The sequence below is a fragment of the Phaethon aethereus genome, assembly GCF_964289735.1.
Source record: "Phaethon aethereus genome assembly, chromosome: 2".
In the NCBI taxonomy this organism is placed as follows: domain Eukaryota; kingdom Metazoa; phylum Chordata; class Aves; order Phaethontiformes; family Phaethontidae; genus Phaethon; species Phaethon aethereus.
In genome coordinates, this window is record NC_138582.1 from 49,531,777 (window position 1) to 49,603,865 (window position 72,089).

General features: G+C 41.6%; 2 protein-coding genes across 3 annotated transcripts in view; both read right to left on the reverse strand.

Annotated features, from left to right (window-relative positions):
* Nucleotides 1-16,908: 16,908 nt before the first annotated feature.
* MEP1B (meprin A subunit beta) lies at nucleotides 16,909-53,034 on the reverse strand (the record flags this gene model as incomplete). Its single annotated transcript, XM_081996427.1, has 16 exons — nucleotides 16,909-17,173; nucleotides 18,135-18,328; nucleotides 25,969-26,170; nucleotides 28,574-28,826; nucleotides 29,279-29,461; nucleotides 31,164-31,631; nucleotides 34,287-34,502; nucleotides 35,271-35,423; nucleotides 38,578-38,796; nucleotides 41,030-41,208; nucleotides 45,586-45,703; nucleotides 46,792-46,870; nucleotides 47,896-47,939; nucleotides 48,045-48,095; nucleotides 48,281-48,299; nucleotides 52,972-53,034. 16 exons carry the CDS (start codon nucleotides 53,032-53,034, stop codon nucleotides 16,909-16,911), a joined length of 2,706 nt encoding a protein of 901 aa, XP_081852553.1.
* Nucleotides 53,035-64,692: 11,658 nt separating this feature from the next.
* The window catches only part of RNF138 (ring finger protein 138), a gene marked incomplete at both ends in the record, with an annotated part of 9,426 nt that continues 2,029 nt past the window's right edge, over nucleotides 64,693-72,089 (reverse strand). The window contains 6 exons of one of the 2 annotated variants that reach the window (XM_082014894.1): nucleotides 64,693-65,018; nucleotides 65,386-65,442; nucleotides 66,850-66,957; nucleotides 67,768-67,873; nucleotides 68,363-68,431; nucleotides 71,246-71,361. In XM_082014894.1, the coding sequence (XP_081871020.1) occupies nucleotides 64,956-65,018; nucleotides 65,386-65,442; nucleotides 66,850-66,957; nucleotides 67,768-67,873; nucleotides 68,363-68,431; nucleotides 71,246-71,361 (519 nt within the window). Of the gene's footprint in view, nucleotides 65,019-65,373; nucleotides 65,443-66,849; nucleotides 66,958-67,767; nucleotides 67,874-68,362; nucleotides 68,432-71,245; nucleotides 71,362-72,089 lie in introns of those variants that run through there. The other variant, XM_082014895.1, reaches the window with a different exon arrangement.

Sequence of the window (72,089 nt, forward strand, 5' to 3'; positions counted from 1 at the left end):
GCCAAGTGAGGTTTTGGGCCATGCCACAGGAAATGCTTGCGATGTTTTAAGTTCACCTGTCTTGTTTGCAGTGGGCTGGGAGGATGTGGGCGTCATGGAAGGGACTGTAGCATCGTAAGATCTGTTAATTCAGTTGCCCAGCTGCAAAAACTCACTGCAGTAGATGTCACAAGGAAGTAGCAGTCAGAAAGGGACCACAGAGATGGGAAGGGGGCATTAGTCTGCCCCTGGACACCTTTCAAATTAAACTGCTCAGAAGGCTAGAAATGCGATTAACTTTTGATAGTCTGTTGCTGATTTATTGCAGTTGGCAGAGCTCTCTGTGTCTAAATAACCCCAGGATCCCCCAAGCCTTTGTAGTACAAAATGCAAGGATTTGTGGAGGTCATCAGGAAATGGTGTGTGGTGTCCATCTGCAGCACATGTGCCTGCCCAGGGTCCTCAGGTGGTCAGAGCCAGGGATGCTGGAGCACGTTCACCTGCTGCCGAGCAGAGCCCTGGCCATGGTGACACCATCACCTGCCTTTCTTATCTTTTTGAAGTGTAGAAAATCTCTCCATTGTAGGGCACGTAGTAGGACCATCAAGAGAAAATACAGAGCAGAGACAAAAATGGGAGGCTGATTTTGCCTGTTTTCTCAACCATATTGACTCATTAAAAAGAAGTTATTTGCAAATGGCATTTTCTGTTGCCTGGGCAAATTTCATGTCATGTCTCCATGCCAAAGCCAAGATGCATCATTTGTCTTGCAATAATGCAAACCACCAGTTCCCAACCAGAGAGCAAAGCCCAGATGATGTGGGTACTAGAAAGCAGTGAGCCAAAACATATCCCAGTAGAAAAACCCCAAGAGTTCATAATCCTGCTCTTTTTCTTAAAGTATTGACTTTTAGCAACAGATCAATAGCTTTCTCCAGATGCTTTTTAATTAGCGTCCTAAAATATTTTAGCTGCAAGTAAGACTAAATCAAATTCAAGTACTGTTCAGATGTGTATGCTGGTTGGTAGGCATGTGCAAGTTGAAGTCAATTGCATATTAAACTTTGCTATGTCAAATGAGCGTTCACATTTGCAAGGGCCAAATTTTAAATGTCAGGTACTTCTCTTTGTTTTGCTTGGCTTGTTAACTCCAAGTAAAGAAAGTAAAAGCTCTCTCTCTCCTAAAAAAAAAAAAAAAAAAAAGGAGATTGCAGTCTTGGTAATATTAACATTAAATATTGCTAATGCCCCCAGGATATTAATGTTCCCAAGAAAATAGTGTTCTTTCACTATGGGTGAACACCTATTCTGTTATCTCTGCTTACCTGCTTGAAATGTTTTTTCTTGCAAGCAGCCTGGTGGAATTTGCATTCATGAGTGTGCTGCATTAACATCATGTATGCATAGACCAAAATACAGCTGGCCTGTTGAAAGGCCCAGAAATGTGCAACGATTTCAGAAGCAGAGCCTGTGTGCAAAAGTACAGCTAAAGACTTGCTATTGATGTCCTTCCTGTTGTCCTGTTCTGGCTTGGCACTGCTTACTTATTTTTATGCATAATACGTTCACATTTGACCTCTTCTTTTGCCCTTAGCCGTTCATCAACTTACTTTTCTGAGTCTTTTTTAGTAATTTAGGTGTTCCTAGCTTTTGTGTTGCGTGAATTATATGACTGCTGCATCGAGCTACCTGCTGTGATGCCCAAGCTGGACTGAAGCGTCTGCTCTGGTGAAGTCAGGAGACTGATGAGCAAGCCGGGCAGCTGGAGTGTGGTGGCTTGGCCTCTCCACCATTGTGTAGGTAGCCAGGCTACGACCTCTTGAGCTTCGCTGCTGTGGTGTTAGGGGGTCAGGACCACCCTTGGTGCGGTGGAAGGCAGCCTGAACAGGGCAGACCGATGTGAACATGTCGGTCTCATGGGAAGGCCCTGGAAATAAAGGGATGGTGGCACCTTTGAAGTGGGCAGGAGCACAGGAGAGCTTCAGGCCTTAGCAGAGAACCATGCAGTCTCTTTAGAAGGATGCGGTGTAAAACCTGGAGACTTAACTTTGTAAAAGGTTACAAAATGCTGCACCGTTTATGGGTATTTTGAGATGGAGGGTTACTTTAGTGTTCTCACTGTGATTAGGAAGTGTCTGAAAGCTCTGAGGAATATCCCTGCGAACGGAACTTTTACCAACTGATGTGAATAGAAGGAGACAGCACTCGACGTTTGATAGGACTTGCAAACCGAGCAGCCCCGGGACATGGACCCTCTCTCGTGCTGCTGAACTGTTGATGTGGGCTCTTGCCTGGTTTGGTGCAACCCAACCAGCCGTGCAATGGGAGACCCCAGACAACTCCCAAGCACAGCTGAGAGGTTAGCCATGGGGGAAACCAGCCTCGTTTTGGAGGGTAATGGGGTTCAACCATGTTGATACAAGCTGTGTTGGTTGTCCTTGGGGCCTGAGAGCAGGCTCTGGCCCATTTTGTCTACTAACAGAGATGTAACCATTGAGTTCAGACAATGCACATCATGCCAGAGTGGGCCTAAAATCTCTTAATTTTTGGAGGCAGTCTCCTAAAATAGGCCAGTCCTAACTTTGGATTTCTTTCCTCAGATTAAGTAAACGTAAGGCCTCTGGTGCTTATGTAGTTATCTGTGTCTAAAGTTGTGTGTTATCCTCAGGATTTTTGTTTGGGGGTTTTGGTAGCAAAAAACCCTGGCGTGTCAGTCTGTATCACAGAATCATTAAGGTTGGAAAAGACATTTAAGATCATCAAGTCCAACCAACAGTATGGAGCTGTCTCTTTGTCCTGCAGCAGGAAACACATCCTTTCTATGCAACAGTTGCGTGGCGGTGCGAGGACTGGCGCTGCCTTCAGTGGCGAAAGCTGGATTCTGGCATGGGGGCTTTTCTGGAGGTGGACACAGAATTGGCCAGGGGAGGGACGGGGAGGAGACTTGAGGGGAAATGCTGGTTTCTTTTAAATGCTCGTTGTGCCTAGGATTAAGATTCTTTGTCTTGCTGCCTGGCTGGCTAACCAAAGCTGTATTGAAATCAACGCAAAGTGCGTATTTGCGTTCTTATTCTTGCCATATTGTAAAAATTGCCTACGGCTAGAAACGTAGAGACAGAAAACATTTGGTCCAACCCAAATTAGAAGGAAAGTGTATTTTGGAGTGTTCTTTGCAGCTACAAGCAGGGGTTTGAAGTAACCGTGTATTACACAGGGCTTTTTCCAAAACAACAGTTTTACTTGCCATTTTAACAGACTTTATTCCACAATACCTTCAAGAGAAACAGCGTAAATAGCGATGCTGTCTCAAAACCCACCATGTTTCAAATCTGTCTACAAATACTTGAAGTGTTTTCTCCTATGTTTTCTTCGTGAATCAACTCCTTGATTGTCTCCCCACTAAATAAGGTGTGCTGGCACCCGCTACTTGCGTGCTGCCCAGGAGGGTGCCGGCCTGCGGCGCAGGTCAGCGAAGTCCTGCCTGCGGGCCAGGCAGGGCGTGCGCCAGGCTGCTTAAGAGCCCAACAGCAGCCCTGCGTGAGAGAGCTGGGGCTCAGCCCAGCTCTCCTGGCTCCTCCTTTTGAGGCTCTGAAATTGCAGCTTTCCCGTCTACAAGCTAGAAGGTACGAATGAAATATAAATCAAAGCGCGGGATCGTCCTTTACGTTTGCGGTATTAGGGACGGCAGGGCGGTAGGGAAATGCGCCGTGTTGAGACCTAGCAATAAATGACTCTTCATTTGTTATGTCTTAAACTCTTTAATAGTCTGGGAGTTGTTCAGACTTCACCATTTCTGTGTGTAATAACCAAATTTTCAGCGTGAAAATCTGCAGAGTGATTCTCTTAACTTGGACAATCTTCTGAATTATATTAAAACTGTTAGTTCTTAGCTCTTTAGATTCACTTTGGGTAGATGAAAAAAAGTAACACTTGGGGGGAGGGGAAAGAGAAAGCCCCAAAACCTTGGCTCAGTACATTTCCGTTATAAAACGAAGCATGGTTTTTGTGGAATTCTGTGCTGTTTTGGGCTTTTGTGTAAAAGGCTGAAGGCAGATTATTATTTAAACCAGGTGCAAATAAATATCCCTGTAATGTATATGAACAAATTTAAACTGTGTACTGTAAGTATATAAACTGTATATTAAAGACACTATTTTCATGATATTTCAAATGTGTACAGAATTTGTTGTACTAAATCGGTTGGGTTGCACGTATTATGTAAAAGGGTTGGTTTTCATGGAGTAATCTCATTGACTTACCCTCTTGCTCATCTCAGTATAATTCGGAAGTAAGCACTTCTCAAATAGCGGATTCACAGAGTACGATTGGGATAATTGAGAGGAGGAATCAGGCTTTTGCATTTAGCCTCTCAAGACACATTACTTTTCCCTGCCTTGTAATTTCACTTGATCCCCTTCAGCAAGAGTACTGAGCTCTGTGTTCCCCAAAGAATTTGTTGCCAGACAGCTTTCCTGTCTCCAGCAGACATTCACCTAAAACATTATTTTCCTGAGCCCTCAGCCTGTTATCTTTGTCTTAAGAGACACGTATTCAATTCAAGCAGCGTTTCTGCTTCACTCGCAAAAAGTCTCTGAAGCATTTGTCGGGTGGGGAGAAAATCAGAGACAAAACAAGGTGGTTGTGTTCTAGGTTGCCTGTGCACTTTTCCTGCGATACTGGCAACGGGGAAATGTCAGCTCTGCAGCCATCCGCACGTCAGGTAAGTTGCTGCTGTGCCAGATTCCCCGTGGGCTGGAGCTTCGTTTGCTGATACTAGGCCAAAAGAAAGTTTACTCCAGCACAACAGTAGTTGTGGAGGGGTTTATATTATATACATATATTCATTAGTACACGTTTATGATAAATAAAGCAGGGCAGAATCTGCGGCGGTGGTTGCCGTTGGATTTGAGGCAGACGGGGTTTCCGCGCCTCCAGCCCTCGCGTCCGGGAGCGGGGAGGAGCGTGGCTGGAGGCGGGATGTGCATCGCCGCGGAGCGGGACAGAGAGGAGCAGAGTTGCTTTCACAAGTTAAGAAAAATCTCGTTCACCATGAGCAGGGCTGGCTAGGGAAGGTCTCTGCTCCGCCCTCCAAAGAGGGGAAGGAAAAACAGTTAATTTTTTGAATGCTCCAGTCGGTTGGCTCCAGGCTGAGCGAAAGGGTCCGCGGGAAAGCATTCGGTGCACGAAGGGGAAGGGCAGGGCTACAGCCCAAGTCAATATCGGGCCATCTCCCTGTCAGGAAAGTGCTGTTCTATGGCAGGTGTTTTCTGTTTGTGTGTATTATAGTAGTCATCAAGCCTGACATAAATCTCCTGCCTGACTCCAGTCACCATGGCCACCTGTAAATACAAATAAGGAATACAGCCGGGGGGGGACCTGAAAGTGCAGCTCTCTTCTCTTTGGGAAGCACGAGCTTAATGCTCGTGGACTGGTGCCGCTCCCCTCGGTGTGATACGCTCCCTCATTAGAGCTCTGCTAGATCTGTCGGGCGTGTGTGCGCCCTGTTCTCCCTCTGGCTGCGGCTCCTCTCCTCGCGTGGGGTTGCTGTGGGATTCAGGGTGTTGGGAGAGGCTGACGTCCTGTCTCGTGACGCCGGTGACTAATCGCCCAAGTCCGTAGTTGCAGTGACGGTGCTGGCTCAGGTCGTTGCTGGCTTGGGGCACCCTACACCACGCTCTGTTGCCCAGGTATAAACACGCTTTATGTCACCAGATGCACTCGTCATACGCAGGCACCTTCTCCTGTGCACAGGGTGACCCAAAGCTGCAAGCCTGGGCGAAGCTCTCCTGTTCTCCCTTTGTTCCATGCCATGAGCCGATAACGGGATTTACCATTGCAGAATGAGCAGAAAATCTGGGCTGCTTGGACAGTTGCCCTAGGTGATTTTGTCCAGGCTCTTGGTGATGCTGGATCATCTCCCTAGCAGTCTTGCTCCCACGGCAGCATGATTTTTAGGGGCTCCCTTGGCACCCCTTTCTAACCACTGTCTCTGCCCCTATGGGCCACTGTTGGAATGGCAGCTCTGGTGGTTGTGCAAATAATTGTATATACAGAATAATTGTATTCTGTATATAGGTATTTTTTTTTCTTCTCTTGCCTGTGGTTGTCATGCTCAGTGAAAACCATTTTTTGTTGAAAGTCGACAGTATTTATCTTTTTATTCAGTTGCCTGGATCCAGCATTTCTCCTTTCCCAGGATAAAGCACTGCTGTTCATTTTCACTTGGCACAATGAAGAGCTGACATGAAAAATGGCTTTGAGAAGGGGCAGGGGGGGTCTTCTCCCCCCTTCTCACCACCAAATTCCAAAGGTGGAAAGTTCAAGGTGGGTAACGAGGCTGCCATGATGTGAACATCGAAGTAAGACCTAAATCTTTATTATTCAACAAGACCTCAAAATGCCCTTGACTCCCGGGAGGGACAAAAGGAACCTGGTGCCAAACACACTCGGATTAAATGGAAACCGTTCCTCACAGGGAGTCTGGGGTAGGAAGAAGAAACATAAAAGGAAAGAAAATGGGGAGGAAGGAGACAACATACGTAAGTGCCAAGTCTGAGGAGCCGGCAACGAAGCGGAGGAACGTGTCGTCTTTCTTTGTGTGGTGATGGCTGCTGTAGTACTTGTACGTGCCACACAGTGTCAGACGGGCACACAGCCGCCAAAAGGTGAAACCAGCTGTATGGGTTGCAGAGGGTGATAGATGGGCTCAGGGTTCTCGTTAGGACTCCCTGCCAATTCCATAAAAGCTCTGCCACGAGAAGGAGCTGTTTTAATTGCGCTGCTGCTATTCCATCATATGGTATCGACAATTACTCTTAATGAACATGGGGGTCAGTAAGGCAGGTCTCCAGGGCTGGGTTTCCAGTGGATTAGTGCAAACAGAAAGCAGGAGGAAACTCTAATGGGTCAACAATGCTAAGACCTGGCAGAGAAAGTCTGGCAGAGCCCTGAAGAACTGCATATATCTCGGCTAATCTTATTTATTTAACTGCAGCTCTGCAAGTGAGAGAAAACATACGACAGCTAAAAACTGTTCTGAACACTAGTCCTGGATAGGCTATGCTCCTGATGAATGAAGCGTAGGCTGCCCTGGTAAACAGGCCTCTAGTTTTCCTCTGAGGAAAATGGGTATTTTTATCCCTCAAGACTGGAAAATCACATTGGATTAGTATTTCATAGACTGATAGAATAGTTTGGGTTGGAAGGGACTTTTAAATACCACCTAGTCCAACCCCCCTGCCATGGGCAGGGACATCTTTCACTAGAACAGGTTGCTCAAAGCCCCGTCCAACCTGACCTCGAACACTTCCAATGATGGGGCACCCACACCATCTTTCAGCAGCCTGTGCCAGTGTCCCATCACCTTTATTGTAAAAAAATTGCTTCATTATGTCCAAGCTTAATCTACCCTCTTTCAGTTTAAAACCACTGCTCCTTGTCCGTCACTACGGGCCTTGGTAAAAAGTCTGTCCTCATCTCTCTTACAAACCCCCTTTATATATTGAAAGTCTGCTACAAGGTCTCCCTGGAGCCTTCTCTTCTCCAGGCTGAACAACCCCAACTCTCTCAGCCTGTCCTCATAGGAGAGATGTTCCGTCCCTCTGGTCATTTTTCTGGCCCTGAAACTTCTCCTTTTACTAACAAATCAGTGAAACGGCAGCAGCGATGGGAGCAGCCCTCTGTCTACATCAGTCCCACATAGGTCGACGGTTACTATTAATTTCTCAAATGTGTTTCTTTTCTGCTTCCTGTAATGAAAGGCAGTGATATTTAAACAGTTAGTAAGCTTTCCAAAAACCCTTCCTTCCTGACTTTAAAACAAAAATCCAAGGGCACATACTGTTTCTTCTTTGCTACGGCCGGTTTACTGAAAAAATAAAGTGTCATTTCACAGGGCCTCCAATGTTAATTTTTTGCTTTGTAGAATTCAATCTGAGCTTCTTGTGCAATGCTAAAAACTAGGACTTGGAAATTTGAGCCTGCAGCAGGAGTGCGGCAGGCCAAGGATAAAAAGCACACTAATTAAAGAAGCAACAAACCGTACAAATTCAGGTTTCCCAGCTTGATCTACCAACCCAACCCAGCACATCGTTTCATTTTGTCACCCTTCTCCGCTATCTTTTGGCCTCCAGAGACTGACTGGGTGCCTCTTGCCATGGGTGACAGCATGGTTGCAGGGGTGGGCGGCTGCCTCTGGTCCCACACAGAGCCCTGCTGCTATCTCCAGGCAAAACAGCCCATCCTTTCCCTGCCCTGCTCCTGCTATCCGCACCCCTCTCACTCCACAAGCTCTAACCTCTGAGCTTCCATCGCAGCTGAACTTGGTTTTGGCTTCCACCGTGCCTGCAAACCTTGAAGGAATCAGGTAGGGTGATATCTGCACAAAAAGCGCGTAGCTAACATCTATAAAATACCCGACTGCTGTTGAGCAGTGAGAACTGTTTTGAGGATCACAAAGCTTTCAGTTGATGGAGTTTCTTTCATTCTTCTTCCCTGGTTCTTCACACGTAAAATGAACCCATCGCCAAGCCCAGTGTATGGCATGATATTTCTGCTTCTACAGCCCTGAAGGTGGTTTGGTTATTTCCCCATTCTGGGAATTACTGAGACACCTTCAGCTACTGTCTAGTTGTACAGGGTTCAGTTTCCTAAGCATGTATAACATCACTTACATTTGATAGCTAGCAGCTGGAGTTTGATTTTTGTAGCTTATCCAAATGGTTTGTGGTTGTATTTCCTTAACCTACTGTTTTTAGAAGAAAATTGAAATACCTACCTAAAGTCAAACTATATAGATGATCCATGAAAATTGATATCATCTTATTTCTACTGATTGCTTTAAACAGAAAAAAACAGAGAAGGGCAAAGCACAGGTAAAAGGAGTTATATTTAGGCTGCAGGTTCTTACTCTTAAGCTTGAAATCTCAGAGCTGATCGTGAAGCTGCCCGGAGCCATGAATTTCCATACACAAGATGCAGCTTTGAAATCTTTTCAAAGTCTTACGTTTGAACTGTGGAGAACCAGAGATGAGAAGGCAGTTTCTAAAGGAGAGAGGAGAGGCCTCTCTGTCGCCCCGCGCCTTTCATCTCCAAACACAAAGGACCAGCAGGCAGAAAAAGAGCCAGCGTAAGCCGAGCCGCAGCGGCTCAGCCCGAGGTTGCAGCCCGGTATCGTCTCCGTCGCAGCAGCCTCGAGTGAAGATCGTGCCAAGGGAATGGGAACAGGACACGCTGGGATATTTCTGGGGACTGCTTTCCCCGTCTCCAACGATTTACATCTCAGGGGCTCTCAGGGGCAGAAGTGGTATTTTGTATCTAAAAGTCGTTGCCTTCACTAACGAGTTTTGAAGTTGCATGCTGAAATGCAAATTTTTACCTGCAATTTATGTTGGATTTTATTCAGAAGCGCGAAGCAAAAACCAAGATTTTGGGAACAGAGGCATTTAAAGACCCCAGCGCCACACTAAACCAGTATCGGCACGTTGCATTTGTAAACGACACGTGTCCCTGCCTCTGGTACCTTTGTACTTGCGTGCTTTCCCGAGGTGCTATGACTTCCAGAGCTTGAGATTCACGCAGTAAGGGGTGGAGGGAATGCTTGTTTCTGACTGGGTAAAAAAAACCCCCTCCCAATTCTCAAAGGATGCAGTTTGCACCCACTCGTTCATGGGGATCTAGAGGAGATTTGCCCAAATACCAAGGAACAAAATAGAAGTTGCCTGGGACCCCCAACCTCAGCATTTCTCAAGTTCTGTGTGAAACCAACCTTACTGTATGGGCTTCTGCATTTATTTCTTGGGCAAAATTCACCCTGAAATGAAATAGGTTTTTTAGAAGCCAGAGGGGATTCCAGCCAAGAAACTAAGATAATGTTCATCAGCAAAATTTGACCCAAGGCATTGTTGAGCCTCTTAGGCCTGTGTTATACATCAGAAAAATTCTTCCCAGAGAGCTGTTCTCCATAACAGCCCCTGCTTATTGCTCTGTATTTTGCCGTGAGCCGAGCTCATAAAGGCGTTTTTAATTGATGTAATGGAAGACGTGGAATTTTGGGGGGAAAAAGGATTATAATACCTTCAATTATGCTGAAATATTTGTGAGATAATTTTCAATAGGTATCTTCCAGACAACTTTGCTATTTCTTCATTTTTAATACTTACCATAAGCTATTTCAGATGGGAGCTCTTTAAAAGTCAGAGCATCAATAAAAGGTTGTTAAAAGCAGGCTAGCTTCTGGCTAGCTCGGTTTTTTGCTGAAGCTGTGTTCTATTACTGAACGCAGGGGTGTGGATGCACCTGTGCGTCTGTGTATTTATGCACGTAACTAACAAAAAATGCATGAATAAAGAATCATCTGCTGCTTGTCTGCTGCGTACTGTGCAGCTGAAGTGCTTCTGCAGTTCCAAAAACACGAGTTTTTCCAGCGTGTGAGAACAAGCAAGTGAACCTGCCTGACAGGCAGGAAGCAAAATCTGTTCATGAAGACAGACTGAAGTTCAAGTGCGGGGAAATGGGAGAAGGGCAATCCAGGCTCCCTTTTAAATTTGCTTAATAATAAGGTTTTCTCCTCTTCTGAGAAAATCAAAGATTACCTTCACATTCACACAGGTAAAAGGCTTTTTAATTTGATTGTTTTAACTGAGTTTCTTTATGCAATTTTCCATTTGATTTAATTCTACTTAGTATGATAAATGCTGCTGAATCTGAAATACTTTTTTTTTTTTCATTTTCATGTATGAAAAAGAGAGATGAAAGATTAGCTTCTAGTGACCTGCATCAAAATATAATTTGTCTGGGAATGAAATGAATTTGGATTTAGCCGTATCTCCTGGGTAGTTTTGCTGCAACAAGAAACCTTCGTGAAGTTAAGCTGCCTCTGCTCAAGGAGTGGAAGAGGTGTGTTCAGCTGAGCTGTGAGAAGCTCCCGCGGTGTCTGCCCTGCCTGCGTGTGTCTGACTGGAGTCAATGCCATCAGATCCTCAAAATGTAAAGGAATTTAGGATTTAAAAGTAAGATTACTGCAGCAGCTTTTCATGGTTTAATTATTTTATATTGGAGGCTGCTGAGTGATGCATTTGGTGAGCTGATTGCTTTTCAGAGAGCATTAAAAGATTTAGTTGCTCCCTGTTTCAAACATTTGGAAATTTTCATGCTGGGATTGAAGGAAGCTGTGGAGCAAATCCTGCCTCTCCCCGGGCGCTGGCGGCTCGCTTCCTTGGTAGCTTGGGCCGTGTGGAAGGCATTGTGACAAAATGTAATTATTTGGGATTTAAGCTTTGTCGGAACTCGTCCGTGTTTTGTCTCTCAGCTGTATAACAGGCGATACGCACTGGTTGTTGAGTTTTCTTAACCGGCAAGTGTTAACAGCAAGCATTAACACCGCCTTTCCCTGGCTCTGCTGGTGGCGGGGGTCTCGCTGGGTGCCCGCTGCCCGGCTGCTCCCGGGCCCGCGGCTGCGGCGGGGAGCCGGCGCCCCGCGGCGCAGAGCGGCCATCTCCGGGCGGACGTCTCTTCAGATGCCGGTGTCCCGCTTTACCTCAAGGCCTCGGCTGCAGCTCAGGGGGATGCAGGCGCCGGAACGGTCGTACAGGCGCCTCGGGTGCCGTCGCGTCCTCCCCTCCTCGCCGTACCCTTGTGTGACCGTAGCTGCTGGAGCTGCCGTCCATCCTCCTCCTCGGTGGGGAAATACCCAAATACAGCATATCCCAGGAACAAAGGGTTCTGCTTACAATACTACAAACATCACAAGAAAGGTATTTACAGAAAAATCAATTTCTTTCAGGTAGTGCGCGGGGGGAGGCACAAAGACCCCTTTGCATCAAGGCACCTTTGACTGACGGCCGCTCCCCAGGTCACTGCCCGCTGGCCTGGCAGCTGGGGATGGCAGCAAAGCAGGTTGTTGGGACCGGCTTGAGACGAACCTCTCTGGGGTATCGGGTAGGAGGGGTTGGTTTTTACCGAACAGTTAAAAAATTCTTGGCAGCACGGTTGCAAGTGCTATTAATTCTACTGTAATTTTCTTCTGTACTGATTACAAAAAAACTCAGTAGCTTTTCCCTGAGGATCCACTCAGAAAGATCCCGTATTTTTAGATCCAGAAATAGGGCTCGCCTGCAGCTGCTGCCTCCTGCTGCTCGCTGTGCCTGGCGGGGACGTCTGTGAGGCTGAGAACAACCGTTTCCACCGATCTCCATCTGCTCTTTGCCAAATTTCCTCCCGTTACCCAGCCCTGGACCCTCCCCAGTGAGAGCTGAACACCTCCCGAGCTGTCTCCCTGCTCCTCCACGAGCCCTCCTCGCGGTGGGTCTGCAGCTCAGCGCCCACCCGGGCAGCCTCCGGAGGCAGTCCGAGCTGGAACCGGGTTAGTTTTGGATTTAGTTTCCATTCTAGTCCTCCTACATGGGAGACACAGCCATGCCCTGGGGGGCTTGTGTTGCTCGCGTGCAGATCCCGGGCTGCATTCACTTCTTTTTCTAGATGGTTTATACCAGTTGCACTCTCCCCTCCCCGAAGCATTTTCTCTGAAGTGTCAGCCGTCTCGCCAGCACTTCCCAACAAAGTCCGTAACAAAAAAAACTTACAAAAGATCGATAGGTTCCTAAAGTCGAGGTTAAGGTGGTGTTTCCCCGCTTTCCGCTTTAAAATTTAGATTGCTGCGATGATTGTTTTTTCTCACCCTCTGGGGTTGGCAAAGCTTCTCTGATCGGTGTTTAGAAGAAGCCCAAGTGTCTGAGAAGCCTCCTGAAAACAAAGCAAAACATAGGTTGTCCTATCTCTTCCCTTCAAAGGCAGCCCTAATGCCAGAGCACATTCTTTGGCAGGATGTCACACCATAGTGCTCCGCACCATGCAGACATCCCACCCGGCTGTACTGCAGGGTAAGGAAGAAACGAAATCCCCGGCGCTCTAAAGCTGTATGTCATAGTTCTAGTCCTTTTGAATTCTGATGTTGGAACTTCACCGTATCCTCTTTTAGTATGGGTTTCACTCACTAACTTATCATAACAAAATGGATAAATCTAATAATTTCTTCGAATTTGATTCCACTTGCACTTTCTCTTTCCTAAGCAGCCTTTTGGGTTGTGAAAACAATGGTCCGGTATGTATTTAATAGTTCATCTATTTAATAGTTAATCTCATGACTTTTCTGTGCATCTGGAAGAAAATACCCAGGACAATAATGCTGGCTAATAATATCAAACTGATGAGCAAAGAAATAGCACCCACATTCTCAGCTGATGATGTGGCAAAGATCAAGAAATTCTGCAAAGCTCATACTAAAGTAAGTTATAAATTGCACTAATACTGGCTAATGGATAATGAGATTCCATTGTAATGTTGGTAATGTGCTATGTAAGTGTTTGCTGTTTCTTAAATAGGGTATCTTTGACCATTTAAGCAAGTCTTTAGCACCAAACGTTCATGGCCATGAGTATATTAAAAAAGCCATTTTGTGTATGCTACTGCAGGGTAATGAGAAAGTTCTCAACAATGGGACACGCATTAAAGGAGACATCAATATCTTATTATTAGGTAAGAGCATGTAGAGTTAATAGTGCATTGATAAGTTATTTTATTATCCCCCCTCCTCAGCACGCCAGTGTAGTTCTGTTATGCAATATTAGCAAGAAAGTAAAAGCCAACCCAGTACAAAGACTCATTTAGTCTTATACAAGAATGTTTGTTAGTGTCTTAGGATCAATTTATTTTATCCTTGGGCACATTTTTACAATTATTTCTGTTTTGTCCCACACTTCCCTATTTACTTGACATCTGTTCTATGTTTCTAACTAGTGCCAGCATGATGTGCAATCGAGTCTAATCCTGCACTGCTCATTGGGGCGAGACACCCACTGATTTCAGGAATGGGCTTCAGTTTATCGCTCAAGTTGATGGAACTATTCTACTTCTGTCACTTGTAGGCGTGGTGGCTGTTCAGTTGTGACTTCGTTCCTAAACGCTTTGTTTTCAGTACCCGTAATTAAGTTACATTAGCCTGACAGCACTAACCGGCTACATAACAGCTCCTGGCAGAGGTGTCAGCTTCCTTGCATACATCAAGCTCTTTGTCTCTCTACAGAGCTTCAATCGAATATTTGATAACTTGATTTAAAAATAGATTAACCTAAAACAGTAATCCTTTCCAAACCCTTCTGTTTGAGTGTGTCTCTCCTCTCCTGAAGAGGACAACTTGCACACTGACGGTACTGCAACAGCTCTTCATCCACGCCGCGCTCCTGGTGTTTTAGCCTCATCCGTATGGATGGGATCTGTTACACAGCAACCTCTTGTCAAAAGCACTTGCCCAGCACCTGAATTACCTTGCTGTACGTCCAACTACAGCATGTGTGGAGCCACAAAAAGGCAAAGCAGTTGTATAACGGCACTCAATAACATGCTAATGGCTCTACTGGGCTTTGCAATCCAAAGGACTGTCTATTAAAGCCTTAACAAAGCCGGTCCCTTAATAAAATGCAAAGCTAGGTTGGACTAAATTTCTTCGAAATTTGCAATGAGATCTTAAATTAAAAAAAAATTTTGAAAAGATTTATTCTCGGAGGATTCTGAAGCAAGAACTCTGGTAAGGAATGTATAGTTTGAGCATTTCTCTCTGATTTACTGAAACAGCCGGATTTCTGAGGGTGTCTTTAGTACCTACCTATGCTGCAGTAATGTCTGGAGGGGTGTTAGGTATGTAATAATAGCATAGTAATACACATTTTCCTTAAGAAAACAGTTGTGGTTCCTTTACATATATATTTTATTTTTATATATATATATTAAAAAAATATTTACACTCCTGACCTTAGGAATGCCAGCTTCTCTTTCTTTTCTTTCCAGTTTCAGGCAGGAATGAACAATTGCAATACTGCTTATACACCAATACTGTTGGTGTAACCTTACAACTAGCTAAAGCAATGTAGAAGCTGATCAGTGGCGCAAGATTCCCAAGTTTGTTAGGACTCAGGAGCATTCTGGAGGGGAAATGCTGGGAAAAAAAACCCTGAAGTTACAAAATGCAGAGGATTTCTCACCAGAGCCCTTCAGCTTCGGGAACTTTAAAGCTCAAGCACATGTTTCTGTAATGCTTTGTCGTCTTTCAATGTGCTTTTGGAGATGCTGGTGGAGCATGGCAGGCTTCTGTACCTGGAATAATGAAAGGTGTTGAGTTGATTTGCTTGCAATTTTCTCCTGTTCCAAAGCTAAATTGAAGTTGAACTTTACACCTCATGACATTTTTGTGGAAACCGTGTTTTCAAATAACACATGAAATAAAAGTCTGCAAGCCTAGGAAAAAAAAAGTACTGATGATGTTTCAAGCTACTTACAAGGTTTAAGTGAATATTTTAAACTTTAGAAGGTTCAATCTTTGTTATTTGAAAAGAGGAAAAACTTTGCCACCTCTCAATATCTGTCTCAACATCTAGGTCTCGCCTAATACTCACAACATACTTGCAACACTGTCAGAAGCATCTTCCTCCTTGTACATGGAAGAAGCTCAGAAATACTGAATAAAAAAAATATTTGTTATGAAGATCAAGTGGCAGCTTACAAATGCTGGCTGTAACCGTCAGCTGCCTGGCAAACTGTGTTTTTTGGGCCATGGACCTGGGCTCCTGTGGAGCTAGGAATATCAGGGTTGGCATCTTCTGACCCATCAGCAGGGACTCCTGGCTGTCTTGGTCCCAACACCTTCCTCCAGCTATCGAGGTCTGTCTGCCAGCGGCGAAGAAGCTGATGGCTGTCGGGTTTGGGGGGCTGAGGGGGAAGAAGTGTCTTGGGGCGAGCTGTGGCCATGGCGGGGCAGCGCTGGTGGAAGTCCTGGGTTTGGTCCCACCGAGTGCCGTGTCCCTGCTTGTGACCGCTGGACTGAACGGCACCACCGGGGCAGCAACACCTCAGACCAACGAGCAGGTACCGGCGGATTGCCTTTTCTCCATCTGATTTGACAGCCTGTCAAATCAAAGAGCACTCTTACTCTGGTGCTCTTACTTAAGCCTCCTAACAGTTCTGATTTAACTGTCTTTCCAATAAATTGACGAAACTAATTTCCCATTTCCCAGGAGTATTTGGGCAATTAATTGTAAAAATACTTTGTAAGTGCAGGAGCATTTATCTCATTCAAGTTCATTCCTGCCAGAGCTTGAAAGTACCAAGATTCAAGTTTACTGGAGCAATTAGCACCTGACATCATCAGCAAATATTTAATGACTACCCCAAACGCCCATCCCGGAGGTCTGGGCCTGCATCCTGCAGTCCCCGGACCTGAAGGGGGTGACCACGATGCTCCTCCTGCTCACATTTCTCCCGCACATCCAAGGAGAGGAGTGAGGGCTCTGCCTGCTGGGACCTGCCTTTCCCCTTCCGTAAGAGCACGCCTATGGACGTGCGTGGAGTTGCCACGTTGTTAAACGTAACTGAAATTTGAGGTTTAATGACAAATAACCCCTGCTGCAGCTGGGACAAGACCGTCAGCAACGGGACTCCTGCTACTGTGCCGCTCCGTCGGAGATGACCCAGACCCGGAGGGGTGCGTAGCTGCTTTGTGCACGGTGACTCCTGGGGTGCGACGTGCGAAAAATCGCCTGCGGCCAAGTACTTTCAAATACTTTCAGCGCCCCTTGAGACAAAAGCCAAAAGTGTGTGGGGGGAGAGGATGTTTACTGTGCTCCTGTTTAATAAGCTAAGGGCAGTTAATGCACTCACAGGTACCGTACAAGTTATTCGGCAGAAATTAATCATTCACATATATGTTGAATAAAATGGTAGGAAAAAAAGGTCAGGATTTCTCTACTGCTTACAAGGCTATTTAATTTTTTTCCAGTGCTCTAAGACCGGTGCGCAAAAGGCTTTAGCCCCACAGCTGGAAGGTGGCAAAGTGGTCTGCTTTCCCCTTTAAGAGGTGATCGTCGCATTGCAAAACCTTCCCTAAGCCACTTCCACCATCAGCGGGCGGTGGCCAGGAAGGCAGTTGGCAGCAGCCGTAACTGCTGATGACGAAACGGGTGCTCGGCCTTGCATCTCCAGAGATACCGAACCTCCCGTCTTCCGAGCCCTAAAACCCTCCTGTCGTGCAATGGGCCCCGCGCGCCCGGCTGCGCGCTGCGCGCCCGGCTGCGCATCGGCAAGCACCCGCGCACCTGAGCTCCTGCACCCCGGCCCGTGGCGTTTTGGTAACAAGATCTCGATGCCACTAAACAAGAAATGGAAAAGCGTTTTATAGCTGAAGAATATTTGTGGAATAGCGGAAAAAAAAAAAATTTCATTTTTAGCCCAGCCAGTCCTATTCCACCAGATGACTGAGGTGCTGTGGGAAACAAGACAGAAAGCAAACATGCAAGTAAGCCCAGCCACAGTCGATCTGCGAGTGATCTGGCACGCCTGCGACGTGGTTTGTGCAATATGGGTGTAAATCAAGGCAAGTGGAAGGCAAGATAACACGCTTTTAGGAAAGCAAGTGGCACCACCTATTCTAGGCATTCAGGCGTGATTATAGCTTAAATGAAAACATTTCTGTGACTTTGCTGGCACGAAGGGCGGAGTGGCTTGCTCATTTGAACCCCAGGGGAAAAAAGGTAAATAAACCCCAGGGGAAAAAAGGGTAAATAAGCCTCTATTCCTCCTTTCCTCACATTTCATTTCAGCAATACCTTTGAGGTTGCTGGGACTACATTCAAAACGGATGCATCTTTCGCCATTTGTATTGCTCAGAAATTCAAATTTCTTCCAAGATTCACTCTTGGGGGGAAGGTGGTTGCCAGGCAGTGCTCTGCAGCTCTTTCGTGGACAGGGTGTAGCCAGCGGGGAGGTTTGATGTCGACCAAGTGGCTCTGCAGTCACTCCCACCGTGTGACTGCACAGGGTCCCGGCCCGGAAAGCCAGCGTGGGGCAGAGCGCCGGGACGGGGCAGCCCGGCTTCTCCTGGCAAGGGGGTTTGGGTGCAGGATGGGGACTTAACTCCCAAGGGAAGAGGACAAATATTTATATCTGGTCTTCAGTGGCTCTGTGAAACAGAGCGTTGCTCTCCAGCAAATCCTCCAAGGCAAGAACTCTTATTTATTGCCCCCAGCAACAGCTTATGCAGGGATGAGCTCTCCGTAGGGACAGCAGAGCCAGCACCATGGCTTTATCCCTTGGCGGAAGGAAGGGGTTACCCTTCCAAGTTTTTCTTCAGTCTTTGAGTGACAAAGTATGTTTTGTGTGATCCTTGTGCCGGCACAGCCTTCACGCCGCCCTCGCTGCCGATTTCCCAGGGGAGAGCTGCCCAAAGAGGCTCTGCAGGGCTGCGGTCGGGGCGGCCGGAGCTCTCATGGTGCTTGTACATGCGGGACGTGCCCATTGCTATAAGCTAATGGAAGTAGGCTTAAAACGGACATGAGTAGTGGCAACTGGTCTTGCTGTGAGCTGGGAATCTATGAAAAGCAGAACAAATGGGTGGGCTGCTGAGCGGGGGGAATCGTTCATGCTTCATCTTGCAAAGGAGCATCTGCTTGGGAGACGTAGTCTGTAGACTGGGCCATGCAGTGGCCCATAGTGGGTATTTTCTTTTTCCATTCCTCCCAATCACACACGCTAACGCTTATGCATGATCATTATTCTCTTGGCCAAGGCAAACCTGCAGTTGTCCTGAATGCCTGCAGAGTTTGTTCCTTTACCAGATGAGATGACATATACTCTCATTTTCTCTTCCTCTCCTTACCCCCAGGTTACCTTGGCAAATCTTTTCTGGTGACAAAGGCATGACAGTAGCAGCCAGAATGAAACCTGGCTTCTAAGTGGCAACAGAGACTCCTGCCACAATTAATAAACTCAAGTTTATTAAACAACTTAATAACTCCCAAACTTAATAAACTAATAGCTTACTTACTTAGCAAACTAAACTGAAGTTGCAATGTTATTTTATGTAATTCATAATGCTCTGTTCTGAACGAGCAAACGTTATTTACATGAGTGAAAGCTGCCTCCAAACCCAAGTGTTCACAACATGACAAGAAGTATGAAAAAAAAAAGGAATCACAGATGAAGAGGGAGACGTGTTGCTGACAAGATTTGATCTGGCTTTTTGTAGCATAGACTGCATGGATCCAGATGGTGTGGAAAAAAAAAAATTAAGGGCAAATGCACATAGACAGAGCTCTAGCAGAACAAGATGACTGGTTCTAGTTACATATTAGTAGCTGCTAAGCAGAAATTCTGCCATTAAGAAGTTAATCAAAATGTTCCATCAAATTGTTTAGAAATAAGATTCAAATCTGATAAAGAACACACAATCCTTTTTTCCCATGAGTATTGCACTGGAAGAGCAACCTTGTTTATATATTGTATGATTAAGCCTTGCAACCTTGGGAAACAATGATATTTGATTTTGTTCTTTTTAAGTTCCAGACTTTCAAGTTAAACTTCTTTGACGCTATTGATGCTATTTTGTTTTCACAGTAGGTGAAGTCAAAGGCAGAGATCAAGCGTGGACCGTTTCATCTCAAGTGGAAGGAGTTTAGGAATGGAAACTCATCTGCAAGTTTATGATACCAGTTATAGTGTACATGTTGTAGAGTAATGAACTTTGACTGGGGAGAAAAAAAAATTCCGTGAAACAAAATAAGGAAAAAAATAGAAAAAGGGGGCACTTCTGATGGTTTTGAAGAAGTTTAATACAAAGGAGACCAATCCAGATGCACTCCAGCAAATTATTAATCTGGGTGTAGGAGGGGTGATTAGTCTCTCCAAGGAGAGCAGCCACATGGAAACTGTCTGCTGCAAAAAATTCATAATCTTCTTGCACAAAATGAATCATTAAAACCTGACTTTAGAGCTGTCTTTTGTAATAAACTAGACTATATGAAAGAAGTGGGAAAATTACATCACCATATATTTAATTTTTTTCATAATTTCATAGCACAATCTGAGCAAAATACAGATATTTTGCCATTACTGGATCAAATACTACAAAAGTCTCAAAGCGACAACTCTAGATTTGAGAAACAGCAACTGACTGCATGACTGTTCAGAAAAGGCAGTTTATTTGGTGTTTATCTTCTCCTTTTGAGACACGAATCTCTGTACTACTGGCACTGAAGATAGCTTGAGAACACGGTCCAAGTAGACGGGCGAATTCAGACCTCATTTATGCGAATCAAAGGTACTCTAACTGGCACGTGGCACTCACGCCTTAGCAAAAGCCCCTGAGTTCTAACAACAGTGGAAAAGGAGCGCTGTGGGAAAAAAATGGAGAAATACCACTTCTCTGTTCTGATTTGCACCTGAAAAAAAAAAAGTGACAACTCCCAACTCCTGCCCTGCACCCTGGAACCGTGTCTACCCGGCGTGGGTGGTATGAGGCACTTGACATGCTTAGCTGAAACAGGAGAGCTAGTGTCTAGGATCAGTCCCTTTTTTGCATTTAGACAATGCAGTGCCAGACAGACTGTTAGACATTATGATTCAGTTATTTGCTACTTCTGCAAAAGCTAGACTGAGCGAGCTGATCCGTGTGATGCAAATAGCAGTGAAATTGGTCTAGTTTGCCTATATCAGGAATATGAGGCTGCGTATACTGTTTAGCATAGATATTAGGTGGCATGCCTAAAAGATTTTCTGCAATGCTGAGATTCTTGAAGAAAGACCGGTAAGTAGCTAGACCAACAACCTACCTTTTTTTTTTTTAAACTCCAAACCTGAGTCAGTGATTTGAATGTTGGGGTTATTTTATTTTATTTTTAAGCCCATGCTGTGACTCCTGACGATAGACTCAGCAGTGGTGAATGAGTCATGCACACAGCTCAAAACACAACGTGCACATACTCTGCTGGGTCCAGCCGTACAGCTAGTCCGGAGCCCAGAAAGGGAGGAGCAGAGGAGACAACATTCACTTAAGGCTGGGACTTTGCTAAGGGGGCACCCACCACGTACCAGCAGAGACCCACACTTGAATGAAGGACGGGAGCGGTGGAGTTGACCTGCGGAGTCAATGTCCACAGCTCAAGCCCTTGCTCTGCACATTATGGAGACCCACTAACAGGCTTTTTACACTAGTCCTGATCTGTAGAGAGTGGAGTGTGCCTGACCTGCATGGCTCCAGGGATGGAGGCAGAGCAAATCCTTGTTGTAAATTTTAACCTGCATCACATTCACAGTGTGAAAAGGACGGGAAAGAGAAGTGGAACTTTGTCCAGATTTAACATCATTTTACTATCATATTACTATCTATCTATCTCAGTGATTTCATACAGAGAAGCTGTCATTAAAGATTTTTAGTAAAACTTTCTATGAATAAATCTGCTTTAAGAAAGTAAACTAAACACCCAGTCTTTCCGTGAAGTGCTGCAACCCCATGTATGGCTCTCCACCTGAGCAATGCAGCATCTGCTCTGTGATGACTATCGATATTATCTGTAAATGTGTCAAATATATGTCTCCAAAATTAAGCTGATTCATTATAAATAATGGACACAGTACTAGTAACCATATGTAGAAAAATCTTTGTAAAGCAAGGAAGTAAGCTCCAGAGGAAAGCCATAGGACCTGGGCTGGTGAAGCTTCATTGCTGTTTTTACAAGAGGTGACCATTACCGAGACATTGCAACTTCAACCAGTTAAATTACAAATCCAAGTAAAGCATACTCATAAAGAAGAAAACTCCAGTAGAAATGCCTCATTTCCTAAGCTGCATATATACTTTTAATCTCTTGCCTCCTTTCTTCAGAGAAAAATGCCATCACTGTAAGTCAGTCAGTCAGTTGTCCTACAGCTTTTTAAGAAAAATGTATTTGTTCGGGAGCATGAGCTAGTAGTATAACTTTTGTGATTGACAGACAATAAAGTGTAATATCGAATCTGATATTGGACTTCCTGAGTAATTTTGCTGCACTGAAAATGGAAAAAAATTATTTTTCCTCTTGAGTATTTTTAGGTCATTTAATGACATTAATAAAACCTCAGTCTCTTTTGGCTCTGTGGAATCTGCACACCACTGAAAAGCGAGTTGTTCTTACTTACTGACTGGGAAATTCAGTTTTAAATTGTTCTCCTCACTGATTCCTGCTTGAAATGAATACGCAGAAGTTTAAGGTTTTTTTTCCCATCGAAGTTTACTGTTTCAGGACATACCCTATGCTGTTTGTATCTATCTTGCACAATGTATTGTAATATATTGCTCTACGTATTAAAATTTCTTCTAATGAAAGCACAAAAGAGCTTACAGTTCGGGTAGTATTTATGCCATTTCATGTAGTCTGTATTTCAAAAAGTATAAATGATCTCTGCAGTCACAAATCCGGTAGTTCACAATTGAAATTATTAAATGCTCACTGATTATAATGTTAAGGGTTTTAGCCAGGGTTGAATTTATGAATAGTCGTCTCATTTGTGTCTTCTTAACTCCATGTAAATCTATGTGCATGTCTTAATTGAAGGCGCATTTGAAGGATGATTTGCATGAATACTGCTGACGAAGACATGTCAAAATAGGAAAGTTATTTTAAGAAAGACAGCTATAGTAGGGTATCTTCCTACCCAGGGTGTTTGTTAGCTCTGACAAATCTTGGTTAATTTTGTCTGGCTGTTTTCATGAATCTTTGGATTCCAACAAAAGCTGGTAAAACCAGCTATGAATGCTTTGAATATAACTCCATTTCAGAGAATGTTAATCAGAGGAGGACTACGTATGTAATGTCGGTACAGAAGCATACATATCTGTGGCTCTGTGCTGTGCAGTAGCATTTAGAGGAAGACTAGTTCCTTCATCAAATTTCCATACATTTGAACTGCTCTTGCCCAGAGTTAGGGTAAACTGCATGACAAATGTTATGATCATCAACATCCATTCCAGGGAATCAAAGTAGCTGCTGACCTTTAAATGTGAACATATTCACATACCAGTCTACCAACCATCTGGTGTGACCTGACATTTCTATTACTGGCACTCCTGCCTCTTGCAGCCCCTCTCCAAAACACGGCAAATGTGATGATCTGTGCCCATGGTGACTGCCATCTTCCTCTGCAAACTGTCCTCGGGGAAGGACACTTTGCCTCCCCTGGCCCTTCGCCTATTTCCATGCCTACTCTCTTGTCCAAACCACACTGGATTTTAGCCCTGCTTGTCAAGGGTGCTAAGGGAGCCACCAAATCCAGCAGCCCCAGGATCCCTCCTCCCCAGCCAAGGTGCCCAGCCAGGAGCGGTGCCAGGTGATCTCTCCATCCCAGCCCCAGGTGTGCAGCCGCTGCTCTTGCTTGCAGGTCTGGCCTGCAGCAAGGGTGAGTGTGTATCCGAGAGACACAGGCACAGAGACGTCCCTGGCGTGGCTGGCTGCACACACACAGAGGTAGCGGCAGCCACCTAAAACACCACCTGAACTCACACAAATGCAGACAGCCCCATCCTCCTCCTCCCCTCCAGCCGATCAGAACGGAGGTTCTCCGGTGAAAACATGTACCCTCATTCTCCACCTCCATAAGCACACCCACATTCACTGGGCTGAACGTTAGACCAGCCTCTAAAACTGTTTAATATCCATGCCTGGACCTGGGGTCCTTTAAGTGCTATGCAGGTCACCTCCTACTTGCCAGACAGAGCTGTGTGATGCCAAACAGACGCACACGCTTACACGCTCGTCGCATCAGCACTCCCACAATCACAGATCCCTTAAATCTCAGTCTGCCCAATATCCATGCCTGCACCCTGGGTTCCCTCACCAGCCACTGGCTCCAGCCAAGCCTTCCAGGTGTGGAAATGTATCCTCCAATTCACCACCTAGTCCAGCTTGAAGTTTGCTCGTGGATTATACGTACACACACAGAGGATTAATTTCACTGAACAAATATAAACACACTCAGATATCTCCAGCTGTCGGCACTCAGACCTCTCACACACCCACGTACAACCTGATCCCTCCAGCTGCTGCCACCTAGACCTAGAGTTCTGGTGCCCATGGCATCTCCTCCAGTTGCTGGCGCTTGGACCTTTCAATACACATACAAAACACACACACCAGTCCCTCCAGCCACTGGCATTTAGACCTACAAGCCATACGGTCCATGCTAGTCCCTTCATGTGTTCATACCTAAACCCACAGGCCCTAAGACCTCTGGTTTCCTCTCTGGTCATTGTCACACAGATATCTGTTGCAGGCCAGTCTCTCCAGTTGCTGGTTCTATTTTCCCCACTAGTTCCTCACTGATGCACCGTGATCTTTTCCCCTTTCTTTTGGATCCTTTGGCCTTTCCCCTAAACATCTTATAGTCATTTTTACATAAGCCTATACGCCTCTTCTGATAGCCCATATCCTAAGAAGCCTCAAGTATCGCATAATACTCATGTTAATCATGTTTCCCCCATCCTATAAGTTAAAAATTGTTGTTCAGGTTGATATTCTTGAAGGCTCTGCCTGAGTAGTTCCTTTAATGACCCATCAATCATCAGCTGAGGCACTCTGGGTTCTCATTATTGTCTCTGTTGTGACTTCCTCATTAATGTTCATGCGTCTGTATGGTTAATTTATCATTTTCCTCATTACTTGTTATTTATTTTATAGTGAGTAGATCACAACCAAATAACTTAATGAACTAGATGCTCCCACACTCCACATACCCTCACACTACTGACTGACAGCTGTTGCAGGACTCAGAACCGCTGGGTACCCCGTGATTACAGGGTTCAGCTCCCTTTGATTTTAGACATCTGTATCATGATAAGATAGCAAACCCAGACTTCACTGTGTTGGTTGAAAGTCAGGATGCAGTTTTACATGTTTTCTCCATGTTCAGGTAGGCTTAAAGGACAGGGCAGGCATGCCATACAACGTATTTCCATCTTCCTGCATTGCACGGCGATACACAACACTGTCAGACACTTTACTGACTTTAGCACAGTATTTTATCCAGATGATGAATTATTTTCCAGATTTTACAAATTTTTATCATGGTGGTTGAGATAAAAGTAACAGAAAGAATGATGACATCGTTGTGGTTTTTGCAGTGATGTTCATCTTGTGTCTTTGATGCTTGTTTGCATTATCTTCAGAAGGATGTTCTATTCTAAATGAAGAAGAAAAAAAAAAAAACAAAGAAAATAAACCAAACCCAGATCTTAAAAGTGTGTAGGGAAGGGAAATACATGTATAATATTACCTAGAAAGAAATCTAAATAATTTATTTGAAGGTCATAAAGTAACAGTGTCAAGTATCTGGCATTTTGCAGAGGTACTGCACCTCAGCAGGACATCACATAAAAAATATTAGGACAAAACTCAAAATGGAAGTCTGCTCTCTGAAAGGCCATCCCTCTTCAGTTTGCTTACAAAATTTCTCCTGTGCCTTGTGAGTCCCTCTAAGCTGTGACATGTCTATTTTCAAGACTAAGTCTCTGTTTAAACTAAGAGTCCAGATGCCTGGCCCTTCATGAAACTTCCTGTCAAAACCTGCCCAAATGTCTCTGCTATTCACTACATGACCTTTCAGATCCAGTCATTCAGATGATAACTTTAACCTACTGTCTTCTTTTAATTCTCCTTAAGTCACAATTTCCACGGCTACTTTGCTCCTTGCACAAAAAATAGCCATTGAACACAGAAACTGGTTTTTACATTTGCTGTTTGTTTTGGCATTTTGGGTTGGGATTTTTAGCACTATACCCAGGTGGTTTAAGGGGAGATCTTTAGTAGAAAATGCAGGAATAGTTTAAATACAAGTCCACAAAGTGGAAGACATGGTTTAGTTACAAATTGAAAGCGACCCACTTTGTTCAAACTCTCCCACTCAATGTCGGCTGCCATCAGTGCAGTAACACTGGTGGGGGTGATGGAGGAGAACAGTTTTGAATGAAGTGGCTTTTTGATGTTTGATAAATTAGTAGTACTTAATGGAGCTCTTTAACTCCAAAGCTGGGGTCTTCAGACTTTAAAAATGTGACATCTTCCAATTTCCTTTTTTACTGTATGTGTACGTTTTTAGTAAATATATATATATCAGTGTTGAAAAAGGCAAAATACTTACTTCTTCTAGACTCAGGCTCTCACCATTTTGCTTTCCTTGGCTGTATTTCTTTTTAAGGCACACCGCAGTTGTGATGGTGACAATAAGCATTACAACAAATACAGCTATGGTTGAAGAAACAGCTATTATAGTGTTTTCTTCAGTTGAGCCTTTCCTTTCACACTTTTCTCCCATGTACCACCAGTTGTCACCTGCTGGACACCTAGAAAGTAAAAGAACAAACTTGTGGTATCACCTAAAGATTAAAGGCATTAAAAGGGCTACTTAAAAAACAAGGGCACCCTGATGCACTATGTCCCAAAGCATAATTATCTTAAAATGGACTTCTATTTTGAAGTTGTCTTGTGTGCCCTACTGTTCCTTACACATTTGGATGTGCATCTTTCAGATTCCCGCTGTTTTACAGGTCATGTCTTCAGAGAGAGCCCTTGCCAGAAAACTCAAGGGCCATCCTGATCCTTTTGACTGCTTAACACTTGGCTGCAGCTGATCTATAGAGCTGCTACGACAGAATGGTCATCTTTTGATATGAATAGAGATGCCCTCTGGATCACTCACTTCACTTATCATCTGCTTCCTTTTCCTTGAAGTTTATAGCACTTCTGTTGATAGACAATCCACTTTCTGCTCCATGAAACTGATACCTGTCACTAGCACCACTGTCATGTAATATTTGCTTCCACTATTACTAATTAGCCTCGTATCCTGGTGCAGTTCTGCCCTTTGTCATGCTCAGTTTTTACACAAAGCCCTTCTATCTTCTTCACTCAGTCAGTTTTAAAAAGCCTTTATAGGAAGGAGTGGAATAAGCTCCTAGGGCAAGTGGTCCAGAAGCTTTACACTGCTATTTTTATCCAACCAAGCCACATTTACCACCCTCCAGAAAACGTCATCCACCTATTTCCTCACGTGTTCTTTGCCTTTTTAATTCTAAGCTCACCTTGGGCAGCAATTCAAACCTGCGAGGTAAATGGGGTGGAGACCACAGGCCTGACTCTCAAGGCATCTCTGCCCAGAGAGCAACTGACCGGAGCTTAGGAGCAGGAATTGCCCAGTTCTAGGACTGAGCTGGCCACAGATGTTCCCACCACTTCTCCATTAGTAGATGTGCTATGTTCTGATCAGATCTTCTCATTGCCGAAAGGGGCTTATTTTCAAATTTAAAGAACTTGTATGAGCTGCCTCTGCCCTCCCCCAAGACGAAGGTAAGGAAAGAAATTAACATCCTAGCGGTCATCTGGTTTTAGGACTATAAACAACCTCCAGGCTTTGATTCCTTTACCTTATCCAGCATCACTATCAGCTCCGAAACATTTTATAGTGAGCATATGAGGGTCCCAATGATCTAACTGAAAAAAAACGTATGTGCAGTACCGTTGAGTGTACACCTGCCCTATCTTTCTAACCCTGGATGTTCCTAATGTTACAGGTCTTCTAGTTCCCGTCTAAGCCGTTTATTCAGAACTATACGTTCAGCCCTGAAAATGAGTCCATCTGCAGTGCGCTGCAAGGATGCTCACTCTTGGGGGACTTCATGTGATCCAGCTTAAATAGGGTTACGTATCACATCCCCCCTCGTTTCGCCATAGAAAACCGGAGCGGAAACTGACTGCTGTTCACACACTTCTCTAGGGTGGAAAGTAGGTCACATAGGCACTAGAGCTTCAAATAGCCCAGCGATGTCAGAGAATAAAAGTTTTCTTTCCATAATTTCAAAATCAGGCATGACATTCAGCATAACTTTTTTTTTGCCTTCTTGGAACCGTTTCTTGACATTTACTCATATTTGTGACCTGCTTCTTATGGGTTGCACAAGAATTGTTTTTTAAAAGGTTTCTAAATGGAGAGATAGAACACTTAATGAGTCATCCTGGTTCTCGTTGCTCTTGGACTTTAGATGTTTGCCTCACAGCACTCTCCCAGCCTACCTGCCCTTGCACAGCATCACATAAGGTTACTATCTTCAGCCGTAGAGCCTGTTGGAGAGCTGGAACAATGCTGGTCATCCAGGTGGGTTACATAAGTGTATCCACAGAGAATTAAATAAAAGTTCGTATTAATTTTCTTGCAGGGCAAACAATCTTTTTAGTCCTCAGCCTTCATCTCTGGTTTCAAAGGCAAGCAACTACACTTTGGCAATTCCTGGTCATAATTTACAGTACACAATATTTCTGAATCAAATTCTAAAATAATGTCTACACTGCTTCCTGCCTGCAAAGTCTTGAACATCTTTTCTACTGATATAAATGCCATTTTGTTTCAGCTGCATTTATAGTTAACTCCTATAAATTTGCTATAGGGACTTCTAAGGAGATGTACAGTCCATTTTATAACATTGGACTCATACATTACTGAAAACAATAAATACGTTTAAAATACAATTTACAGGGAAGTCAAGCAGAGAACTTCAAAATGGTCAAATGCTGACATTAGGAGCTTTGTTGCCCAAACTGGTTATAAGTTTAGTCTCACAGTAGCAGTTGGAAATATTTGCCTTAATCAGCTATAGTCTGTCTTTCCTCTCATTAGGAACAAAGATTTATTCTGCTAGAAACTTTCATTACTCATCCAAAAATTGCACTTGAGGGTGAATAAAGGCAGTTACCTGCACACCGGTTCTTTATCTACAATAACACAAACACCATCATTTTCACAAGGGTTGTCTGAGCAGAAATTGGGAACAGAGGCTGTTGTGATGGGTGTTGTGGTGGCAGTAGGCTTCGTGGTAGGTTTGGTAGCAGTGGTGGGCTTGGTGGTGGCAGTGACGTTAGAGGTAGGTTTGATAGTGTTGGGACTGGTTGTATTCATAGCAAAGGTGGGTGAAACACTCGGCTGAGTTGATAGTAGATGTGATATATCTGCATAATAAAAACACAAGAAATAAGGTCTTTACTTCATGGTATTTTTCTTCTTATTCTAATAAGAAGTTCTAATAGCGGAAAGCAAAGAGCCTGGCCATAGATATAATGGATAAATAGTCTTTTTTACCTTTCTGGAGCATGATGTATTTTGGAAATGTCCTCTAGATTTTTTTAGAAACAGCCAATTTTATTCAAAAAGTACTCTATTCAAAATAATTTGCATAGGATTAACATTGCTTTATACACCCTTCACATGAGATAAAGGAATTATACAGTGCATGTAGCTATCCACAAATTTATCCAAACATATGATTTGACTTGTGTAGTTCCAAAACTGCTCCTTTGCAAAGTACATCACGTGTATTTATATCCACAGCACTAGTGACTTAGTAAGTATTTGACGCTCCATGTTTACTGTATCATAAAGAATATCAGCTATGTTTACATACCTTCCATTGTTAAAAGAATATAAACACTGTCGTCTTTAATAAAGTTACGGCTTCTAAGTCTCTGATGGGTTAAGAATGCACTCGTTCCACTTCCTGGACCTCTCATGAATGCAGTCCCATTGGGAAAATATGCTATGGATCCCACTTTATCTGGCCTATCCCAAAAATAACTTGATGAGGAATCTGGAAAAAAAAAAAAAAAACAACTGAATGTGAGTGTGGGACTACTCTGTATTTCTTTCTCAGTAGGGTCCCTTCCTTCTCCGATAACCTCTGCTGCAAAGTAGTACTGAGGCCTCTCTCAACAACCAAGACAGACTGCATCCTACTTTGCCTGCTTCTGCTTAGTTGCTCATGGATGTGATGAATATTGAGAAGATAATGAATTACCTGAAAGTCAAGGAGTAGGAGCAATGCTGAACCTGCCTACAATATTTGCAGATTTTTTTTGCCTGAGATTCCACAGTGATGAGATGCACAAGTCAATGGAGATCTTCAATGGCTTGGTTTAGCCTGAGGTATTGAGAAAAGAGCCTGATGGAGATGGGGTTATTGGAGAACTAGTTGAAAACCTGTTGTATTTTCTTTTTAGTTCTTTTAAAGTTTAGTGAGCAAGAATTTGAGTAGCACGCGAATTATCTGTAAAAAGAATTAATTCAATGCTTCTCAAAAGAGAGCATCTCTTGATGTAGATGTAGGGCAGAGAGTACCTGAACAACCTGAATGGTCACAGGCCACGTATGTCCCCTCCACCAAACCCTGTTCTAAATCTCAAAGCTGAGCTTGACTGTCTATGAAAGTATCTAACAAAGGGACAAGAAACTGCCTACTCCAACATCTCTGCTGGTTAGAGAAAAGATAGGAATTACAAGGCTTCTCTTGGGAATCTGGGGCAATATATGAATAAACAAGGGAGAAGGAGCAAAGTGCAAACAGACTGCACGGCCACAGCGTCAGGGAAGGAAAAGGGCTGAGCACTATGGCCATAACAGCAGAGAGCATGGGGAAAATGTCAACCATCTATGAAGGACCTGGTGTGATGCGTCTTTCATTTACAGGGGAGGACATTTGGTCTTCCTGGATTACCCACATTGCTTTCATGTAGAGACAGTGTCATAGAAAAATGAATGTAAATTATTAAATTTTTTAAATAATATGGTGTATTAGATATTTTTGTGCCTTCCTTGACTAATGTTACAGTTTGAAAGCCCAGGAAACTAATTCAGTGGTGGAGGGAGTTTCTTTTGCCAAAACTCCTATATCGATGCAGAAAGTCATTTTGGCTTAAATCCAATCTTTATCCAATGATGAATATGGGGTTTTTCTTTAATGTCTCACTTTATAGAGATTCCTACCATTTCTTAGAGTTATATCTTTACTTCAGCTGCCTCCTTTCCAAGTTATTGTGGACAATTGCTCTTATCTTCTCATACCTTGAACAAGTACAGATTATGTAATATGAATCAGTACTTTGTCCATCTGGAGATTTGCGCTGACACCACTGTACCTTTTACAAGGAGGGAGGGGATTTGTTTAATAGCTGCATTTTTATCTGGTATGAACTGTGTGTATTGCTAATTCAGTATTTTTCTTTTCAAGCCTTCTGGAAAACTTCCATTCTCATTAAAGCAGGTATGAATGCATCTTCACAGAGCATATGAGAGAAATTTTAGGATTGGGTCAGCCACCTATTTCTTATGCAAATCAACTTTGAAATCCAGGGCCCCAGCTTAACATACTTGTACATTAAATTTTTTGTCTGAAAACAAATGAAACATTCCGGAAGTGAAAAAAATTGCACTGATTTACACAAAGAGAAAATTTACCTCCTTACCTTTTGGCTGTGTTTTAAATATACTAGATAGCACATCTGATTTCAACTAACCTGATAATTTCAGGGGGTCGGTTGTTATGCTCCTTTGGTTTGACATCCGTTGACGAATATCAGGATGCTGGTCAAGCAGAATCATGGTACCTTGTTGCCATGCACAGGGCCATTGCAAGTGATCATCATTTGCTCCAGAAATCAAATACAAGTACATTGCTAAATTGAATGGGTTATCAGTGGTCCCATTTACAAACAAGCTGACCTGAAAAGCATATCCTTTACTAGAGTAAAAAGGTGGACTGTATATTGTTCCTGCTTTCCCTGCTGGACTTGTGTTGAGGAGATGTGTGAAATTTCTGATATGCCAGACGTGGTGTGGACACTGAGTTTCTGACAAGTTGATGTCATCAATAGAGAGGCCTCCGTTTGAAAAACCACTTCCTCTCATGCCTTGAAACACAACCCGGAATTTACTTGTGACATTCAAAGAAATATGATGGAGCTGCCAGTAACTCACATGTGAACCTGAAAAACAAGGGTAGGGATTTCTGAGTAAGCAGTACAGTCAAACACTACACAGGTGTATAGACCCTATACCAACACTGTGTAAGAATTTCTCAGTTTGACCGACACTGACATGATGGAATATGTCTCCTGTATAGCTAGTTTTTCAGTGCAAGATCATACTGTCTCAATTCAATTTTTCAACAAATTTAATATGTGTAGCAGCTCTTTAATTTGAGTGAAAACAGTGTTAATGGTTTTTAAGACTGCTTTTTCTTTTCTATTTTTAAAGAACATTGCATTAGATTAGTCCAAATGTTGTGATAATTAAATGCACAAAGATGGCTGTCACCTGTATTATGAAAAAGAAAAAACTTCATAACTCAAGTAACTGAATAACAACATGTCTCAACAAAAAATGCTACAGAGGATTCTGGGAGCCTATAAATACAAGACTGGTTCTTTCGGTTGTTTTTGTACATTTAAATGGTTTGTCAAAAGTTTGCCTATGCAGAAGCGCTATTCACCCATCAAATGATTAATGGTACTAAGTTCAAATTATAGCCAGTCATTTGCAAAACCTACTTCATGTGATAAAACCTCACTGCGAGTCGGATTCTGCATCCAAAAGTGCCTGCTCTAGCAGATTCCACTTGACTCCCAAGAGCGGTGTACGCAAAAGCAAAGACCTCTGCACAGAAGCCTTGTAAGGCAGGTGAAAGTAGGACATACTTTGTTAACAGTATGTGCAGCAAAACAGTTTATTTTGCTGTCTGCCTTATGCTCAGCTGCACGGAAGACCAGACTTTCAGCTGCATTTGTGGAATAACAGTGCCAATCCCAGGCACAGAACTCATGCGTCATTCTCCTAACAATTATAAACACAACACAACGGTTCTCAGATACGAGTCTTAATTTCTTGCCATTTTTCATTACCATTATAATTAGGAAGAAAAAAAACAAACCCAGAAATGAGAACAAAAAGCACCCCATTGTTTTCCATTAAATTTAGCATAAGCTAAAGGTTTTTTGAACTGCACACATTATATGCAAGACTGGGGTTTCTGACTCATGTTCAACGAGCAGATCAGCTACTGTGCTGTAAAATGTCCCACAGCCTCCCCTGCTCCCAGCTGAAGGCCACCACAGCTGCCACAGACCAGCAGAAGGGGTTCAGGGCTTGTCCCTCAGCCTCTCGAGCATGGTGGTTCAGTGCAAACGCATGAGCAGCTCAGCCAGGATGTCAGATCGTGGCTGGAAAGGGCTGCAGTGTCACTGTTTCTTCCCATCTGTTGACTGCGTTGGTGAGGGTAACTTCTCACATGAGAGAGGTGAAACAGCTTGGGGGAAAAAAATTATCTTAGGAAATATTTCTTCACTGAGAGGGTGGTCAGGCATTGGAACAGGCTGCCCAGGGAGGTGGTGGAGTCGCCATCTCTGGAAGTGTTCAAAAAATGTGTGGATGTGGCACTTCAGGACATGGTTTAGGGGACATGGTGGTGCTGGATTAATGGTTGGACTTGATGATCTTGAAGGTCCTCTCCAACCTACTGATTCTGTGATTCTGTGATTCTGTGATTCCTGAAAGTCCTACCAGAGATTATCAAAGTAGGATGCCCGTTTGGACACACATATGAGATCAGAGACTTAAAAGGAAATTATGGGTTTGAGAAAGCAGGAATGGTAGATGGGACCTAATATATGTGAAAGAGTATTTGTGAAGAAGGCTGAAGTGTGGAGAAAATAATCTTGGCTTCAAAGTAGGGTTCTGAAGAGTTTGGAGGGCGCAGACTGATCTGAAATCTACCTCTGCCTCAGCAGCCCTGACACTTATATTAAGGACTCCTGGTGGCAGACAGTGATGCCGAAAGCATCCATGTGAAGAAAAGAGTGGAAAAAAGAAAAGAAAAAGAGGCATGAGCAGTAGCTGAGCCTAAAGACACAAAAAGAGGCAGATACTTAGTAAAAGAGCCTGTTCAGACCCTTATGTAACCAGAAGATTGAACTAGTTGTAGCTGTAATGGAGACCAAGTAACAGTTAAATATTTGAGAAAGTAATTTAATCATAAGGTGTGTGGCAATTCTAGCTTAAAGAGCTCTTGCCCATTAACTGATCTCAGTTGCTCATTCTGCAGGCCATAGGCTCCTAAAACCATAAGAACTTAATTTTCTTTGAACTACAACTCAAGTCATGATCTGCTACTGATGTATTTCAGTTAAGTCATTTCAAACCTTGCTTAAAAAGTAAGCTAAATTTTATTTATCTTTTTTAAACTGGTATGTTACGTACTCCGGGGCACTTCTACTTTCCATTTCTTTATTATTACTTTCTTATTCATTGTAATTTACTCTAATGACCAACTTCATCTGTTGCTATCAATACCAGCAATTCTAGAACAGTTAAAAAGACTGTTCATGGAATTTTAGCTATTTGGTGGGAAAACTATCTTGATAACGCAAGAGTTTGTAAATTGTGGTAATTGATTATATTACAGGGAAATGGCTGACTGAGGATCCGTCAAGTATAATTCCATCAGCAGAGAATCAATTGCATAGTTAGAGAAGAAACCGAAGAATAACGCTAGGAGATGAGTCACTTTGCTACAGTATTTTCCCCCAGTACTTTGAAAAGGATATTGAGTATAGATTAAACCAAAATGTAATTTTATTCCATACCTTTTATCTCTTCAATGAGTCTCAAAGTACCGTTCGGATGGGCTGAAGTATACTCCCTGACCCAAACATACAGCCGGTCGCTTTCGTGACCATTGTTATAGAAATAGAATTGTAAGCACTGAAAACCCCTTTTGGGATACAGAATTCGGCTCTCCAGGAGAGCTGTGCTTCCCTCTGCTCCAGCGCTGGTGTTGAAATGCATGAAGTAGCCAGAATCTGCCAAAAGTCAACGAGAAATGAATGGTAGAGGAGAGAAAAAACCCCAAAATTTTCCTGGCGTACTGATATTCTTAATGCTGTGTCTGTGTTGTAATAACACTAGAAGACATGGTCAAGTCAGGGTAAGGTAGATCCTGTAGGAATCCCCAGACTGAGGACTGTTACCTGTTCACGTTCTCCACAGGCAGAACTGTTCTCCTTGCAACTTTTTTTCCTCATTTGGCTGTCTCTAGCAATTTGTACTCAAAAGCATGGGCCTTTACACTTTACCCAGTGCCAGTAATTCACAGCTGAGTCTTTCTGTAGGACTGGTTTAAGCTCCTGAACTCATGATGTTTTCTCTGACAGGTTCAGAAACAACTGGTTATATTCTTGATTAGTTGTTCACCTGAGTCTTGATAATATACACAATTTCTAAATCCCAATCCTTTCCAAAGACTTACTGAGCAATTATTCAGAAAAGCAGCAATCTTTCTGGTGTGCCTGTACTATACATTAGAAAATTTTATATAGTTCTCGTGTCAGGATGTGACACTAAGACTAGAAAACAGATCAAAAGAGGTAAGAACATTCAATCTTTTCAAATAAGCACAAAATCGAATGTACCACATGATGTCCCTAAGTATGTAGATTTATGTTGCTTAGTTAAAAATTAAACTGTAATTTGTCAATAAATAAACAGAGAACAAGGCCAAGATCGAAGTCAACTCACATCCCTCTGCAGAAAATATTTCCCAGAGAGATAAGAACAGTCTTTTCTCATACCTTCACATTCTCCCATATTAGTGTGGTCAGTATTTGGCCCAGCAGGAACACGAGACAAACGCTGCCAATCACTGTTATCATCTGAACTTTGAATCATGCCACATATATTTTCAAGTTCAAAACTGCATGTGTCCATGAAGCTTAGGGAGGAGGCTATAACATTAAAAAAAAAAAAAAAAGAAAACCCCAACTTGTGAATATTACACAACATATATTTTAATCCCAAATGTCCAAAGCCAAGGGCAGATAAAGACTAAATGCAAACACCAAATAATCAGCGGCTTCAAATACCATCAACATTCATAGGTATAATAGTCAGGAACTCAAAGCGTTTGGCAATTAACACTGACATTAATAAGATGTCGTCAGGACCACTCTGGGCACTCAGCGAGCACAGGAGAGTGCCAGCTAATTATCATATCACACCTTTTATTTATAAAAACAACACTAATACCAGGCCCAACCCACCCACCTTCACACAGCCAAAAGGTCCTGAGACTTCGCGTTGGTTCCTCTGCCTTCGCTGGGCCAGCCCACACATGGCCACAGGTTTTGATAAAAGCTCACTACTGTATCGGCTGGAGTGCTTATGTTGGAATATGGTAGAGCAGAAGTTACTTCACTGCAATGGGCAAACCTTGATTTTCAAAATGCTGAACTGAAAAAAACATTTGGCAAAGGTACATTTGGGAACAGTTGGCTATCTCATCTCATACAAATTGGTAAGATGTCTTGCATATAACAAGTGAAAAATTAAGTGAACTGTGACTGTGACTGTTGAATAGGAAAGGGCAAGTACTGTATGTGTTTTTCTCTGTCTAAATCAAACCCTGGATGGGTGAGGGAAGACACAGTCCAGATTTATCCCTATTCTTAGATTTGTTTCTCACTGTACCATGTCTGAGCTCTGTGTAACACTGGCCATGATTTGACGACAATTAAATTAATAAAATGTTGCATGATTACTGCTTTTCAAACTACGTATAAAATATTGCGACAGGTTTAAAGGTTTCATTGCACCACAAATTGGACGTTGGGTGTCAGAAAAATCAACCTCAATGGCACATCAGATGTTTCACTTGGGGTGTAGCTCAGGGAAGTACTTGTGTATGAACTGCTGCCAAATCAGTTGTACTGCTAAGGTTTTTTTTTTACTGTCCTCATAGAAAGCTAACAATCCTCTACAAGTTTCACAGCTATCAGAAGTGTTGTATGACTGACACCTTTTAAGATATAGTATTAGTATGATGTTATAAAAAACAAGAAAAGATTTTCATAATAAATGTTATATTGACTGCTGGAGAAAAAAAAAAACCAAACAGCTAGGGTGTCAGCAAGAAGGTAAGCAAAAATGGAGAATTATTACATGAAAGAACTCTCTGAAATCAAAATATGAAACAAAATATGAAATCAATTTACCCCAACAGGAAAGCAGTAGCCTGAGTACTTTAATTAGAAAGTGCCTGCTGGCATGGAGTGGTGACCTGAACAGAAGAGAGAAAACCAAGACCCAATAGCTTGCAATGTATTCCTTGGATTAATTAATTAAATAGGGGGAGCGGGCACTGCTTGAGGTGGGTTTTGAACTCCATCTGCACTAAAAGCCAGATACTTTCTTGGTATGTAGTGAAAGGCTGGACTGGGAAGAAAATACATGGGGGATGAGTGCTGAGTTCTAACTTCCAGTGGCTGAGGGAAAGCTCGTGGTCTGTTCTAAGCGACTTGCTAGAAGGGGAAAGCAGACTAAAATCTACTGTTATCATATGGCCTGAAAGGCAGCCCTGAAGAAGAGATCAGAACAGCACTGAAGTATCATCAGTCAGGATTTCTTATGCTGTGGGTTGGTTTTTTTCAATTTAAGAACCAAGTTTCCCATTTTTAATGCGATTTCCTAACCACATGGGCCTTCAGCAGAAATTTGGCTTAAACTTTTCTTTAAGTCATGTTCAGCAGAAGAAGAAATCTTTTGATTCCTCTGGGAGAATATCTGCCACCCAAACCATGTTTGGTGTTCTCAGTCTTCCCTCTAGCCTGAAAGGACCAGTCTAGCAGCTGGGTGGGCGAGGGCTGGGACCTGTGAAGCACCCGTCCTCCCGGGCACGGGGGCCACTTAGGCAAATGGCGGGTGATCTGAAGACCACTTATGGATCTGCAAATATCATGCATGCTATATGAAGCCAAGGGACAGACTGGGGAACAGAGCAGATCCTGATTGCACTGAAGGTGGTGGCAGTTTTGTCACTAATTTCAACATGACTGGGGCTTATTTCACTTGGGAAATGTACCTATGGCTTAAGAATAAAGTGAAAATGTCATAAAGTATTTATGTAATGCACAAGAATGATGGAAAGTATATAAGATTAACGTCTTTAACATCCACTGTTAAAGACATCCTTAGCTGTAAGCACTTCTGTAACACCTAACTGACTGTGCGCCAAGTGCTGGAAGCTAAGACTGCATGTAAGTGTGTCCTCAGTTTAGACCTCTGTGGACAGAAATATTTTCATCAGAATTGTATGCTCAAAAAAATGCACTGTTTTAATAAAACAGTTTGATAATTATTTAATGTATTTGTAGAACAAGGCTTAAAATGTAACTGTAAACCAGTACTCACTACTTGGGATACTGAGTCAGTAAAGTAAAAGTTTCCATCTGAGTGTCAGGGCACATTTGATGCAGTCACAATTACAGAACTGTATTCCAGTTTGGTGATAGAATTATCTATATTTCTCTCTCTCTTATTATCACTCAACTTTCTAAAATAAATCTCGCAGGACCAAACAACTCTGTTGACCACTTTTGAAAGAGACTGGGTTTGAAACTAAGAATAAAAATTTTAAAAGTTCAGATTTCCTTCATAACAGCATCTGCACCCTATTTGCATGAACACACACCCTGTCTCACAGATTGCATGAGAGCGGGGTAGGTAGGATAGCCACAGCAAAGATGCTCATTTCTCTACAGCTGGGGAATAATGGGGGAAAAGAAAAAAAATCTTTGTGCAGAAGCACACATTTTAAACAGCCACCCAAGGGATGAACAAAAATCAGCTGCTGAGTGAAGCTGTTTTTTAACTAAAGGTCAGACAAGATTGCACAGTAAACTCTGCTACACAGCAGTGTTTCTGCAGGAGGGCTAAGTTATTTCTAGCTGTACCATTATTTTTGGTGTTTTTAACACAATACACTTCTCCAAATATGTTAGCATTTCTTTCACTTGTGCCTGGATGACCCCGGTATGTATGTATCACCCTCATTTCTTTCAAATGCCAGAAGCAAACAAATAGAAAAGAAATGGAGAAACTTACAGCAATTGTACAGCCGGTTCAGTTTCTGGAGATCATAATCACTGAAATCCATTCGCTGTCCTATCACATCCATGAAGTCTGGTATGTTAGTGATGATGGTGGGTTCAGTTCCATTCCTGAATGCATTTTGGCTATAGTGCATCACAGAAGTATAGTCATAGGGAACGTTCAGGAAGTCTGATGTTTTATCATCATATTTCTTGAAATTATGATCTTTACCTAAGTGGGAAAAATAAAAGGAAAGATTGTTTGTTGCCCAAGGGGACCAAATTTTGATGTACACAGTCAAAATGACAGAGAATCCATGAGATCCCCAAGTATTTTTTGTAGTCATTTCACAGAATCACAGAATCACAGAATCACAGAATCACTAAGGTTGGAAAGGACCTTCAAGATCATCAAGTCCAACCCTTAATCCAGCGCCACCATGTTCCCTAAACCACATCCTGAAGTGCCACATCCACACATTTTTTGAATACTTCCAGAGATGGTGACTCCACCACCTCCCTGGGCAGGCTGTTCCAACGCTTGACCACCCTCTCAGTGAAGAAATTTTTCCTAATATCCAATCTAAGCCTCCCCTGGTGTAACTTGAGGCCATTTCCTCTCATCCCATCACTTATTACCTGGAAGAAGAGACCAACACCCACCTCACCACAACCCCCTTTCAGGTAGTTGTAGAGAGCGATAAGGTCTCCCCTCAGCCTCCTCTTCTCCAGACTAAACAACCCCAGTTCCCTCAGTCGCTCCTCACAAGACTTGTGCTCCAGCCCTCTCACCAGCTTCTTTGCCCTTCTCTGGACACGCTCCAGCACCTCAATGTCCTTCTTGTAGTGAGGAGCCCGAAACTGAACACAGGATTCGAGGTGCGGCCTCACCAGTGCCGAGTACAGGGGCACAATCACTTCCCTACTCCTGCTGGCCACACTATTTCTGATAGGTTTTTTTTTTATTTACTTGTACTTACTTTGTAAAACTATTTTATTTCTCATCTAGAGTTATTTACTTTCAGCCACTGAAACATAACATGAAACTGAAACATAACATGATGACTTCTGCTGGATGAAGGAAAGCTTTTTGCTACCAGAAATCTTTTCCCCATAAAACTACCCGCAAACTTTGGTGGGCTTGTGATACCCAAAAGTGGGGATGCTGTTTCAGTACTCAAATTAATGCAATTTGCAACTGTAATGACTCCCTGTTTCGAACTGGAAGTGTTCAAAAAACATGTGGAGGTGGCACTTTGGGCCATGGCTTAGGGTTCATGATAGTGTTGGATTGATGGTTGGACTTGGTGATCTTGAAGGTCCTTTCCAACCTTAATGATTCCGTGATTCTGTAATCTGTATTATCTGATTGCTGGTCATTTTAGCTCGCAATAAACAAGTTAGAGTTGTCATCAGATAAACCTCCAGAATTTAACTTCACAGATATCTTCTGGAGTATGAGCAAAAAACCATTACTAACTACCCAATGGAAGGCAAAGTTTTAAATGTTTTAAATTAGTCAAAATACGGTAACTATATTCTGGTCAGTGTAAAAAAGCTGCAGCGGTTTCAAATGGCTAACAATAGCACAACTTGTCATTAAAGAGTCAGCAAAATATAATGGAAGTCAAATAACAGAGTCTAAGTCATTTTCTGTAACATATACTCGCCTATGCACCTGACCATTGATCACGACTAAATAAGAATGCATTAGATTTAATCACGATCGGTTTTTTCAGTATTCTGTCTGTACCTGTGCTAGGAAAGCATCCCGTCTGTGTATATAGCTTTGTTTTTGAACGGCCTGGAAGTCACAGAGGACAACAACAAGATCGAGCGGAGTCCCGAGGAGTGCTGTGCCAGCTCTCCGGCTTGGGCCAAATACGTCAACACTTATATTTACGAGCTGCATCGCTAAAGTAACCGCTCGTGTGATATGGACCCCGAAAAGGGTCTCTCCTGTCTGCACACCCTCTCTGCACCCTCTGCCCTCTCAGCTCTGCTGCCCGCACCACGTGTGGCGGCCGGGGAGAAAGAGGAGGACCGGTGTTTTCACTGGAGATGTTCTACTGGCTTTGGTTGCACTGGGTTTTTCAGAGTGGGAGGATTTTATTTTTTCCAATTACTTTTGTTTTATTAAGGGCTCCCAGAGTGACGGTGCTTTTAGGGTATTCATCTAAACACACTAAATTGTTCTCTTCTGTTGCTCTGCTGTACAACATGTAGCATAGCAGGACTCAGCTCTCTAGTGAGGTCTCTGGGAACTGCTGTGGCGCAAGGAATAACAGAAACGAGTCTTTCTGTCCCAAATAGATGCCACTTGGTATTTAATGCCTTGGTACACTGGCTTTGAAAACTAAGTCCAGGTGAGAGAATAGCACGGCCACTGAAGGATGGCTGGGAGAGATGTTCCACTACCAAACCCCTCACCAGAGTCTGAAAGGAAAAGCAGGGGAGTGACCAACCAGGCTGAATCCTGTCCCAGATGATGGACACGTAGTCATCCCGGTCAGACCGTGACTGCTCATGCCAGAATCCCAGGGCGTGCAGGAACTCGTGCTGGATCGTCCCGATCCTGTCACAGTTGGCTCCGATGGAGAGGTGCTGCAAGCCCTCCTGGAGGTTTCCCACTGCAGACCAGCAGCTAACATTGAAATAAAATGAGAGAGGGCTCTGTGAGATCCATGCCATCCCCATGCCACGCGAACTCCAGAATCAGTCTGTTCAACAGGTATACTTTTAACCTGAGTATTGAAGTTATATTTTGCTACAGAGAGCACTTCTTCATTGATCTGTTCCTTAGCGGATCCTTTCCTCGCACATTTAACTCTGTTTTGATGAACAAGCAGTTCCCCTGCTCTGGCTCTATTGTTTTTAATGGGTTTTCTTTAGCAGAAGAACGTTGAGCTATTTGTGACAGAAGAAAACTGATGAGGATTTCATTGGTACTCTGGTAAACATCGAAGACTATGGACACGCGATTCAGAGCACTTAAGTTACTGTGAATTAACAGTTTTTAGCTGGACCACAGTATGTGACTGTGACTGCACCTTGAGCCTGTCCCTATCCTAAAGTAAACCTGGTTTACTTTCTGAAAGGTTGGTGAATTTGACAGTGCTTTCCACAAGCCCTTTTCTTTCCAGTTATTTGTGAGCTGCTCCGCTAGAGCACTTGCTGCTGACACACGCTCACAAGGAAGAGCAAAACTGCAGCTGTGCTGGAAGTTTTTATTAAAGAATAAAAAAATTCAGTGAGCTATCTGCACAAGCCAATAAAATGGCACCCCATGTCCACAAACTAGCAAGCACAGAGAGTTACATTTAAATTGATATTTTATGCAGCAAATAAATCAACACTTACCCAATGAAGTCCATAAAATTAATCGGGCGCAAAATATGCTACAGGATTTGCAGTCCTATCACCCCAGAAATTTAAAAACACAAGCACGCCATGCGTTTTCAAACCCTGTAACTTATTAGTGCATCATATTCCCCAGTATTTCTCTTTCCACAAAGCAGCACAGGCCTTGGCTATTGATTACTCATTAAAATCACAGCACGAGAGCTGGGAAGGAGCACATGTGGCATCCATGATTTCACAGGCTTCCCTTGAACAAGCCTCATACCAATTATGCAGCTTTTTCTGGCCGTGCAGAAGTCCAAGACATCCATCACAGTTCTGAGTCCACCTCATACCAAAGCAGCTGCCTCTGGCTTCACAGCTGCTGCGCAGAGCACAGCAGGCTACGGGCACATCCAGGACACTTGGCAAAATCAGCATCCAAACACTGGGGGATGCAGCTTCCCCTTGCCTTCAGTCTGCCAAATGCCTACGACACCATCACTCTGCAGCCGCAGAGGGAGTCAATGTGTCACCCAGCGCTGAGAATAAGACTAGGTGAGTGGGACAGGGCACTGCAGAGCAATCAGCACCTGGAGCCCCATGTTAGCCATGTTTTTGGGAGCGGAGAAAATGGGGGTGGAGGGGGAAATCCCAGCTTCCCCAAGAAGAAGAGCCGTATCTCCCCTGACTCAACGCTTTCTGCATTGCTAGTTGCCCATCAGTGGCTAGAGGAACAGAGAAGTACCTGCTCTGACTAATCCCACCAGCCTTCTTTCTGGAAGACGGGCTGTAAGTAGATACATGCTATCAGTAGCGTGATGCCATCTAGAAATCCTATTCTCTAAGAGCCAACGCTTATTTCAGGCACATTTTTACACTAATGTCCTGAGAGTAAATAACCTCCTGTAGTATCACAGATCACCAGTATCCACACACAAACACTTTGAGTTACCAGCACCAAGCTGGTTAGCCAGGGATCTGTATTGATCCACCCCTGCATGGGTTCCCTTTGCCGTGGGGCACAGTGGCAAAGAGCCGAAGTGAGATCTCCATGAAAACCTGATGTCCCATGTGGAAATACTGGAGATGGAGTTTATCCTCCCTGGTCTACTAACCATTTGACTCTACCACACCATGTGAGTTTTCCTGCTGAATGAGTTCTGCTCTTCATGAGAAGAGTAGGGAGGAATGGCACATCCATTGCAGGATGCCATCTTAGACTGTTCGGTGAGCTTTGCAGGCACTTGCCACATGTGATGCTCCTGCATGTCCATAATCCACGAGCATCCCCTATGTATTTTGCTTAGCACACAGGCAGGAGTCAAGAAAAGGTCTTTAAACAGGTCTAATATCTGCTGCAGATGCATAGATCTGAAGAGAGGGTGAGATGAAAGGTTGTGTGTTAGAAAACCTTACATGTACCTCTACTCAGTGTTATAAATATATAAATATATATATAAATATATAAAATATATTTAATCTATAAATATATTAAATATATTGAGTATATTAAATATATTTTTATATGTATACCTGTAAACATAATGCAGGCAGTAGCCAAGGCTTGGCAAATGGTAGATAAAGAATGTGGACATGGAGAGGGCTCTCTGCATAGGGGTTGATGACACTCTACGTGTACATCAGAGATTACAAATGTATTTTTACACAGGGCACTCCACACAACAAAATGGCAGCTGGTTTCTTTTGTGGCTGACTTCATTTGAATACAAAAGGATAGTCCAGACAGGGACTTTATGTCCTACTACAAATCCTTTTCACAGAATGATGAATGGTTTGGGTTGGAAGGGACCTCAAAGATCTTCTAGTTCCAGCACCCCTGCCCTGGGCAGGGACACCTTCTACTAGACCAAGTTGCTCAAAGCCCCGTCCAACCTGGCCTTGAACACCTCCAGGGATGGGGCATGGAACTTGACACAAAGCTCCCCCACCTTCCTCTCTCTGTTGTATAAATGCAAGCCAAGATTGGAAAGGCAAAGACGATTTATCAACTTTTTCTTGGTGCGATAAAACTTTATGAATCTGGCTGGTGTTGCCAGGGACTTTGTGCTCCTGCCTGCGCTGTACCCTCTGGACTGAGGCCCTTAGCCTGCAGTTAGCAGAGTCCTAGCTGGTTTAAAAAAAAAAAAGGCTAGGAGTGGCAAAGTGGAAACGCATTGGTTTATCCACCTTTCACCTTGTCCCATTATATCAGAAGAGAGGAAGAAGAGAGGAATGGAGCGAAAAGGAAGGCAGTCAATGCAGGGTCAGTGCTGACAATCTCTTTGTACAGCCCCAAGCTAGGTCACTGAAGCTGGAGAGCCATTTTCAGGAGACTGCACCATTTAGCTCCAATCTTTTAAAAATTGCTGCTGAGCGTTAATTGTTTTATGGATGTGCCAGCTGAGATGATAGAAACATTTCAGGGCAAGCAACACACCAGGCAGTGAGGGCAAGATATGTTGTCCCGCTAGAGTGACTTGTCTTCTTCATCACCATGACTCATCTATTTTTAATAGGCATATAAATGAAACACTGTGCCGAGGCCTCTTACTTGCCATAGGCTAAACATTGTGGTTCTTTTTCAGGTACGATTATTAGCAAATATAATGCTTACTTTATGTGACGAAGGACTACAAAATTTAGCTACGTGAGTTTTCCATTTGGCTCAAAAAGCCAAACGAGTCACTAGCACAGGAAAATGCATTGCTCCCTAAGTCTCCACTTACACGTCTTTTAGGGTTGAGTTTCAATGTCATGTGCACAGCATGAAGAGTAGAAAATATAAAGAGCCAGAGACCAAAGAAATTTTGAAACAATTATCTGCTACAAATATCTCAGCACAAGCCAAAGGGAAAGGAAAACATTTCTATTATTAGAAAATCTTTTCCCATTTATGAATTCATTCTCATATCAGGAAATTATTTTCTGAAAGTAAATTTCCTCACCGGGCTGTCAAGCTTTCCCTGATCTTTTCTAACAGAGAAATGGTTCAGTATAGAATGGAGAACATATTTGTTCTTGTTGCAATGTTTTGACAGAGCCTGTCTTAGAAAGGGAAGCAGCTGGGGCAATTTTGACTTTTTTACTGGAGTGTTATTTTGCAAAATTTAAGGTTTAATAGCAAAATTATTCATTAAAAGAGGTAAATAAACTGAAACCTCTGTAAAATACCTCAGTGCTGTGCATCATTTAAAAAAAATCACTGTTATATCTAAATGCTGGTGTGACATTGTTCAAATGCAATTCCATTTGTTATAGTCAAATAAATTCATTGTCCCACAGTTAGAACTACCATATTTCCACTGGGATTTTTTTGTTCTGAAAGCTAACTTATACTAAGAATGACCATTTGAAAGTGACACTCCGTATATCCAAAGATCAGTCAAGAAAACAATTGGCTTGCTTCTGATATCTTTTACCATGCCCAGAAAATTACCTCTTAAAAGACTTGATTACCTGTTATATTTAAAAATAAGCATCAGCAAGAAATTGTTCATTACTACCTAGGTAATACCTGTTTTGGAAACTACTACAATTTCCAATTTAAAAATGACTGCAAAAACAGACACAACAAAAATACAAAATTATAATCAGATATATGAGTTTTAGAGTGAATACTGGATATGAAAATAGCCTGTAGCCAAACAGGATGAGAGTTATTTTACATTACTCCTCTTACCCACTTCCTTTGAAGACTGATATGTAATTCTTCTCCCCTTCCCAAGGCTTGAAGTCAATACAGGTTTTTAGTCGATACTGTTCAAATGCCTTGAGGATGAGCCCCTTCGCATTCATTTCTGCAAAGCAAACAGCGTTCTTGTCCACACTGACCCAATAGGTTTGTACTGTTGTTGTGTGGAGCAAGTCCTAAGGGTGGGTCTTACTCCAGCAATTTTTGATTAAAGTAAGCATAGTTGTTGCTGAATTAAGATTTGGGTAGAGACTTAAAAACCGTAAGTTAGGCTGTTGTGACATTATATCCTCCTGCTGTTTTGTTTCCGGGTAGTTTTTCTTTGGTACTCACATATAAAATAGGACATGATGAGTGTATAATCCATGACAGTGCATGGTTCTTAATTTTGTAAATTCTTTCATTTACTTTGCTGAGATTTACTTGAGCAAGTATTAAACAGGGAACGAAGACATTGAATTTCACCTAGTGCAGACTGCAGGCTACAGACCTCTCACAGAACCTCTCCAGGACTGGAACTACCAACATTCCATCTGGGCTATCTCCTCTGAGCGACTCGCATGGTTTCGACACCTTCAGAGATTTACATCTGAATCTAAGCTGGGGGCGGGTGATTCCCTCCACACACATTGTGAGGTAAGGGCACAATCTCCTCATGCGATGTGCCGTAGGAACTCGAGCTCCCTGTCTCACCACCTGCCTCTGCCGTGCAGAGCCACAGCCGGGTGGATGCGAAGGGATGGAGACAAGCTATGACCTGTCCCTGGCCCCACAGCATGGGACTCAGCAACATGCTGTTGCAAACTGCACTGCCTGGCAGAAGGTCAATTTGCCATCGGTGCTGTAGATGACGTAAACGGCCGGGTAAGCTTCCTTGCTTTAAAAAGATCTTCAGCGTCCTGTTTTTCCTTCTGCTTAGTACAGTTTCGCGTCTCAGACATACACTTTTACAATCAAATCGGTCTCCCGGGCCATAGCAATGGCAGGACAAAAACCGCCCAAGAAAGGAGGTGAGAGCCAGCACCAACGCCAAGACGATAAACCCTGCTTGTGCATACCCAGCCCCAGTCCTGCTGTGGGAGATGGCCTGCTCGAGACTTACAAGAGGAAAGGATGCCACAGTATCTTTATCAACCTGTATTTAACATTACAATCAATACAGCATACAGACATTGTCAAGGGCAAATACCGTACCCAGGCTATCATCAAGGACGAAGGGGATAACTCGGGGCCACCGATAGTTGTCACCAATGATGGAGTTTCGGTCCTGCATCTGAGAAAGAAAATAAGTACGCAGTCCTCAGTAAAAAGTGATTTAGGATCAGGGACTACGATAGTGCTGACAAAAAGCATGTATCCTACAAGTCCATGCAAGACATATAAGAAATCAAGGAGCTCAAAAACCTTGGAAGATCACTCAGAGGTCTAAGACTTGGGTTTGAAATCCCTTCACTCCTTTTTCCCAGTGTCTCCAATTTCTGCAGCATTTTCTCCGTACAAATCACCTGAGATTTTGATGCATCTGTGAGGAGAGCTTCAGCTCATGTGGGAAGCATTAAGATCTAAAGTCCTGAAAACTGCAGAGAGATTAATAATTCTGTAATTTTTCGTAATGACAGGGTTTGTTCCTGTGCCCTTAACAAGTGCTTCCACTGATATACCCAAGCCAAAACAGTTAACCAAAAAGGGAGGGTAAAACACTATTGACTTTCAGGGGTATAAGATACTTTTCGGGTTTCTACTAGGAGATGTAACTTGCTATGTAAATATATATTTTTTTGATTTATCAGATAGGGATACTGGACAGATGGCTTAGGATGTGGTATTACAGACCTAATTTTTCCATTGGTTTTAGTGAATCTACTTACAAGATGAAGGTTTTGCAGCACTGGTCTGTAAATTTAATTGGCTCATAATAAATACTGTGCTGATAATTAAATCAATAAAATAATAAATTAAGATGTCTTTTATACGTAACTGTCTGGGTGTGATCAGTGCTGCTGAATCTCTTAAAAGTACAAACATAAAAACCACAGTAAAGGAAACAAGAAGATAATAATATTGATCTAATGGCTAAACTGACCTTATTCTGGATAATGTTTCTGCAAATGCACCCGACTCTTTCATTGGCTAACATTTGTTAGAAATCTATTCCCAAACATTTTCAATTTGTTGTTACATAAACAGCATTTATTGTTAGTAGGAGCAGGATGCATCTATCATTTCCGTGCCAGTGATAATTTACATTGCATAAGTCAATGGCACACTTCTGGTTTTATATTTTATATTTGAACTCACCCCATCAAGTTTGATGTCTCCTTCAAAAAGGTCTAGTCCTAAAGCTAAAGGGAAGAGGAGATTAACATTCAGTTATTGTATTGATCTGTAGCTACCATAATGAAAATCACCCCCCAAAAAATTAAAAGAGAACTTAAATTTTTAAAAACCTTCATTGATGTCAAAGATGTCTTGATCAATTCCTCCATCTACGTCTATTTCTGAAAAATAAAAAGACAAGTGAAGTAGGACATTAGCCCTTGCTGTTATCTTTATGAAGTGTGAAAATTAATGCAATAACAATAACAGTAATTATAAATCTGTGTCTGTCCTAGCGATGTTTATGAGCAGCTGGTTTTGTTGACTGCCTCCCATGCATACAAATAGATCTCTAAACAGAACTCACCAGTTGTCTCCAGAGCAGGCTGGGGAGGGGGAAGAAAAAAAAAAGATATTATTAGAAAGGCACATAATGAAATGCAGCTCGCGTCACTCAACGGTATGAGAGATGCGATTTAAGCTCAACTGACAGCACTTAGCACATGGCTTTGTATTGGATTGACTGGACCCACTGCCTTCTCATTTGGCTGGAAATGTTTATTTGCTTATGTGCTGGTTTTGTGTCCTCCCCACTTCAGATTGCCCAACAAGTAAGTCGCCCAGTACTGCTCTCTGAAGTTTTTCACAATCATTTTTCTCTCACAACTCAGGCAGTGCCTAATGGTCTTTCACAAACGGGAAAAAAGAGCCTATTATTTCTATTAAATCAAGTATTGCTACTAGTCAGGTGCTGTACAGAACCTATGGAAGCTATGCTTAGCTTTCCATCGTAAAGCTGAAGATGGGGGAATAGAATGAGTGGTCTGGCATCGTGCGGAAAGTCTTTGAAGGACTGGGTGCAGAGTCCAGGTCACCTCAGCCCCGGTTCAACGCCTTGGCTGGGCTCCGTTTACCTCAGCAATACCACATCAAAGGCTGTTTGTTTCTGCCACGTGTAAAATCCAATACGTAAAATTCCCTATTGGAGCAAGACCATAATGAGATACACACAGCATCCTTTTCCTTGCCGTTAACAGGCCTATAGACTATAATCTATATTCTTTTATTGGACTAGACAGTTCACTTTGGACTGGCTGGACATACTTGACGTAATACTCTGCAACTGTTTCTCACACAGTGAGTAAAATCATGAACAGCCTTTCTAAGCAATTGTTGCTGGGTGAGTTTTCCTGTTTCTCATCAGAAGCCTCGTATTTTTATGTTTGAAAAGAAGTTCACAAACCAAAGGTAAAAACAACACCCTTAAATTCTAACCTCTGACAGTATAGGTTACAGATGTAGCAAATGGTAAGGTACAACAGCGATTCTGCAAAGCAGGGTGGGATTTTTACTTTTCTTTTTACTGTAGTTTCCCCCCAAATGTTTTTCTTTCTCCATATAAATAATTTGTTATCTTTCGTACACGCAGTTTTGCATGTAGGACCCATTTTTCCAGTGTGATAAGCATCTGCAACCTCCATTAGAAGCAATGAACAGTACAAGATCATAATGTTGAAAAATGGCAAAAATCAAGTCCATGCAGTCCACAAGGATATTAATTGTGGTAATTTCTACCATCTGTATGATGGATAAGAAAATAGTATGGCCAGAATATTCAAGACAGATTCAAATGCACATGTTCTTCTAGACGAGACTTTTGGCACATAATGATGGGAAGAATTTCGAGGGCAATCATAACTGTGGGCCCTAAAACTGGTCGCATTCATATAAAAACTCTCACCAAATGCAGGGAAAAAAATAACTTCAATGAAATGTCTTCATTTGGAAAGTGTTCAGAACGAAAGCTTTGAAATTGTCAGAATGTCCTATTATAGCTTTTTAATGAAAGATTCATTTTCAATCTGAAATGACTGTCTTGTAAAAACTTCAGCAAATTGGCAGAAAAAAATATTGTAAATACAAAAGCCTGAAATGTCATTTTATCATTTTTATTCACCTGAACTAAAATTAATTCAAACTGTTGCTTCACAATTTTTGTCAGATTTTGATCATTTATTCTGATTGCCTAAGAGGGGAAAACCATTTTTTGCCTAACCAAGTAGAGTCTAAATAGTACGAGCGGGCATAATCAAATGCTTAATATCTAAATGTTATGTAAACGGTCAAAGTTTTTAATCAACGACTTCTTCTGTTTCTTAATTTTATTAATGAAAACTACCACCCACATATGTCCTTGCCCAGTCTAAAGGCAGGATTTTGACCTTGAAGTGTCGGTTACAGAAACCATTGAGTAGAATCTGTTTCTTGACCTGATTTCTCCTGAAACAGCCCTGCCTCAGTACGTCACAGTTTTGGGTTGTTTCAAAATTTGGTAGATTTTAAGACACTCAACTCTTAAAAACCCAGCGTCATTGTGGAAATTGACCGAATCCACCAAAAAACTGCATCCAGAGTCGGTCAGATGCAAATGCTGAAGGAGTGATTTTGATCTCTCATTTCACTGAGTTAACTGGTACTATTCAGGTTTACATTGATATGTGAGAAATAAGGGTGGGGACTTCAGAAAAAAAGAATAAGCATATAACTGTATGCTTATACAGCTTAATAACCCCAAATATCTTTTCCAGACAAATAATCCATAAATTTGAAATGTCAATAAACTCCTCTTACATTTTGAAGTGTTATGGCACGTATATCCTATCATTACATTTCATTATCACTGGGTATGCATAAGACAGTATCCACGCATTCAAGTTTGGAAATGAAAGTGCGGCTTGTAAAACAAGCTGAAAGTACATGGGCAAAAAGACTTCATTTGCTTTTAAAATCCCACTCTTACACAGATTTCTAGTTAACGCGGAAGAAAAAAATAACAAGCAAATCTTGCAATATTAAAAAATTAAAATCACATTATCGTCTTTTCTGTTAAAGATTGTTGATGGAGGAGAAGAATCATACCCGTAGATGTTTAATCCCCTTATAACCATTAGTGGAGAGTAAAACATTTATACAGTTTCAATGACTGTAAACTACAATGTGTCCATATCTACTAATCAGAAAGCGTAACTGTGCTAAAGATAAAAACTGGCTAGCTCGTGGAAGAGCTCCTCTGTTAGCAGCAAAAGCTCACAAACCGAGATCAATGTAGCTAAGTCCAGCAGCATGAACCAAAATGCGAGTCTATGGCTGAACAATACCAAATTCAGCAACCGACTGAAATCCAGGCTGGTCCTCAGTGTCTGAAAACTGCCGCTGAATGTGGTTTCAAACGCAGTATCTCTGTGTACAAGCGTTAGTCTTTGAGCAGCAACGGCTTCGGTCTCAATACCAGCCTGACAGCGGAGACTTATACGGTGTGTTTCTAGTCTCTGAAGGTTTTGTGAATAAATAACAGATTCACAGTTCACAGTCACATACAGAGCAAGGTTACATTACCTGAGATGTACCAAAAAGGAATCTAATTTAATCTAACTAATGCTACTTTTAAACCTACACACATAAAAAAAAATTATGAACATTTATATTAGTCCCTAACTTTGGCAGACAACATGGTTTATGTGAATTAAGTTGCATTAAAGGTTGGTCAAACCATAGCTTGTGAGTACATTTAACTGGCAAATAAGTCAAGTCCATCTAGAACAGGTGGGAAATATCTCACCTATCTTGGTCACGTATAAACTAGGTAAGTAGACTCACTCAGTCATCCGTGGAGAAATAAAATGAGTAATTGCATACATAATTAATCTGCCCCTAAAATAGGTATGGCACCACCATGATGCCCCGGCAACTCCAGAAGATGATCCACCTCATCTAGCTTGGACAGCTATTCAAGGATGTGATAAAATAAATCACCCAATGAAAATCTCTTTGCTTCACCATGGACTTCAGGTGGAGTACAGCCAACCAGTGTAGATGAGATACACTAACTTACCAGCGTTTTCGCCAGACTATATAACTTTTATTACTGGCATCCAGAAATATAAAAGAAGCTCTTACTGGCCATAAGGCACATAGAAATTAAATAATTAGCCCTGGTGGTCAGAAGCCCCTCTCTCACACAGGAGCTGGTTATTGTGAGCCAGTTTCATGTGCGATAGCTTGTAGATGTTAGTAGCAGTCTGCATCACCTACTACATGCTTTACCAAAGCCTGTAGAGGAATCTAAACAAGGCTGAGACTTGAGTCTCCAGAAGGTCAGGAATAGAGGAACAGGTAGGCGTGATGGCCAGCGGAAATACACAGGAAATGTGAGGTTGGGGTAGAGGGGGTACAGGAGGACTATGGGAAAGTTGGGGACATGAGGGTGAGCTCTTGACTTAGGGAGCATGTGTTAGTGGAGAGGAAGAGGATATGACTGCCACAGTGAGGTATGGGAGCTGGATGCATCAAATCAGACAGTTAAGTTGCATAACATAAAATAGATAATGTTATTCCACTTACAATGTCACAGTAAGTAATACCTTACTCTCTAGAGTAAGGTATGAAGAGCTGAAATGAACTTTCAACAACCTACTGGTTTGTGTTCTCCAAACTAATTGTGTATCACCAAAATTCCTGGCCTCTACAACAAATTATCACAAGATGAGCAAAATGCTACATTTCACTACAAAAGACAGGAAATACAAAATCTCAGCTGTTACTTTTTTGGCATTAAATAGTTTAGCTGGATTGAAGGAACAGAGAGCAGCCATTTACAAGTATATCCAGTGGCTAAAGACACATCAATTTTAATAACAAATATATTGTGATAGCAAAAAAAATCCTAATTCCATTCAAATATGGAGTAGTAAAATACATTTTAATACCTATCTTGGTTCTAATCCCAGACTTGCTATTCTGGTAACATTACTTTGAATACTAGTGGACATTTTGCTTAGATGGGGAATGTAAGATAAACTCTTCCCACATATAGCCAGGCCTATTAAAAATAACAGCACTAAGACCCCGAGGAAACAGAAAACCTCTCTCTTCCATGCAGATGTCAACGCAATTCTTATTTTACAAAAGCAACATACTGAAGTCTTTTCCTCTCAAACTCATCTTAGGCTGCGTTGTTTACTCAATCATATAAAGAATATGCATTCTTTGTTTTCTTACCTGACTCCAGACCACCTGAAGAAGAAGCCAAGTTAGGAGCACAGGCACACAAAACCAGCCCATGTTGTTATTCCAGCAGCAGTTGCATGGACAGAATTTCAGACCAACTTGGTATTTAAGACAGTAAATATCATAAATCAAAACCTTTGTCCCTTCATCAACGATTAACTTACCTACCTTTTTCTTGTCCAGTAAGCGAAGTCCATCGTTACTATACTACAATAACTAACATATACTTTAACTATTTTTAAGTATTGCTGTGAGAAAAAGTCTTGGGCACAAACTGACATATAGGATGAAATGGACACAAAAAAAGGAAATACAGAGGAAACAGACACACTAAAATACAGGAAATTCCATTTAAACATATGAAAACTTTTTTTTCTTCTAAGGGTTTTTAAGTGCTGGAACAAATTGGAGAAGTTGTGGAGTCTCCATCCTTGGAGACAGTCAAAACCCAACCAGACACAGCCCTGAGCAACCTGCTGCAGGTGACCCTGCTCCAAGCAGGGGTACTGGACTAGGTGATCTCCAGAGGTGCCTTCCCACCTGAACCATCCTGTAATTCCATGAATGAAGCTGGCACTTAAACCTTTGGAGCAGCTGAAAATTAGCAAGACTCTTGGCAGGTAAGTGTCGTGAATGAATAATTTAGGGCGCTTAAAGAATCACTGCTAAATATCAGAAAGCAAATTATTTTAATATAAATATGTAAAAAGCGCGACAACAGAATTCGATGGCAAGGTCCACTCTTACTTATTCAACATGGAAAAGCTATACAGAGAGAAACCAAATTACAATTAAATTGGAATGATTTACTCGTGTATCAAATCGAGTTAATGTGTATATTGAGGAGACAAAGTAGGGAGGACCCCTCCATTGAGTCACAAAGTTCAGAGTGGACCAAAATCCACCCTAGTCCCAGACTTGGTCAACAGTTTATGCCTAAGGACTGGGAAAAGGGAAAGAAAACGAGGGAGACCCTCCCATTGAGTCACAAGGTTCAGAGTGGACCAAAATCCACCCCTAGTCTCAGGCTTGGTCAACGGTTTATGACTAAGGTTAGGTAAGGAAAGTAAAGGAATGCCCTCCCGTTGAGTCACGAGGTTCAGAGTGCTTTCTAAACTCCTTCTCAGAGAGGAGTTTAGGTGTGGCTGAATCCACTCCTAGTCCCAGACTTGGTCAAAGTTTTATGACTGAAGGGATAGGGTATTGGGGATTCTGGTGTAGTGATATATGTTGTGCTTTGTGTAACTTTAGGACGGCAACAATCTAATGCAAAATAAAATTTTGTAATCAGATTCACTAACGATATTGAGCTAAATCACAATATCAAATCATATAAAACTTAGCAGCATAATCAAGTTAAACTTACTAAGATTCCTTAATCACATACACATGTAGGTGTAGAGATAGAGACACATGAAGACATGTAGAGAAAAGAGATGAGATATGTACAAAAGTAACTATGAAATATCCCCCTCAAATTCAGTCAAATACTCACATCGAATGCTTTGCATCACTCAACGGTGAACAGCAGAGCCTCCAAGTTGATTGCGAACTTGAGGGTTCATGGGGTCTGAGAGGCATCCCACTCAGAGGGAGGTGCTGGTCGCAGCCCGCTGCAGTCCAGGAGAGCTCAAAGGGTCTCACTGGGGACCACTATTTATAGGACTGGGAGATGATTGACTTTAGGCATCAGTGAGTTTCCACAATCCAGGCAGGTGATTTCTCAAGTTTTAACAGTACCGCTGCCAGGCTTGTCTGGAGATAATTGATTAGTGCTGTTCTTGTTCTGTACCTTGTTTAGGCGATCGTGTCCCTGATACACTCAGTGCCTTTCTCCTCCTTGGTGACACAAGAGTGCTTGGTACGGTTGAGGGGCTCTTAACTGCCAAACCTTTTGTTCGGAGGCCAAGACTTGTCAGGCAACTGAGAGTGGCCCAGGTACAAGGCAGGGGGGGAGGGGGAATGCACCACCACAGTAAGACATTACTATATTAATAAATATGTATTATTCGACAGAAAGTGAAAATGGGAAATGTGTGCACCTAAAAAAAAAAAATCTATCAGCAACATAATTTCAGTATCTTGCTTTTAGAAAAGGCAATGCCATTTCTATTGTTGATGAATGTGAAACACTGTATTTGTCAGTATATCATATCATGGTATTCTTCTGGACTATGTAACAATTCCATACAAAAACATTTTTTAAGTGTCAGTACCACTGTACTACCACCACTGTCTGTTACTCTTTGAAGTTTTAGTTTCTTCCAACTTCAACCATCTCTTCTACTTACTAGCTGCCAGAGAGTGCTGACATTGCCACAATTTCTTCTTACACTTAAACTGGAGGTACTCATGGTAATTATATGATTGGACTTGGCTAATGTTTCACCTTCCCAGACCAATGACCTGGTTAGAAGGTCATAAAAACTAAAAATGGCATTTAGATTTTTTATTGTAAATACACACTCCCAAACAATTATATAAAAATTAATAGCATTCCTCATACTATTTCAAGTATCAGAGCTGATAAGAAAGAACAGGTTGATCCTAAGTAATGAGGACACCTGAGCAATTTCTAGCCATTCAGATCCATGCTCATTTCATTGCTGATCCATTGAGAAGTAGCAATTGTGGGTATTGTTTTTCTTAGAATGTTAGGGGTTTTTTTCAGTAAAAGTAACAATATTGTAATCCTCAACCCACCAATAACGATGGTGTCACTCATTCTCATATCAGCGATAGCTGGAAGGTTGAAAAGCTCTACTGTCAAGATTTCTTCTGCAAGTTTGGCAGTCCTTGAATTCTGCATGCTGACATCTTCAGCTGCTGGGAGATGATGGTAGTTTCTCCTTTTGGAGGTTCTCTAGGCTAGATTGGCTACATCCACAGTAACAAGTAGAGAATAATAAAATCATTAAGGTTGGAAAAGACCTCTAAGATCATCAAGTCCAACCATCAACCCAACACCACCATGCCCGCTAAATCATGTCCCTAAGTGCCATGTCTACACATTTTTTGAACACCTCCAGTGATGGTGATTCCACCACTTCAAAAAAGTGCTTAAAAAGTACTTTGAACCAACCGGATCAGATCAGTACACTGGAACATTTGGTGCTAGGAACTTGGCATCTATGCTGTACACATCTCAAAGGGTTTTACTTCAGACCAACTCTGATTTGATTCCAAGGACTAGATGTCAGTGGTGGCAACTGGACTGCATTAGGCAGGGATCTGCAGAACATATTCTGGTTTAGTTTCAAACCAAAGGAATTCAATTTGGACACTCCAAAACTGCTCTGTGAACTGAAGCATGGTATGTGGGAATGATGATGATACTTGCTTAAAAAAATACACTCCTGATCAAAACTAAAATACAATTATTGCTTGATTACAGTACCTTACAGGTGTTTTCTGGAGATGGTGGAATATGATGAACTGAAAAGAAATAGCACATTTTTTGGTCTTTCTTGCTACTTGGTGTTGGAAGAAAGCCTAGAAGCCTGGGGTTTTACTTCTTTGGTCCCTTTTATATGCAAATAATCAAGACAATCTGCTCTCTGTTCCCACATCCCCACTTCTGAGATGCATCAATCAGCACTGGGACCTCACACCAACATCTTTACAATAGGAGATAGGAGGATGATTTTCCTGTCACAAAGAAGGGCTGTATGAACCTCTGTGTCATGACCATCGCTGCTCTCAGGACTGGCTAAAAAGTGAGTTACACAAAGAAAACACTAGAAGGTGTTGGAATTGGCATACAGTAACACCAAACAGAGAAGGCATCAAAGCTATATGCTAACCCTACATTGTAAAATCCAGTCCTTATACACGTTTTTCCTCCAGTTGACACTGCTTTTTAATTAATTAAACTCGGAGTTTTGACACTTCAACCAGTCATCTGGTAGACTAAACTAAGACGCAACAGAAAATCAAATAATATATGAACAACAGAATGTCAGGAGTTTTAAGGCAGAAGCTCTTGGCATAAATATCAGTGCCACCCATGAAGGAGCTAAATGTTTTTATAATACATGTTAAGCAGAAAGTAATAAATAGATGGGCAGTCTTAAGGAAGTTGGGTTTTTTCCTATCTAATCATGGAAGAGCTTTTCTACAGACCTTATTTACTTTTGTGACCACATTGTCTACAATAACAGACATCTTGCTTTATCACTGACTTACTACCTATGTTCAGGCAATATACCTACCCCTTATTTTCCTTAAGGCCTTTGCTACATGTCTCCTTGCATTTTTCTGTGAAGGTGAAAAGCACTATAGTCATATCATACTTCTAAGACAGAGGTCCACAGTAAGAAATAACTGAGTATTGCTGGAGATGAATTAATAAAGGATAGTGCAACATATTTGAATAGATAGTGTGCATTTTCAGATGTACAAAAAGAATGTCAGTCTTAGCTCTTGTCCTTATTCTACAGTTACTTGGCATATAACAGCCAAAAGTAACACACATCCTTTCCTGTTACAGTCAGGGCCTGTGGAATTCAAGGATGTTATTTCCATTACCATTTTGATTTGAAGGTCAGGACACTGATGGGCAAGCTCGGTATTTGAGAAAAAGTAAAAACATTAAACACAAAGCAGGAGGAGCAGGTCTTTAGCTGTTTGATTGCTTTTTATTTTCTTGCAATTCTTTGCCTTGAACATGTTTCACAACTTTTTATGAGTGCTAAGCTATTTGATGAGCCCCGAGTAACTATAAGAGACACCTGCAAGCTCTGAGCTTTTGCCAGTCAGTTCCATTTCCTTCCCCATAGACCCCCATGCTCCCACGCTGCTAGCAGAAGGAACGAAAAGGAAAGACATCAGAACTTGATGTGGAGCTTGCTGCAGAACTATTGCAGTGGCCGCTTGGATCTCCTGCCGAGGTCACCTCTCTAGCACCAGACAGATGGGGAACACCAGGGAGCAGACTGTGCGTTCCCTTGGACTGGCAACCGCCTCTTTGTGTCTGCCCCGTTGCACCGTGGCCCGTGGGCACTACTGCAGCACAGGTAGTAATCATACTGCAGTGCTTATTATCCGGCTGCCTTGTTGCAGAAGGAACATTCACCAGGCACTGTCCAATGCAAATGGGAAACACTACCTGCTTTAGTCTTCTTCGTAAAGCTATGTCTGCGGATAATAATCTGGGAAGACACAGTAATGGGGGCAGAGCGATTGGAAAAAATGAGTGAAGTACAGGAGAGCAAGAATGCTCTTTTTAAAAGCCAAACGGAATTTAATTTCAAAATGCAACGTCAGCTAACTAGAGAGAACCATAAAACCAATTAAAAATAGCTCTAGACAGATGGACATTTTCTAGTATTTTTGGTAGGTAGTTTCCTATTTGAATAGTTTTGTTGATCTTCTCTATTTCAGCACAGATGCTTTGATAATGTTGTGATTGCTATACTGCTCGGTGAACAAAATGGGATTTGTGGTTGTTGACATTTGGATGGGACCTGACTGATCATGAGTTTCAATGTCAACTGCAAGTGATATGAATTCATTAAATAATCTTGAAAAGCGCTGGCTTGTAGAGTGTTATGTAGCTCACTTAGCAGTGCTTATAGACCAAATGTTAAGAGTAGGAGGATATTCAAATAGGGCATTATTCTCAGTGGATTGTTCCTTGCCCTGTCTCAAACTTCCTGCATTATCTTGCACAAATTACTTTCACTTTTTCAGTTAATCTCCTAAATGGGGATAACACTACAACAGTATCTCCTTGACTGATGAGGCAAAAGCACCAATGAAGATAAGGGCTATCAGATAAACCTGCAAGATAAAAGAAATCCAAAATGTTTTGAGTTGAACACCAAAGTGTTTCAAGTTAGGAAACTCCAATGTTTACAAATATAGCAGTTGTCATATGGAATATTATGCAAGAAAGTGAAAAGTACGACAGATATCAAATATAAGTGTTCCATCTTCTTACAGAGGAGCAAACAAGACATGTTTGGTTTGATTAAGAGCTATCAAGAAAATGAAACAGACCTTCAGTTTCCTCCCACTACTTAGCTACAGGCAAATTAAAAAGTAACATCAAAAAGCAGAAGCTTGGGTGTGTAACATTGCACCCCTTACTGTCCACTGCCGCTTCAAACATGCACTTTAACCATTAGCTTTCCTTTTTTGTGTGTGTGAAAAAACAATCTTTCACAAATTAAATAGCTACTCATACTGGATTATAGCTCTCCCTCTTTCATGGGAATCCGAATCATGTCCGACATTTTTACACAGCATATTTTATGACAAATATGAATCGGATTACAGTGTGAAACAAACTGTGACTGGTATGTGGCTACTAAAGTGGCTGCAGCAGGCCACTAAGTATCATGCCACTACAAAAGCATACTCCAGGGATACTTAGTTCTCTCTCATTTATCTTTTCATTCCAGAGGCCTGTAGCAACCCCGGACGGTTGTGCGTCCAGCCAGGGAAGAACATGAAGGGGTACTGAAGCACACCTGTACACCAGGCAGACCTCCTCGCCGCACCAGCTGGGAACTGTAATCAGCGAGGTCGTGGACATGTGCGCAGCTTCAGAAAGCAAGAAGTCAAAAATCAGCAGTAAGCCCTACGGCTGCTTATCACAGAATGCAACAGTCCTCAGATGCCCCCGTGTGATTCCTACCCGCACTACAACACGTTAGTTTTAAAGACGACCTCTAAACGCGTTTGGGGAAGGAAGGGACTTGCAAGTAAAGGGAGTTGGCATGAACATGTTACATTTTAAGTTCACTCGTGAATCGGGGAGCACCCAGTCCTTCCCAGAGTCCTGGGGGAACACTGCTTACTTGCCACAGATGGTAAAGCACACAGGTAAATCTGTAAGCTTGAGGTTTTAAAGTAAGTTAGAAATAGTCTTTCTGTAGATTGGAATGACCCCCATCAGTCTATTAACCCATAAAACATGTAAAAGATTTATTACATGTTGTGAAACACCTGGATAGAAATCACATATCTAGAAGTGTCTCAGAGTACAACTACCTAGTGAATTAGCACCCTTAAATACTATACTTATTTAGAGACAAGCCAAAAATATTCAGTGCCCTCTTGTGGTTTGAATTATAAAAGAAGAAAAATTCATAAGAAACTACTGATGTTTCAACAGTCTCATAACTGAGGTGGCACATAAATTGCAGCGTCTGTGACACTACTGCCACAACTGCTACCCTGCAGAAAAAACACACCATATTCCTACTGTCTTCTGCCCATACCTGCAAAAACAGAGAACCTAATAGAAGGCTTTCTAGAAAACCAAGAGACCCTATTCCTGTTAAAGAGCAGGTCTACATAGATGCTTTTGATTTTAAACATCATTCTGGTCTCTCCAATCCAAAAAAATACCCTCCCCCCAAAGAAAACAACAAAGTAAATGCTTCTACTACACACACACAAAAAAAACCCAAAACAAACCAAAACTCTGATCAGTAAGATGTTCAGATTCTTTCAAACTGCAAACAAGTACTGAGAGATATAAACTCTCAGCCATAGCAGTAAACATGGCAGGTAAACTCTGGAAGTTATGGATGCTAAGTCTCCTAGTTTCTCTATTTATCCCTGAGGCTCACATCAGCCCCAAGATATTGAGGGCACAACCAGAAGAGCCTATAAAACATACAGAGTATGAGACAATACTTAGTAGCTAAGTAATATGATCTTAGCTATTTAATTGCTTATTACTTTAAAAAACAGAAAGGGGAGCGAGAGAGAAACAGGGTAAACATGCGAATTGCTGTAGGGAAATACATACTGGGGGGGGCGGGAAGAGAGAGAGACAAACACAAGTGTGGAGGAAGACTAGAAAGTAATAGTGAGGAACACTTTTCTCAGTGACTATCTGTCCTCATAAGCTTAAGCAAGTTCATAAAAATAGTATTCTGTCACCAAGCCCTGGGAAATGACCTGCAGCATCATAGAGCTGAGGAATGCATCCTAAATGTATACAGAGAATTTAAGGCAAAGACTGAAAATGGAATTAGATGCTTGCCACAGAATGCATTTGGCAGTGGTGACTTCCCCAACACCACCACTTTCCTAACAGCTCAGGGACAATAAACATGAAATTTACTTTTCTAGTTCTTTCCTGATCATGTCCACAAAAATAGATCTATGACTGGGGGAAGACAAAAAAAAATAGAAAAAAAACCTAAAAGTGCTACAGATAGAATATGGGTGGTTAGGGCTGGGAAGTGAAGAGGTGAAAACTGCTCCTTCCCAAAGCAGACCTACAGTTTGAGAATAAGAAACAGTACAGATCTACTTTACTCAGGAAGGGGGGGGGGCGGGAAATGACAACCCACACACTTTGATCCTGGTAAGAGTCTGGTAATTCACTGGGAAGTCGCAGTTTTAACAATATTGAAAAGCCTTCTCATAGTAGAAGCCCTGAATTTTGTCTCCTACGTGTTTTCAAACATACCCACAACAGCACACAAAAGAAACCTGGTATCTAGAGCAAGTTTAAATGCACACTGTTCTGAGAACAGGCTATGTAGTGTTTGTGCCCTTTCCTTGCTAGTTTCTCCAATTCTGAGAAGATGCTTTTGTCAGATATCCTTGTAGCTCTGCTTGTCTGCAATAAAACAACTTTAGCTGCCAGGTTCTGCAGTCATTTCACAAATGGCACAACGTTTATGAGACACAGCAAAGTGCATATCTCTTAACAAGAGCATCTGTGAGTTAGTGTGTCTCTTTCAGCATGAAAAAAAGGATATAATAAATACACTAGCCGTACTCTTTTATAGCAGTCCTCTCAGACACTTGTGTTCAAATCTCACCGGATTCAAAAGCCATATCTAAAAAGAGGGACCCAGGAACATTTGCCAAACACAGAAAGCCTTCTATCCCTGACCACCCTGTCAGAAGATGACCTGAGTACACAAAAGTCCCCCTCTCTCCCTGGGAATGAAGCCCTGGCTGAGGGCTGGAGCAGGACAAAGAGTTCTGCAGAGCTCATGTATCCTATAACCAATATAATGCCAATGAGAATTGAACACATTGAGTGCGTTATCTCTAAATAATGAAATATGCATTGCTATGGTAAAAGAAAATTAAATGGAATCTCTAACAAAGGGCTTATAACCAGATTTAGGAGATACAATAATCCATTTAGAGCTCAGAAAACTACATTCTAAGGGGAAAGAACAATAAACTAATAAAAGGTTAATGTACATATTTTTGCTGTATTTATACCATTCAAAATAAGACATTAACTCAATTTCATAACCATATTATCATCTGTATGTCCTTAGAATATAAAAGCACAAAAAAATAATCAAAGGGGTTTTCAGCTCAGAAATACAGGGCAGAAGGATAAATCATCTAGATGCCACCTTGCTGGTCAAATAATGCAGCCAGCCCAAACTTATTCACAATTCTTTCCTCAGAAAAACATTAACTCTCCTTAGTAAATCCACCTTTAAACAAAAAGGCTTTTGCTATTGGCCCCAAGTGTCACATACCTTTTTCTCTCTCCTTCTAGGAGGTCATTTCTCCATTAACATCACATAGGACAGCAACATATGAACATGGGAGGCAGAAAAGAAGCATGAATGAGTTTTGTCCAACCTATCATCTTTTCTGCTCATGGAAAGATCTTAAAATGTACTATAAGGTAACTTGTGAGCTCATGAATGGATCATGAGCCACGACACATCGGTTCCAGCAGCATACATGCTATTCTAATCATTCAAAGTTTGAAGGTTTACAACTGACCATGTTTAGAACGCATCTGGAAAGGAAGAAGTGGCATCAAGGGGACTGATCATCTTTATTATGCAACAAAGCGACAAAAAGAAAATTAAATACTTTAATAAGAGAAAAAATAGAAGGTACAACTCAAACATAATATACCATATTGAAACCATATACAATGCAACGTGCACATGAAAACATTGTTAAACAGCAATCTTCTAGTAAAGATTGCATTTTTGAAGTACAAGCATCACCCATCACAATTACACAGCTTTTTGTGTACATCTGAGTCTCAGTGAGAAAGATCATGATCAGCAGCAGCATATTTAAATAAATTGTTTCATTTTCATTAAATGCTTACCTACTGAATGTATTGGATGCACAATCTCTTAATATTAAAAGTATAAAATCTTAAGCAAGGCAGCGCCTGCCAATACAGATTTTAACATATGCAAATAAAGAGGATAAACATTTTACAAGGGTTTTTTTTTACGTTGCATTTATACACATTTCTTGCTTTAAAATGTGTATTCAAGTCTATCAATATTAAAACATGACTAAAATGCTCAGCAACTACATGTCAAATGACAACTAATTATTGCTATAGAAAAATCTATTTCCCAGAGTTTTAAAATAGATTTAATTTCATTTGCAATTCTTAGGATATGCCCAAGTAGTAGAAATAACTAGTTCCAGTTTCCATGAGGCATTCTGAATCTGTATTGGCTGTAGGCATTTATTGCCAGATCATATAAATATTTTATTGAATCTAAAAAAGTCAATTAAACTTACATATAACTATTAAATTCCTTAGGAAATGTATGCAGTAATAAAATCACCATGGTATGCATTTTTATTTTAAAAAGCTAAAACTTTAGCATCAGGCTACCTTGAAATTCCTTTCTGTCTAAGGGCACTATTTCATAGTTGGCTTTATAGAGGCAAAGAGAAAGTGAAAAGTCCAAACAATCTTTTCCATTGGATCAGTGAACCACTCCAAATCAGTATGTGGTCACACAAGCGCTAGAGCTGACAGATGAGTGAGAATACGCAGACAAAGAGTATGGGGAGCAAATAGGGAAGTTGGAATACAAGATCAAAGTGTGGCCTGCTGCCAAAATACCGTAAGCCAGTAGCAAAATGCAAGACATGTTAAGTTGTTATAAACAGGATATAACCTTTTGACGTTTCTGAAATAGCCAGCTTTCTCTGTATTTTAGCCAGCTGTGCCTTCAGTAATGTTTTACACTCTTAAAAAATAGAACATAGAAATGTCAAGTTACAGTCTTTAGTGTTTTAGTTCCACCACTCAACATATTAGAACTAAGATTCAGTTCTGAAACCCATTACATTGCGGAATAAGGCATTTCATCCTCACCAGTTTTGAAATATGAAATATCCAATAATTTAACAAATAATCAAAACCTTTATTTGGAGAGTAAATGGGAGCCAGGGCACAAGAAGCAGATTGTACTTCGGCTGCACAACTGATATTATTACACATAAATCACCAACTAGGCTAGGAAAATTACTGGGGATGTTCTCCACCGTGCATACAACTCCCATTAAGAACAGTAGTTTGACAATGGGCAATGGCAACACAGGATGAAAGTCAGTCCTTAAAAAAATATACGTTCAGAACAGTCTCTATTTAAACCTCCAAAATATAAGCTGTGCAGCTTGCTTTCCCCTACTCCCCGTTAGTACTAAATAAAAGACCTTAAAGTTCTTTTTAAAATACATTTTCCATTTAAATTCAAAATTGCATTATTGCTCTGTTTTCTCTGATTTTAATGATGGTCTTGCTGGGAAGGTGAAAATCTAGAATAGGAACTCTTAAAGTATGTTGGTAAATATTTTAGAGCAAGTTTTTCTTCTCAATTGTTTTTTCAAACTTTTGGATGCAGGAGATGGTAAGACTGTTTAAAACTTGGGACAAAATAAACAAGTTAATTTCTGAGTGTTGGTAAGTCTGAAGCCAATTAGTTCTCTAGTTACACAGCCTTCCATGAAAGACAGAACAGACCAATACTTCAATACCTAATGCAACAACAGAGGTTCTTAAAAAGCTCCAACAAAATTAAAAGCTAGCTGGTCACAAGCATATACTGAAAACATATACCTTTTGCATGTCATCTTGAATTGCTCAGAAAGTATGTCAGGGGGACTATCTTCCTTAGTACAGGGAAAACTCCTCATCCATCCCTTTAGTAAGTAAGCATTGCATTTCAGTTATGCTCCAAAAGGGGAAAAAATAGATGTAATTATTCCTAGGCAATGGCATCATTCTTTCTGGATGAAAGGTGAAAAAAAACCTGCTCTGCATTGTTGATCTCTATAAAACAAATATTTGTATTTCTTAAGTTGGTGTTATTTTCATTCACACAGTAATGGTAAAAAACAAATCACAACATCAAATAAAACTTGGTCCTCTAGCAGCAGGAGAAAAAAAAAAAAATCTCATAGATATCTTAGCAGATGACAGCTCAACTTAAAGAAACTCAAACAGTGCAACAGAGAACCTTTGCATGTCTTTCTAAAGATACTACTTTCAAAGTTGGTTTTGTGAATTAAAATATCTAAAGTGGTTATTGAATACCATTTTTATTAATATACACTTCAGATCACTAACAGAATTAACATGTTTTTTTTTTCTCAGATAATCAGTAAGACGAAGGGGGATACACTTTAAAAGTTCACATGACAGGATTCTTGAACTGCATTTTGGTATTGGGCTTCTTCATCAAGCTGAAGATTCTAAACAAAATGAAAACATCATCAAAATGGACAAATACTCAAGATGTACCATAGTCCTTAGTTTAATCATTCATTTTCCACATTTTTACACAGGAATTGGCACCTAGAGGAAGACTCTCCATCTTTATGTGTACTAGATGCTTGTTTATGTTGCATGATACCTTTTATTTAACAAAGTACCAAGAGATACATGAGACAGGAGAAGCATCGGATGAGTGGCACAAGGCTTACTAAGACTTGTCTCCCTGGTTCAATTACATTACAGAATAGCCAGGAAAGCTGATTGTGTCATAAAATTCTTATAGCAGGGCTTCCAACCAGCCATAACATCCTTCATTAATAAAACCAAAATGTGATCTCTGGACAATAGTAATCAGAGATTATTGAGAATATACTGCTTAAAGTGAGAAAGCGAACATGTATCACAAAAGATGGGTGGTTAACCCTGCTACTTTTGAAGAGGTATCTTCCAAGCTGTTAATATGCCAAGGTAACACACCTTTTTAGTGCAATTCTGGCAGCTTCCTCAAATCAGAATTCCAATCACCAGTTCTACATCCTCAAACATGCAAGATGAACTCATGTTGAAGAGCCCAATCCCCTCTGTAAGTCTCCGAGCTCTTCACACCTTTGTCACAGATCACTCAACACAAACAACATGCATCATCTTTGCCGCCTTTAACCAGTGAGGCTGCCTATGCCGCAAACACTATGCTCGTCCCACAAAAAGTACAAGCAGCGTACCCCAAAGCCTGTCAAACTCTATACAAACTACAACACAAACTCTCCAGCTCTCTGATTCCATATGCAGAACTCCACTGGTTGGCTTGACTTATGATCCACCCAGTGACTACATCTCTATCTGTAGCTCTGCATCTACTCCAAGGTCATTTACTCAAAGTGAGCCTGAAAGAAGGCAACCAGAACAATGATTTAATGACACATCTCTTTTTCACATTGCAGCTCCTCTCCCAACGTTCCAGAAGAGAGGCTGCAGCAGCAATACCAGCTAGTCAAGCTGCACTTTGAGTCCTGAGAATTATGATTTAGTCATTTCTGCCATAAAAGGTCAAAAATGTCAATAAAACAGAGTAGCATCTATTTTATTTCCCTCAGAAGCAGCAGTAATAAACTGTTCTGGAGGAACAAATACTTCAAATTGAGAACACTAAGCTAAAGACTCAAGACATCAGTTTGAAGCAGAGCTTAACTGTTGACAACACCTATTCTGTTATCAACATGAAGTGCTACCAGTACAGTTTAAGGACAGGCCTACTTCTGAGTTCTGTACAAACATAGCATGTCCAGAGCACAAAGAAGTTTGGTACAAATTTTTTATTTGGCATTTTTATTTATAGAAAGAAGTTACCATTTATTCCCCTACACATCAAAGAAGAAAAAGCTTACCACAAATTCTCCGTAGTCAAACCGGTGTCTTAGATTTAGATGGCTAACAAGATTTCTAGTAACCTGGTTAGTATCTGCCCAAGGAAGAGATACACAAATAGGACAGATCTGAATTTGGAGGGGAAGGGGAAAGAGAGAGAATTAAAAAACAGAAGTTACTGGTAATACAGAATGTATTAAAGACATATTCTACAGGAATAACTAGTCTGTTACTCATCCACTACCAAAATACAGTAGAGACGTTCACATAAAATAATAGTTCTAAGTGTTCCTCTATTGTGTAACATTCAAAAATTACATTTCAACTTGCCAAATGTCTTAAGTGTTTCTCTTAGGAGTGGGGGATTATTACATCTGTCTGGCACTTTTTTGTCAATTTCTGTTGTCCAAAATTTAGAAAAGAAAGTGATTACTGCATCCTACTTATTTTTGGCATGTTTTTCATAGAGTTGAGATGATCAAGTAAGCCAAAAGAAAAAATAACACACCCTATACAGATGAAAAGGAAAAAAAAAACACCAAACAGATTTTTCTCTTTCACTCCCTTTGATTACATTAGATCACTTTTCAAGTAACTCTAGGTTTCACATGAAACAATAGTTACATTACAAATGGGATTCTATAGAAACAGTTCAGAATTACTAAATTAAGAAGAGTAAGTGTCAGACTCAAAAATTGAGTTTGTTTCACATCAAGATAAATGAGACAGCTAAGTCAGAAATGCCTTAGAATAGACAAGAAGCTAGACAAGAAACATTTTCAAATGAAAGTCACTCTAAGTTAAATAACGCATGCATATTGTCTTTCTCAGACCACAGTGACCTTTACAGATATAAGAGTAGCTACTGCACATGTAAAATTGTTCACATAACTATAATGAAAGTAGCTTAAGAAGCATACATAAGCAACTCTACTTACTACAGGAACTATATGATAAAGATGTCTATTATTACAGTGATCCAGCAAACGTTGTCTGGTAAAATTGGCTTCCTGACACAGGGGGCATTTGAAGGTTGGATGTCTACTGTAAACAGAAATACACAGCATTAAACAGAAAACAGAGTTTTAGAAGTAGTATTACAGAAAGCTGAATTCATCTGTTATCTTCTCATTATTTTCCCTTATTTTGATAACAACAAAAAAACCCACCCTCACTGACATAATAGTGGACCTAATGGAGTTCCACTGCTACTTCCAAATTGCAATTGCACATTTATTATTTGTACACCTAAATGCATTCTTCTGAGACTTGGACTCTAGAAAATTCTTTTCTTCCAATTGCATCTGCACCCTGTTCTTACTTACTGGTAACATCTTTTCGTTCAAATCCTTCAGGAAAGTACCAAAAAAACCCAAACTCTAACATACTAATGCAAATGTAGAAGAAACTACATGGGTTTTTTCATATAACTTGCTGTAGGTCTTTGTGGGATTTTTTTCAAGTTAGTAAAAGCTTACACTATGATTATCTGGATCTATTTTAACAGTAACTATAGAAAAATAAGCAGCCTACCTTGTTTCTCCTTGAAGTATTTGATTATTAACCATCTCGCCATTATCAGATATTGCATCACTTCTGCTACTTTAAATGAAGAAAAAAAAAAAACAGACAATGAAAACTGAGATCATTTTACTCCACTATCAAAATTTTTAGAATTTAAAACAGTAACAAGAGGGGGGAAAAAAAAAAAAAATCCCGTGAATTTCAAAGCAAAACATGTAATGACATATATTTTAACTCTCACAACTTTTCCTTTGGATCAAGATATGTCTCAGTATTTAGTTATCATTGTGACCCTTGGTGGAATACTACACAACTTTATAGGGGAGTGGTATATAAGACAGACATGTAGTCAACAAGAATGGTAATGGAGATTACAGCCAAGTAGCTCAAAAGGCATTATGAGCTACGTGAATGTAAGCCAGGTAGCACTTTCTAAGTTTTTCTGACTTCAGACTCTGAAGGCAGTCTGTGAAGACTACAGGCATTTAACTGCCATGTGTCTACACAAATGATTTACAACTTTCAACTACAGCAAGATAAATTATCTTATACCATGCACAAAATAAACTATTTCCTAAAGTAACAGACAGGAACATTTCAGAAAGTAAATTTGACCATATATGCACCTCTAGCTAAGCCAGAAGAAACTGCTCAGACATGCTGATCATCCTAAGAACATTAATATTTACAGTCACAGATCTGGTCATAGTACATTTTTTATACTTCTGTAATATTATAAACACAGGTATTCTACTGTGGCATAGTCAATAAACATCAATATAACAATATCCAGAAAGAGAAGGGAGGAGAGGGAGAGGGAAAAAATATCTCAGTTGAAAGGGACCTACAAGGATCATCTAGTCCAACTGCCTAACCAGTTCAGGGCTGGCCGAGTTAAAGGATGTTTAAGAAGGCATTGTCCAAATGCCTCTTAAACACTGACAGGCTTGAGGCATCAACCACCTCTCCAGGAAGCTTGTTCCAGTGTTTGATCACCCTCTCGGTAAAGAAATGCTTCCTGATGTCCAGTCTGAACCTCCCTTGGCGCAGCTTTGAACCATTCCCACGCATCCCATTACTGGATCCCAGGAAGATCACCACCTCCCTCTCCACTTCCCCTCCTCAGGAAGCTGCAGAGAGCAATGAGGTCACCCGTCATCCTCCTTGACTCCAAATTAGACAAGCCCAAAGTCCTTAGCCGCTCCTCATCGGACATTCCTGCCAGCCCTTTCACCAGCTTTGTGGCCCTCCTCTGGATGAATTCAAGGACCTTCACATCATTCTTGAATTGTGGGGCCCCGCACTGCCCACAGTACTCGAGGTGAGGCTGCACCACCGCTGAATACGGCAGGAAAATCCCCCTCTCTGGTCTCTGGACCGGCTGGTTACGCTGTGTTTGGTGCACCCCAGGCTGCAGTTTGCCCTCTTGGCTGCCAGGGCACACTGCTGACTCTTATCGAGCCAGTTGTTGACCAGCACCCCCAGATCCCTTTCTGCAGTACTGCTCTCCAGCCATTCCTCTCCCCATTTATACTTGTGCCTGGTGTTACTCCATCCTAGGTGCAGAATCCTGAACCTAATGTTCATCCCATTAATCATAGCCCAATGCTCCTATCTGTCTAGATCCTTCCACAAGGCATCCCATCCCTCAAGAGTCAACAGCACTTTCCAGTTTGGTATCATCAACAAACTTGCTACTGGTGCATTCAATTCCTGCATCCAGATTGTTGATAAATATATTGAACAGAACTGGCCCTAGAGTTGAAACCTGAGAAACACTGCTAGTGACTGGTCACCAGCCAGAGTAGCCCCATTCACTACAGCGCTCTGAGCCCTGCCCTTTAACCAGTTCTTCACCCAGCGCACCATGAACCCGCTCATCCCAGTTGGACAACTTGTCCAGAAGGATGCTGTGAGGGAAAGTATCAAAAGCCTTACTAAAATCCAGAAACACTACATCCACACCTTCCCTTCATCCGCTAGACAGGTGACCTTATCATAGAAGGATATCAAATTAGTTAAACAGGACTTTCGCTTTGTGAACCCATGTTGACTGTGCCTGATGATTGCATTATTCTTTAAATGCCTTTCAACAGTACTCAGTATAACCTTCTCCACTTTTCCAGGAACATTGCCGCAACTAGTTCTGGTAATAGCTTAAAGTTCTGCTTTCAATATACTGATGGGTTGAAAACCAAACACAGAGAAGTTCAGACTGCTAAAAATAGAAAGCAGATGTCAAAACAAAGTAAATGAAGGACAGGCTATATATAAAGATCTGTGAAACTAATATGTAAAAAAGGTCTTCAAAAATAAGCAAAAATCTGCAACCAAACCAAATAAATCAGTGAGAAGGTAGTTCTTTAAAAAGAAAGTTTTTTAGCTTTACTGCCTGAAAAAAAAATGTTAAATGGCATTTGTATTTTATAGTATGTAACATACTGGAGTTCTTTATATGTTTCATAAGAGAACAGTTCAAAATAAATTCATTCAGAGAGCAAAAGCTTGCAGAGTAATGTTTTGAAACAGGATACCCACTAAAACAGACTTAGGATAGGGAGGGTGGGCAATAAAAAGAGAAGGTGGCTAAATATTACGAAATCTGTTAAAAAGCAAGCTGCTCAAATGCTGTCAAGGCAATGAAAGCAAGCTAGAAATACTACACACTTTTTCGAAGAGTCCCTAGAAGACATTCCAAACCATCACATAGAAAGGTTTTCTTCTGTTTGCTAGGTGTAAAGAAAACGACGTGGGAAAACTGTCATTCTTTGAAGCACAAAAATGTGGATAATCATTATTACAAAAAGAAGGCATGCCCTGGAAAAAAAATACTTTCCCTGGGGGATGGGGAGAGAAAAAGATGCATTGTTATACATAAAACACCCTGATTACCTGTTCCCTGTTGAATCTTGGGAAATCTGTAAGTTTGGAATAATAGAAGAAACACCATATTCATCCTGATACTTCTTACATGTTTTATAATGCTGTCTCATCCACGAAAATCTAACCTGTAAATGAAATGCCAAATTATTGAAATTATACTAAACAATCCAGGGATAGAAGGAAGAGATAATTCTGTCAACAGAAAGCAATGCATGCAGGAATTATTTAGATATTATATGCAGCAGAAACCAGAACTTGTGTCTCCCTCTGAGCATGAACACTTTCTTCTCCAACAGGAGATCTTCGATTCCTTTTTCCATAGAGCCTCTGTCACTCTGTGAGACTGGAGAACATTCCCACTTCCCAAACCCCCAACAGCCAAGCAACTGAGAGCGCTCCCTCAGGGATGAAAGATGCAAGTAAATGCCATTTAACTGAAACAAAGTCACAGGAACTACATCTCCCACATCCAGGATCAATAACTGATGATCTACAACAGAGAGGGGCCGCGAGGATGGGATAAGCACCACCACTCCTTCAGTCTTCTTTGGCCTGCTGTTACCTTGTGCAGAGCAAAATCTTTTTGCATTAGGTGTGTTCTGAGAACACATAACTTTTGAGAAAAAAAAAAAGGTGAATAAACACCAACTTAATGCTGCCTATACAGCTTAAATGCAAGGTAAGACAATGAGTTGCTTAGATTTGTCAGAAGGCAGCTGTGTTGGACGTGCCCTAAATCAGAATTTCAGATCCAACAGCCCTGTCAGAAAGCGCTTACAGGTTTAGAGGCTGAGCAAGATCACATCTCATGCGCCTGTGCCTAAATTCCATTAAAGTTCTTCTAGGGATTGGT